Below are 72,089 nucleotides of genomic sequence, written 5' to 3'. Positions count from 1 at the left end.
TATAGGGAGAATTTCAGAGTATCGTCAAAAACTCTTCTCCCCCATTTCCACTTACTTTCCAAGAAATATATAAAATTTTGTGTCTGCATCCAAATAAAATCTACAGCTATGAAAATAGTTAAAATAAAGTCATTAAAAATTCAGCAAAAGAGCAACGAATATTTTAAACCATAAATCACATATCGGGAAGTGTGAGATGTATCTTGAATTAATGTGCACTTTTTATCATAACGGTATCCTTGAAATCTGCATCATGGAGTGATAATCAAGTCAGAGTATATCAAATTGAGTTTCTCATACTTTAGTATTTAAACTGTAAAAATAGGAGTCTAAGAAATAATTTATATTCAATTTTCTTTTTTGCAGTGCTATGATTTCAAAGGTTACATGACTAATGTTAGTTTCCAACATTGTTCTGCAAAGAATAAAAGCTTTGTGCTAACTAAAGAATATTTAAAATTCACTAAACTCAAGATATACATACCAGTTTCTGGTCCCCACCCACCCACCCAATTTAAATAACTGCATCTATTGAGAAAGAATGAGACAAGAATGAAAATAAAGAGAGCACCATTTTCATATGCCAGAAACTGTGCCAGAGTTGCCCTGTTCTATATAAGAGCCAATAAGAGGTTATTTAAATTTAAGTTAATTAAAATTAAATACATTCCAAGTGGAAACTATGTGGCTAGTGGCTACTGTTTTGAATAGCATAGGTGGAGGACAATCCCAGAATCACTGAAAGTTCTTTTGGACAGCACTGAGGGCAGTTATTTTTCTTCCCAAGAATAATGAAAAATAATTTCTTTTTATTCATCATTTCAGATGGGACAACTGAAGTTCAGAAGAAAAAATAAACAGCATATTCAAGTTTAGAATATTAGTAACTGGTGAACCAACGACTTTATGTCAGTTCAGTTTGGTTTCTGAGCCTCTGCTTTTTCCACTTAATATGTAGAACTGACTGACAGAAAGAAATCCTTAACATTAGGAATAGCTCATGGAAGGCCCCTCCCTGAGCTGAACACAGCCTCAAAAATCTCACCAGAGGTAGCACTGGCACAACTTGTCCCTGGAATATTTATCCTTGTCCTTTCTATATTTCTTGTCTTACACTAGATTCTCTGAATTGTGCTGAGTTCTTACTAGTGTGTACATTTTTGAATTAAATTAACATTGCAACTCAGGTTTCTCCATTACCTCTTACCTCTAGCAAAAATTTAGCAACTGTGCCAAATAGTATATTTATATTTTATACTACCTACTGAGACAACTTCTGCAGGTGACACAGTCTAAACGTCATGTCCAAACTTAACCCTTTAAGTTCTACCAACATTGTCCTTTTCCACATTTGTGGACTGAATAACATCTCCCAAAAAGATATGCCTAAACCCTACCCTCCAGTACTTACGAATGTGAATTTATTGTTAAAAAATAATTTTTGCAGATAATTAAGGATTCTGGGATGAGATCATCTTGGATTCAAGGTGAGCAGTAAATCCAATGACCTATGTCCTGACAAGTATAAGGAGAGGGAGGTTTGAAGCACACAGGCAACGATCAGAAAATACAGAAGTGAAGGTCAAATGGAGATGGAGGCAGAGGTTGGAGTGATGTGAGTACAGCCCAGGAACAGGAAGGATTCAGGACCACTACGAGAAGCTAGGAGGGAGGGACGCAACAGAATGTCTCTCAGAGCTTCCGGGAAGAACCAAACTGCCGGCACCTTGATTTTGGACTTCTGGCTTCCAGAACCGTGAGACGATACATTTCCGGTTTTGTAAGCCACCCAGTTAGTGTAATTTGTTTCGGCAGCTGGAGGGAACTCACAAAGCCACCATCCCTGTCAGTACAACTTCTTTTCAGTGCTTTGATCTCTTCAAAGCAGTTACTGTTTCTTCCACATCTCCCAAAGATATAATCAAGAATTTCTTGTGATTAAATTCCCAATTAACGCAAACAACTAAATGCAATCTGGGTGAACACCTGAAGAAAAATGTCAAAAATACGTAAATGTTAGGTTATGGGAAAATGATTTTGCCTGTTAAAATTCGGCTGACTGGCTGGGTGTAGACCCACGCTACTTCCTTTTTTAAAGTTCTGAACAGGCGCTGAGGCACTAGAAGCCTAAGGAGACTGAATGACGTAAGATGTGTGAAAGTGTACTGTTGATCAATGCTACAGGAGGAAAATAGCTTCATCTAACTGACAAACAAAGGAGGGTTCCATTTAATGCGACATATAGGTAATGGTATGTGAATTAATTATTACCGTGCATGGTGATAAGAAAAAAAGAATATAAAAATTTACATTTAATTATTTTATATGGCCAAACCAAATTATTTTAGATGGTCTTACCTTGTATTTCTCTGGCATCTGCAAAACCAAAGTTTACCAATTTTCCATATCCTAAATCTTTTAGTGGTTCTTGCATACAGAAACTATTTAGAAAGACTCTCACAAAGTCAAACATTGTGATTTAAATTGCCCCAAATCCCCTAATTCTATAAAAGGTAGCTGTTTTCCTCCTAAGGTCTAGTGCTGGTAAATAGAGTTATTTACACAGGTCATATTCACCTAGGTGCTCACTAAAAATAAAAATGTGGATTGATCACCTTAAGGTCAGAATGCTGTAGGTGAAAGGCCAGGATGGAAGTGAAATCTCAACCAGGGGAAGTAAGAGGAGCAAACTCAGTAATTAATGGTAAGGGTGATCAAAGGAAGAGAAAGGGAGGACTTGACCTTTCTTCTGGTAGAGTACAGACGGCATGGGCCAGCCAGGTGTTGGCTTCAGAGCCAAGGGAGCTCCTGACCCAGACACAAGACATCTCCCTAGTAAAAGACTTCAAGACTTAAATAAAGAAAAGAACATATTGCCCAAAACTCATCTGCAAATAATTGTAATAAATAGTAGCACATCATTTCCTCATGGGGATTGGGATAAGGGATCAAAACATATTCAGTCCCAGAAAATGAAGCAGGGGGGTTAAAAAACATAATTGTAATTTGAAAGAGCAAGCTTCTTCAGGTTTGCTAGGAAGAAAACAGTATCTTCACCCATAGAGAGGAAAATGATCAGAAGGCCTGACAGGCCTTGACCATTTAATTTACAAACTAACCTGTTATCATTTTTTTGTTTATTTTTCTTGAGATGTGGTCATCAATAACAGGTAGTAGATGCAAAGGGAACCACTTAAAATCACTTTAGCCTAATTAAAATTTATGCTAGCCCCCAGTCTCTAGGTTTCTCCAGTTAAGAAAGGTCATGTTTTCAGGGGGAAAATAAAATACTGGAAAAAAAGAAAAAGAGAGAAAGAACAGAAAAAAGGACTAAAGTTTAACATCAAATGACATATGTGCCTAAGACTCTCCATAGTATACCGATCCATTCTTACTGAGACTTCTATTATATACATTAGAGACTTTTCACTGTTTGCTGACAAGAGAATACAGACGATCAGAATTATCACACCTTGACTGATAGGAAATTTGCTGCCGAAGGTTTGCAGCTAATTGTCTAGTCTACATTGAAAGTTTTTATTCTACCAATTTAAGCCCACAATTAAAAAAATTTATTTTAAAAGCAAAAACTTCTAGAAAGAGCATTTTTTACAGACCTGGAGAGAGAGTGGCACTGAAAGAGGAAAGGTTATCTTTGATAATCTAGCCCGGGATAACCAGATTCAGGTAGGGGCCAAAATAACTGGATTTAAAACAACAAACAAGGAAAAATCTAATTCATAAGGTAATTCAATAGGGATGTGTTACGTACCTGTAAACTTTATTTAGAGAAACAACCAAACTGGCCAGGTACGTTGGCTCACGCCTATTAATCCCAGCACTTTGGGAGGCCGAGGTGGGTGGATCACCTGAGGTCAGGAGTTTGAGACCAGCCTGGCCAACATGGTGAAACCCCGCCTCTACTAAAATTACAAAAATTAGCTGGGTATGGTGGCAAACACCTGTAATCCCAGCTACTCGGGAGGCTGAGGCAGAAGAATAGCTTGAACCCAGGAGGCGGAGGTTGCGGTGAGCTGAAACCGCACCACTGCACTCCAGCCTGCGTGACAGAGTGAGACTTGTCTCAAAAACAAAACAAAACAAAAAAAAGCAACCAAACAAAAAGAAAATTTTCTTTTGTTTGTTTGTTTCCTGGAAACTAAAGTGATTGGAAATAAATATTTTTAAAACTAAGTGAGAAAACAGTGACACACATTTGAATATATTTAAACATACCTAAGATATGTATTGAAGTATTGGCCTATAGTATACATTAATAAAATTTGTGTAAGTTTGTGCAAGAATTAATATACATGAATGTACATACACATGCATATATCTATTATTTCTGCAGTGGAAATAAAATAATAGAGAAATAACTGCAGATATGTGTGACACTATCTATTTGCCTATATTTTAAAATATTATGCAGAGAGCAATGAAGTTCTTTAACTGAAGAAAGCTAAAACTTGGTTAGAATTTGAACATCAGTCCAAATAACTGGTGTTTTATTACGTCTATCTGCAAGAAAATTGATCTAAGAAAATCTTGCAACTTTACAATTAATTGGCAGCAGGTGAGTTAATGCTGATAAATCATGAAAATCTACAAACATGTTTTTATTCCTATACACTACTTTATTTTCTTCTAAAATCAGAAGTAGATTATAATGATAAAACATCAGTGTTGGTAATATTCTCTAAGTATTATTACAAATTCCTTGGTTTGTAAGTGAGGAAATTGGAGGTAAGAGATATGCAATAACCCACCCAAGATCACACAGCTTTTAATGAAAGCCAAATCTCAGATTAGGCAGCATTCAGTGTTATATCTATAATACTAGAATATCAGAAATAATTTTTTCAAGCAATGATTCCCCAAGAGTGAACCACAACAGTATGGAGGGTCCAATTATTCAAGAAAATGCTTACAAAAGCTGTTATCTCAATCATATTAAAAATAAAAAATATCCAAGCATACACTAATGTAATTTAACTTTTTAAAATTTTTCCTAAATAAATATTTTGGGATGTCAACAAAGATACAAACAATAGTAAAATTGTTCATTTAGCTTTCTTTCTAATGTGCACAATTTAAACAACTGAAATATCCAACCATAACAAATTGTTAAATAACTTTTGCTAGATCCATAGAATGAAATAATATGTGACTATGAAAATGATGTTGTAGTGAAAGGTTTAATGGCTTCAGAATTTTAATTTTAAACAATGTTATGCAAAATGTTATGATAAATATAGCATAATCGACATACATAAAAAATATATCTAATATACCACAATAGCACTCACATTTATCTTATAGAATTGTTTTGTATTGTATTTTGCATTTGTAGTTTGTATTTTAATGCATTATTACACTTAAGAACTATTTCAGAAGTCAGAAAAGAAATGCTGAAATTGTGATTTCATCATAATCATATAATGGAATACTGAACAATGGTTATAATGAATGAACTAGTTCTAAATGTACGAACAAAGAAAAAATTTTAAAATCATGAAGAGCAGAAAAGCAAACTGTAAAACGATACACAGAGTGAATGTATAATGAATGTTAAAATGTGACTTCTCTTCTAAATTGATCTTTACAATTTCATTTAATAAATATTATAAAGACTATCGTTTTAATATTGAATATTGGTTCTGTGGGGGCAAATAATTAAAAGCCCTAATAAATACTACAATACAAATATTTTTGAGCATCTTTCTTCTGACCATGTTACTTATCCCAAATTTGTATTCCTTTTTTGTTCCCTCAACTAATTTTCTTTTTAATTTTCATGTTATTTTAATAAAAAGTATTAAACCAAAAGAGTAAGTATTCCTGTACTCCATGTTTTGTCTTTGTAGTCTTCAAAATAAACGTTCTCAGTAGTGACATGAAGGCTTCTCTCACAGGTCGCTGATGAACAGGTTTCAGGTTTGGCACTATTTTGGTGACCTTGGTCTTACAGGTTTGGTTTACAGTATGTGTCAGTGTTGCAGATCTAATTAGATTTGAGGATGATGACTCGCACTAACATTCACAAGGAAATGAAATGTATAACCTACTATGCCGATTTACTAATTTGTAATCAAAATCAAATAGGAGCCTGGAGCTCTTGCCTGCTGCCTGCAGAAGCACCCTGAACACCTTACTTCACTAAAGAAAATGGGCAAGAGTAAACAGATTATCTGAAGGTGGCTTGGTGGCATGAATTAGAATACATTATTCTATTTATATGATATACTCCTAATGCCATCAGACCATGCAGGTCTGCAACATCAAGTATTCAGAAAGCTAGCAACTACTTTCTTTCCCGGAGGGCACCCATGTGAGTATTACCAAACATTGCCCTTCAGATTCTGGTTCAGTTTGCATGTTTTCCATACACAATTAGAAACATTTATCTCATAGACATTGTTAAGACTGTCAGTATGATTGGAGCTGCTGCCTTGGGAATATATTCTATCCTTTTTGATAGAGATTCTTTTTCTCACAAATCTATAGATTTGGTCTCACAGTACGCATGGGGGGTCTTCTTATCCATTATTTCTTGACCAGTTTTTGAAATTTGAAGAGATTTCTGAGGTGACTTGCTTATTCTTTTGCCTAGAGGCGTATTTTTTTCTTAATTGTATATAAAAACATTATTTACTAAAATGTTTTGCATATTATTCACATTTTAAACTCTTCTGCATTACAAAATGGAAAACATTCTACAAAAAAATCTGTCAATATATACTTATTTAGAACATCAGAAATAATTTTTGAATTGATATGTCAGTTGTAATTTTATAAATGATATTACATAATGAGCGAAACCACTGTCCCTTATTGTTATGGCTGTTGGTCTTCTCAAACAATTTAAAAATTAATTTTCTATAATTTCTTTGGGGTTATGAAAAGCTGATCCACGCAAATAGGAACTGTTGCAAATCCTTTTCAATTTAATTCTAATCACACACTGATTCCAAATAGTAACTCACTAAAATAAAATGACCAAGCTCCAGAAACAGGAAAATGCAAAGAATCTTACCATACAATAATATTTTTAATCGAGATTTTTCCCAAATCACATTATCTGATATTTAAAAATTAAAGAGAACATTAAGCAGATAATTTTATTCATGTGCAATTCATGCTAAAGCAGATTCGAGTGTGAATTCTGTTTCAAAGGTACTTGTAACTTCAAATTTCTCTGTTTTTGTTATCTCAAAAGCAGCATCATTATGATAATTGTTTCATTTGTACTGTTGGTACGTGCACTCTTTTATTTAAATATATCAACACAAAATTTTTAAGTGCTATAAGGTTTACATTTTAAAATAGACTAAACTGGAACTACCAATATTGTATAAAACAATAGTGGCTGAAATAAGACTTTCTTAAAAAATAAATTTATAAATCATTCTATGTAAATATTACTAGCATAACAATTTGGACATAAACTTTACCAAAATCCGTAATAAGGACCTGAACATTTAAGACTACTGTTAACATTTCTTATACTTTACTATTTCAAGGTTAGTTTTCCCTCAAAATTTCTGGAAACAAATACTGAGATTTCTATGTTTTATAATTTGTTATTATCACAAAGTTTTCATTTCTTGAAATTTAATTTAATATATGTATGATAACCATTAAATTTTTGCTTTCTTTGTTCAAATTAATCACTGTGAATGTTTCAAAAGCAAAATTTTAAAAAGCATAAGGTTCGCAAGTAATAAGAAACACCATTTTGTTGAAAATGTTATTAGATTTCTTGAAGTAAACAAATTGTAAGCATTAAAAAAATCACTGACCTTTAATTATATGAAAATTAACCTTTTTTATTTTGATCCCGCAGTTACAAGTAAAATTTTGAAGAAATCACTAACAAATTTGACTCACACAAATAATTTTAGAAAAATATTTATTATGAGTGTTAATACTTTATGTGAGTTTAACACATTTTAAGTCAAAATAAAATAAAGTTGGCAATAACTGCAATATTGTCAACTCTGCTCTGAATATAAAAAGCAAAATAATTAAGTTGTATGGAAAAGTATTAATGTGAAAAGTAGGAATAAAAAACTTCACAATGATAACACAAGAGGACCTGTATTTGGGAAAAAATCTACAATAAAAATAATGACACATGCAAAATATAAATTTAATACTTTTGAAATTCAAATCTATAGGCAACACACAAGAACTGAAGATACTTTAGTGTATTTAATTTTATCAAAAAAACATTTATTTTGCATAAGGAATTGTTATATGCTATATGAAATTAAAATAAATCTGTAAGAAAATGAGAAAAAGAAATTATGAACATCCCAACACAAAACAAATATTTTCTGGTTGTTAACCTCTTAGACTATCTTGCACCTATTTGTTATTAAAAGAAAGATATCAGTGTACTGATTTTTATTTGATAATAAGAAGAGATCAAAGATAGATAGATCCTAATATTTATTGAGCACTTAATTTGACATTTATGTTTTAAAAATTTTTATCAATATTATAGATGCTGTTTAAATTTAGGTAAATATACTTTAAGAAAAAGGCTTAGAGATGGAAAGTAAATTGGCATGCTTATTTTTCAATACTAACTGCTTAACCTTTAAATCTATGTTCAACAAGATACTATTATCTTCTCAGAATATTCTATTCTACTGATAGTACATATTAATTGATACAGAAAATTAAAACACACACACACACACATATACACAAGAAAGCCAATTTATCATTTCTAGTTGACATTTTGGCTGAAATTTGGGATTATTTATTCTTGCTGCTGTTAATTTTATATACAATCAAAAGTTAAACCTATAAATATTTATCTTCTAAATAACAAAATTAAATCCTAAAAACTGCATCAGGAACTTATTCTTACTTTTTATTTTTTTATTTTATTTTCATTTTATTTTTATATTATTTATATTTTATTTTTATTATTTTTATTTTATTTTTAATAGACAACTATTAAAAATCAGCCTATGTAACTTGTGAAGTATTTTTAAAAAGGTAATGTGAATAAATCTTTCTGCTTAATGAATGATAGATTGAGCTATAAGATGAAAAAATATAAAGTACTGATGCAATCCATTAATACACTGATATTTGTGACTGTGATTGGTTCTCATTAAAAGTGTCCGGGTTTAAAAAATGTTAAAATAAAGTTTATTTAGAAAACTGGTGGTATAAACTGGAGGGAAGACATTCATGGAAAGGTGTCTCCTCACTTTTCTCCCTCTGTCATATAGTTGAAGCTGACATATGGACACTTTTTGTTCTCACATGCCCATGGGCACTAATTTAGTAAATTCTATAGACCCAGAGTAGAGATTGTTTTATTGTCTGTTTTGCATAATAACGTTCTAAATCTAATGTTACCAGTAAAGTTCTCTGTCACACAATAATTATCAATATTTATTACTAAAGCAAGTTCTTGAACATACTGTAATTTAAGCATGGAAAGTTGAATAAGAATCTAATATAATTTATATTCATAATAAAAGTACTAGCAAAGTGGTAATAATACTGATTTGGGGGAATATAGGAGTAACATCAATTTAAACTTTTTGCAACACCAGTATTCAGCCTCTCAGTTTGCCAACAGTATTCTATCTGCTAGCTGCCTTTAGTTTAGGCACAAAGTTCTGATAATCATAATCAATCATACATTTCAAAACCTTTAAGATATTCATATTGGAAAACACAGTATAATTCTATTTGTTAAGGGTGCTGTGAAATAATCAAAATCATGAAACATATTCCTATCAGAATGAAAATGCTAGTTAGACAACTGTTTTATTCTAATAATATCAGGTACATTTAACTATGCCTCTCCAATCTCCTACCTTTGGAAAATAATAATTAGAAAGGTATGCTTATTATAATACTTAGTAAGTGTGATTCTGGTAAATAATTTTTCACACACTTGATATCCACTTTTGATCCATCCACCTTTTTCCATAATAAGTTCTAAATATAAGTCCTTTAAAGCATGAAAGATAGTTTTTGACCACTATAAAGAACGACTATGTTTGTCTTGTCCCATGGTTTTAATCCCTTGGTAACAATATAAACAGTTTATATAACATATTGTATTTAGAGGTTATCACAAGTTTCATGGTAATTATGTGAACAGTAGGGCGGCTTACCCAATTATATTTCTATGACTAAATATCTCTAAAGCTATATGGCAGAACTGTCCTATACAGTAACATATAGAAAATTATCTGAGGACTCTGGGGCTTCAAAAAAAATTTGGGATAATCAGTGATAAAATCTATCCCTGAATATTGTATGAGCAAAACTGTACTCATGTTAAAAATATGTTTTATGAGATATATATCATATAACATATGCCAGAAAACAATCATATTATACATATATAATTAAGCTATATTCTTGGTAGACTTTTATACAAAGAAGTGGTAATTAAAGAGAGTTAAAGGTAAAGGTGTTTGTACCCAATACAGCATTAATATATAAAAATTAAATTACAGTAATACTCAAAGTTGGAAATATGATTTGGGATAAATCTTGCATCCTCATCATTTCTGCTAAAATTTATATCCCAAGATACATTTTTCACTGCTGTACTCATCTAGAATAATTTTTTTATATTATGATTTTTTCCTTATATATAGTGCTAAAAACTTTTTCTTCTTATTAAAAACTAATGGTGCCTCCCAATAAAACACCCAAGTTTCAAACATATATGCCTTTTCTATAAATTATAAGTGAAAGTCATGCTCAGTCATACTTGACACTAAGAGAAACCAAACAGGCAGGTGACAAGACAGAAACTAAAGAATAAAAGGTTTCATCTTTTGCTTGATCGTCACTGACTGATAAACCCATGTTAACTCCCAGAAGATAACTTAATGGAGAAAAAAACGAAATCTCTGTTTCTTCATAATCTCTCAATCCCTCTATATGAGTTTCAAAAACTTAATTCAGTCGAAATATTAGGTTGGTACAAATGTAATTGCGGTTTTATATTTAAGTCTAAACTCAGTGGCTACATTTTATGGTGCTGGAAGAAAACTACCTAATAGAGCTATATTATAGCTCTATTAGAACAATGTCCTAAGGAGATGGAATGAAAATACAAATAATGCAGAAAGTGCATTAAAATTACTGTAATAACAAGTGCAAACACTTGGTGAATGCCAAGCTTCAACTATTACCATGAGGCTTAGGTTAAATACAGATCCTCTACTTAACAGATATCTATTTTTGATCACGTTTTTAAAATGAGAATTTAAAGTTGATGATTAGACTATTTTCCAAAATTCTTCAATAGGCACATTGCCACTCCCATTACCAAGATTCCCAGTGAAAACTGATGACCCATGTGTGTATGTATATATGTATGTATGTATGTATGTATGTATGTATGTATGTATCCAATATTTCCCTCCACAAACTTGAACTCAACTTCAGTAGCATATTACGGGATTGTATCAGTCCAGTAAACTTAACTGAAAACGCTCAGTACTGTACAAAGAGTATTTAGTGATTATATTTTTAAAGTCTCAAAATATGTAGAAATATATATGTCAAAGTTATATCAAAATTATGTCAATCTTATCAGCATTTCATTTATATTGAGTTTACAGAAAAACTTACAAGGCACCCGGTTTTCTCTGAAGATATATATCACATGAGCAATGACCATAATATACCTACGTTTAACCTATTTTACTACATTAACATTGCTTTGACCAGCTGATTTGTAAACTATCAATAAGAGTTATATTGGAGGAATTTAACACATTTAATAGAGATGATACATTAGTAAATGTCTGGTATTCATATTTTTAAACATTTAAATATGGCATAAAACTTTCAGCATCTTACACTGAAACCCTTTTGTTCTTGCCTGTGTAAAGGGACATAAATTTAGGATGGAATAAATTTAGAAAAATCTATAATCATTTAATCTGTGTGGCAACAGGCGGGATAAAATTAGTTCTTTCAGAAAGGTAGTTATACTATTTTATAACACTGGCAGTTCCAAGCCTTCTTGGATATTATGCGAATGTGAAAGAAATATATTTTCAGAATGCATAAGTAAATACTTTGCTACAGACGTTATCTGAAGATTTAGAAAACAGTCACATATATTTTATAAACATGTGCCCTCAGTGTAAAGCATGTTTAATTCAAATGATTGCTAGTGCTACATTTTTTCAATGGCATCGTGTGCGTCTCTAAATTCATTAAAATGTTTGCTGTATGGCTGTAACTTTTAAATTGCTAAATAATGACATTAAAGTAAGACCTAATAGGATTTTTTTCAGAGTAGTTAAGCTCAGTTCTCTGCCACGGTAAAATCTATGACAAAACACAATGAAAGGAGCAAGAGATGGGAGATGAGCAGATTAGACTGAAGAACCAGTTCTTTCCTGAAACGGTGCAACAAAGCAGGTGCCTAAGTCTTTGCCGTTCTGCCTGTGAAATGGGAAGCCCATTTGTCTCTGTTCACTTTAAAGCTATTTTTTCAGATGCATGACTGATTGCAAAGTTTTAAAATTTTTGTAGGAAGGCAGATTCTCTCCTGATGTTATTGTTAGCATAATATATCAATGTAAGGATTTTTTAAAGTGGCTTTTGAAGAATTTCGTCTTTGTCTCTGAAGGTAAAATGAATGTGACCAGATCACACCAGATCTAAATTTCATGAAATTTTGGGGAAGAAGGAACATCAATTCACAAGAATGACTAAAACGTTTTATTAACTTTTTCCTTCAATTTAAGCTGCAGTAAATTATTTGAAGAAATAAGTGTATTTAGCTATCTTAACTTTGCAAAACACAAATTCAGTTGCATTTAGAATGCTAAAAAGTATTCAAAATGATGTTTGCTTACTTTCAAATGCAAGTTTTTATACTTTTAAGCTATAACGCAATAATTAGACTTTTATTATGGCAGAAGGCATTGTTTTTCATGGTGTTGTGAGTCACCACAATATATAACCAAAGGACCAGTTGACATTTCTGACATGAATGAATCATCCTGTACTCTAATATGCACAAAAACTATTTTCAAATGCTTTATGAATGAAAAAGAAGCCTAAAGAATTGAAGTTTCTACAGATATATTCCAATCATATTTCAGTAGACACAAAATTTTTTCCAAATATGACAGTAAAACCAGTGTCTCCCCTAAAGTGAGCTCCATACACATTTATTTGGCCTCTTTGTGATTACATTGGGATAAATGAGTGTTATGCAGGTTCCAGTATAGTTTTCCACTGCTCCATCTGCTGGATGTGTCTACATCTCCTGCACCAAAGTGGTAACCTCTGAAAAGTAACATGAACTAATTCAGCAGGTGGCTTCAAAAGGCTCAAGCACGTTGCTTGGAAACTTACTATGACTTCTAAATTTTCGTTTCACTAAAAACTTCCTACTTCACCGTAAGAAAAAAAAAATAGTAATGAACCTATAACTATTACTAAAATAGTATGGCACGGAAGATACGTTTCCCAGTAGGTGATACGTTACAAACAAGAAGGCACTGGGCAATTCATTGCAGGTTTGCACACCGCTCCGATCTTACTGATTTTGGCATTTATCTAAGAGGTTTCAGAGTCGTTCACCTAATCTAGACATGGAAATCGTATGCATAAAAGTTTTAAAGAGATTTTTAAGCGTGTCTGTTATTAAGAACATAAATATCACAAAAGGAAATCATGCCTCTCCAAACACGATTTACCAAGGATCTGGGAGCCCTTAGCATTTTCCCCCGCAGCGTCTTTGCAGGCAGCTCCCGAGTTGCGCTCTCCGACGAGGCAGCCCCACTTTTCCTCCTTCTCCCAGTCACAGAGGGGACAACGTGCAGCTGCCGCCACCGGCCAGGCTGCTGTCACCGCTGCCGCCGCCGCCGCTGCTTCAAAACCATAGCTGCTACTGCAAAGAAAGGGTTACTCCTCTCTTGGAGTCAAGTGGCTGCAAACTTCACCTGCTTTTCATGTACCTTCTCCTGCAAACTTGTACGTCCTTCCGTGCAGAAGGAGCAAGGAAAACCATTACCAGCATCACAGGGAACATCATAATGAAGGACACCCCCGGAAGGCAAGACCTGCGAGTTATTCCGAAATACGATCTTAATCCAGATGGGAACCACCGCTGCCAGCAGATCCTCCCCCACCCCCCCCCCCCCCTCGGTTCCCATCAGCGACCGGAGCCCACGCTGCCAGGGAGGGCGGCTGCAGCAGCCGCGGGCATGTGCGAGGTGGAGGTAAAGTTTGACAAATGATGACCACTCTGGGAAGGTGAAGAATCTAGGCAGCCAAAAATCCGCGCGGGGTGTGCTAGGGAAGAAGGCGCGCCGGGAAGCGCCACGTACCTTGCTGGGGTGCCAGGCGTGGAGGCTGAGGAGAGAGTCGGTGGAGGTGGCGGGGCGAGAGTCCAGCCCTGGCCGCGGGCTCCCTCCCGGGGCGAGCGGAGCCGCCGCCGCCGTGCCCGGGCGCAGGGCCGAGCGGCCGCCGCCTCGCCAAAGGCGCTGGCAACGCCACTCACTTGGCCCGGGGAAGTTGGGCAGCCACCGCCGCGGCCTCGGCACCCGGCGAGAGCAACACTTTTAGTTTGGACTTTCCAGCTCCAGTCCAGGCAAATCCACACTCACGCACACACGCGCGCGCGCGCGCGGACAGCTTCTCAGAGGCGCGCGAGCCGGCCCCGGTGGCTCTCTGGTCGCGTCTTGCTCTCTCCCTCGCTCTTACTGGCGCGGAGGTTATTGTTTTATTTATTTATTTCCTCCTCCCGGCTCCATCCCCCCTCCCCACACCTCCTTCTCCGGCTTCCCCCCCCCCCCCCTCCTCCTCCCCGGTCTGCGGGACCGGCCGCGGCGGTAGCTCCAGCTGCAGCGTGGCGGGGCTGAGCGGCGGGACCCGGTGGGGGCGCACCGGGCGGGGGCGCTCCGGGCGGGGGCGCTCCGGGCGGGGGCGCTCCGGGCGGGGGCGCTCCGGGCGGGGGCGCGGGGCCGGGCGGGCGGGGGCGCGGGGCCGGGCGGGCGGGGGCGCGGGGCCGGGCGGGCGGGGGCGCGGGGCCGGGCGGGCGGGGGCGCGGGGCCGGGCGGGCGGGGGCGCCGGGGCTGCCTCCTTGGCTGAGGTGAGGGAATGTGGGGGAGGCGAGGGGAGGACGCTGCCGCCTGCCGCACTGTGCTGTGCCGGGGGCACCCAGCCGGGTGCTGCCGGGGAGAAGCGGGGCGAACCCCGCGCCGCAGCCGAGGAACTGCGCGAGGGGCGGCTGGCTCGGCGCGCCCGGACCCGGCTCCCTCTTCCGCCGGCCAGGCGAGAAGGCTCAGTCGCCTCCTAGCCACCGCCACCCCGCTTCTTTTCCTGCTCTCCCCGGGGGCTCCCACAGCCCCTCGGGGACGCTCGGACGCGCGCCGCCACCGATTATCCACGGAAGACAGGGGTTTGCATTTGTGAATGGTGGTTTCAGCGCTACGCGGTTAGCCTGCCTCCACTTTCCAGCCGCCGCTGCCCCGACTCTCGGGAAAGGTGCAGCCACCGCCGGGTGGGGCGGGCTCAGGCCTCCGGGGCAATGAAGTGGGAGTCTGCGGACCACGGCCCCCAGCGCGAGTTGGGGTGCCTACGTGACACTCCAGACCCACCTACAAGAGCCAGGGCGGCAGTGGCTCTGCTGCTACCATTCTCCCCCAAAATGAGCTCTAAAAGGGCAGTTGACCGCTGTTGCCACGGTCTTTCAGTCACGGCCTACCGGGCTCCTAAACCTGCGGGAGACGCGACCTGAAAGCCGGCCGCCCTCCCCCACCCCAGTTACCCAAAGGCCGGGCTGGAAAGAGCCACGGGCAGAGACCCGGAGACCGGTGGGCGGCTTTCTTCTGCCTGCCCCGCTTCCCAGCGGCTTCTCCAACGCCAACCCTTCCAGGCTTCCCGTTAGGTAAACCTGTTCTGGCTTTTTTTTTTTTTTTTTTTTTGGTCCTTTGGTTTGCTATTTATTTATTTTTAGGAATTCATGATTTCAGTCACGAAAGAGGGAAAACTTAAAAGGAAGTAAGTCTACAATATCTGCATAAATACAGCCAGTTAACTAAGCAGCATCACAAAGGCTGCAATGTAAATCTCACGCCTTGGATTTGGAGGCAGGTTGGTTTCCTCAGCGTTTTGCCCGCCGAAGTCCTCACAGCCTTGGACTGCATTGTACAAGGTGTATAGATACAGGAAGATGGTGACACTGGAGTGCTTGCCCTGATCCGTCACAGTATGCTTATGTATGTAAACGGTGCTTTCCTTTCTATCCAAACCTTCCAATTTCCCTGAAATTTATTCATTAGATATGCATTTCTTAGTCTTCTGGATCTTTTCTCAGAAATCCACCGTTAGGGGTACAAATACTACTTAAGGAGCCGGTTTTACATACTTTACATTTTCCTTGACATCCCGAGTAAGCCCCCAGAGGTCAGACGGGGAACAGGTGAGGTCAGAAAATGGGAGAAGGTGGAAAAAAAAATGTTTATCTTTTAGGTGGAAAAACAATGTTTATCTTTTCAGCATGTTCTAGTTCTCTTGCCCCAGCACAATAATGTGTACTTGCCATTTTCAAAGAAGGGAAACAGGAAATGCCCATTTCTGGACCTGTAACTACTCCCGTACTCATGAAACACCGGCTTATTACTGAGAAAAACGGCCACCCATAATTCAATTTAAGACCTTTATTGAATGGAGGAATCTAGAGATAATACCCAAAAGGCAGTAAAGTGCCTTACTGGTCAGCTGAGTGGCGGACATGAAGATGTGCCCGTCTCTGATGACATCTGTGCCAGTGAGATAGTAAGAGTTTCACTCAAAATCTGAAAGAACCATGTGCACTTTTAAAGCCAAAGCTTTGGAAACACATGTATTTCTCCAGAATTATTGTCCCCTGCTCCAGAGGTAGGCAGCCTCTAACATAGGGAAGTACCTATCTGATAATGATAGCTTCAATTGTGTTTTACATAGAACGTTTTCTGTATACACACACATATACACGCACACACACACATATATGTGAATCTAACACACATACACACATATGCATGCACACATATATACATACGTATCTAACACACATACATACATACACACATATACAGGCACACACACATATATACATATGTATCTAACATATATACGTACATGTCTATATATACACACACACATACACACACGTATTCCCCACCCCACCACCATAGTTTGAACAACTCTTAAAACAGCATACTTTTTCTAATTTTCTCTTAGGGAATGCAACTGTTCTCCTTGTCCCTCCTCCCCATTTCCCCACAGACTTGCACCCAATATGCTTCTCTTCTCCAGTGTCCAGAGGTAGCAGTGTTCACCGAGTTTTGCAATCCACATTATGATGGCTGTATTCACTCTTACTAGAGAAACACACATTTGATGCTGGGAATGATACTTGACTCTAGATGCAGCAAACATCATTGTCACAGTTATTAGATGGAGAAAAGATGAAACCAGGAATTGATTTCATCATCATAGTAGAGAACTGACTATTGTATAATGTCTATTTTCTGGAAACATCATCTGTTTCAATGATTGTGTTTATGTTTGTACCCACAGCCTAAGGCCTGATTCATAGAAATTTAAAAATATTTGTAGGATGAATTAAAATTATGAATACATAAACAGGGTGGATAGCCTATTTCTTTGTTAAGGTCACTGAATCAGAAGGAAAATGATATTAAACATAGGTAGTAAGGGATAACTTAATGTTTTCAGAGGTTATTGTCAGAAATACCAAAAATATACTATCTTTATGTAGAATATAAAAATGTGTAACTGCATTGAATTGATTAAATTTATTTAAAAATATGATTTAATTTCTTACTAAAGGGATGGAAAATAAAAGGACATAGAAAGGTTCTGAAGGGGACAGAGGGATGAAAGTTGTGACTGTAAGGGAAGGAAGCTGCAATGCTGGTAGAGGAGGTGCCGGCATGATAAGAAGATAAGAAACATGGAGAGAAAGAAAAGTATGAGAATCCCTTGATTTCTGGCCGAGAACATCAGCAGTCATCAGAAAATCCCTCTTAAACCCTGCTTAATATCCTGAATTTGTGAAAATTTGCCTAAACAGTTAAGTTGCTTGTGTTACCACTGATAGAGCTACGTCATACAGGAGAGTGAAACCAAACCAATAATTCTCACTTCCACAGTCAAGAACTTCACTTTTCCCACTTTTTCATAAAAGGCACACTGAGTCATGAATGTCTATGGTACAATAATTTTAGTTCAATTTTTTAAAATTTATGAATGCACGTTGGCAAGTCACATAACTCCATCTTGTCCAGAGTCCCTACTTGTGATTTGCATCCGGTGATCTATTTATTTGTGTTTTCGTGTACATATGTATGTGTATGCAGACATATTATCAACATCTAACCGAAGGCACTGCAGTGTGTACATCTAGGTTACACATATGGAAACTGAAGCTCAAAAATAAAAATAAAAAATCTGTATTATTTGTCCCTGCTGGTAAAAAATATGTAAGCATTGCAATTTTGAATACCTAGGGTTAATACTAAACCATTTGCATGTTAGAAAATGACTACCAAAAAAAAAAATCATTTAAAAAGGTGTTCTTGGCTGGGCACGGTGGCTCAAGCCTGTAATCCCAGCACTTTGGGAGGCTGAGGAGGGCGAATCACGAGATCAGGAGATTGAGATCATTCTGGCTAACACGGTGAAACCCCATCTCTACTAAAAATACAAAAAAAATTAGCTGGTCCTGGTGGCCGGCGCCTGTAGTCCTAGTTACTCGGGTTGCAGTGAGCCGAGATCACGCCACTGCAGTCCAGCCTGGGGGACAGAGTGAGACTCCGTCTCAAAAACAAACAAACAAAAAACAAAACAAAAAAGAGATGTTCTTGATCTGTAATGTGTTTCGTCTCTTGCTTCTCCAAATTCTTCAGCATTTATCATTATGGTGAATCTAAAAAAAAAATCACTAACATAATATACTCATTTTTGATACATATTTGCACTTTATAAAACATAGATTTTCTAACTCTCCTATGTTCACTTTGCTTGTTAGAGTATACCCTCCACCACCATCCCCATCTCAGCTTTTTTTTTTTTCCTACATCTGACATATCCAGTATGTACGTTCAGGACATTGGAACAAAGACAGGAAGACTTTAGACAAGCTCTTCAATTATATCTGAAGTCAGGGAGAAAGAAGGGCAGTAGATTAGCTGTTAGGGAATTTAAGGTTGTAGAAATTCTGGGCAGTGAAAAAGTTAATTTGCCAGAGGGACAGCACCATTTTCCTTTATCTGTGTGAAGACAAATAGAATCTGTGTGCCAAGTGTGACTGTCACCAATCTCTTCCTTCCTATCCCACGAAAGGGCCTCATTTGATTCTTTCTTATTTTCTTCCTTCCAATGCAGGATCCTTGCAAATCCTGTTCCCTGTGCTAAGACCGCACCAATTTCCTCCACTATTCAGCTAAGGTAACTCTTATTCATCTCCAAGCTCCAGGTAAAGGCATATCCTAAGATAACAAACACTTCCGTGATTGGTTCTGGGACCCTATATTCGTTTTCATGACACTTACAGTTTTCCAATAGATTATACCAGACTACTTGTAATTCCATAGGTCTGAGATATTGTATTTAATGGATATATTTTCTCCAGCACTGGAATATTTCCATGAGGGGATTTTTGATTGTATCTTCAGCATTCAGGGCAGTGCCTGACACAGAGTAGTTGTCAAAAGTACATACTTGTTAAATGAATATAGGAAGGAAAAATCAATACATTTCAGGCAGGCTGTATTCTGGATAGTGGAATGCTAGACAATTGGGATATGGTAGCGTTAAAAAAAAAAAAGACAAACTACTTAATTTTATCCAAGTTGATTTTTTCTTCACCATTATTATGAAAACCCTTGGTGTTTTTTGAAGATCTATGGTCTATGAAGCTACTGTCAAGGTAAGAAGAGAGACTTTGTGCTGTATAAATTGCAACTTGTTTTTTGATAGCTGCATTTAAAAATTGGATTAGTGTGAACGTTATAGTTAGGAATATTTTGGCATTAAACATGAGTGAAAACCTTAAGTTTAAATCATTTGAGATAGCCTTGATTTTACCATACAGGGAGTTAGTGGTATCATTTTCACTGAGGATACTACAAAAGTCCTGTACTCTCAAATGCAGTTTACACACTGATAAATTCATGAATATTCAAACATAAAATGAAGGATCTATATACTTTGAAACGTTAGTTAATTTTTATTTTCTCTTTTTGATATGGAGTTCCTCACATGCATTTTAAATAATATATTTATCAAAATATTGTTTAAACATTATTTCTCCCTTATATGTGGTGATATTTTATTTAGCAAAAAATAAAGCCAATTTCAAAATGTTCTCCTTCGTTGATAGAGGGATCAAACATGCTAACATTAATCATGCCAAGAGCTAACCAATGTCTTTGTAAAAGGTGAAGTTTCTCAGAGCTTTTGAGATAACCTTTCAAAAAATTACTTTTAATATTTGTTTCTACTACAATAATTTTAAGACTAAGATTTTGAAAGCCGTGAAGGAGAGATGAATAGAGAAATCAAACTCGATAAAGAATTGAAATCTCACAAGTGCATCCCTGTTACCCAGAGCCCAACATAGGGTTCTCAGCTTGTAATTTAAGTACATTTTAATCTATCTTATAAAAGAACAAACACCAGGAGTTTGAGGGTGGGAAGAAGGGGAAAGAAAGAAAATAACATGTTATTTTATGCTGTATTCTATTGTCTTAGTCCACTCAGACTGCTATAATAACAAGATGCTGTAGATTGGGTAAGAAAATTATTTGTTACCATTCTAGAGGCTAAGAAGTCCAAGATCAAGACACCAGCAGATTCAGTGCCCAGGGAGGACCTGTTCCTCCTAGACAGCGCCTTTTTACTGCATCCTGACAGGGTAGAGGGAGGAAACAAGCTCCCTCAGGCCCCTTTGATAATGGCACCAATCCCTTTTAGGAGGACTCTGCCCTCATGACCTAATCATCTCAAGACTGCATTGGGGATTAGGTTTCAACTTATGAATTTGGGGCTGGGGGGACACAAACATTCAGATCATAGCATCTATGAGCCAAACAAACACGGAAATTTTCCAGGGCCAGGGCAAGGGTGAAGTTAGTAAAACACTCTCAGGCAGAAACTTTAAGTGAGTTGAAGGAGAGGTAGCGCCAATAATTGAGTTGGGTAATATTTACATGCAATATTTTCTAAATTGTGGCAAAATATTCATAACATACATGTTACTGTTTTATCCATTTTAAAGTCTACAGTTCAGTGGCATTAAGTAATTCACGTTATTGTGCAACTATTACCACCATCCGTCTGTAGACATTTTCATCTTCCCAAACTGAAACTCTGCATAGTTTAAACAATTTGCCCCCATTCATTCCTTCTTCTAGCCCCCAACCCCCACTATTCCACTGTATCTATGAATTTAACTACCCTAGGAAACTCATTTAAGTATAATCATATGGTATTTGTCATTTTGTGACTATCTTGTTTTCACATAGTAAAATGTCCTCAAGGTTCATCCATACTGTAGCATATATTAGAATTTCCTTTTTTTCCCCTAAGGCTGAATAATGTTTCCTTGGATGTATATACCACATTTTGTTTATCCATTTACCCACTGATGGACACTTGGATGGATTCCACATTTTGGCTATTGTGAATAATGCTGCTATGAACTTGAGTGTACAAATATTTGTTCAAGTCCCTGCTTTCAGTTTTTTTGGGTATAAACTCAAAGTGGAGTTGCTGGATCATACGGTAATTCTGTTTAATTTTTGAGGAAGCACCATACTGTTTTCTATAGAGGCTGTACTGCTTAGTGGCCCTGCTTTGCCACTAGCAGGGCACAAGAGTTCCAGTTTCTCTACATTCTCAGTGTCATTTGTTATTTTCTGTTTGATTTTAACCATTCTAAGGGGTATGAAGTGGTATCTCATTGTGGTTTTAATTTGCGTTTCTCTAATAATAGTACTGTTGAGCATCCTTTCATGTCCTTGTTGGCCATTTGGATAATATCCTCTTTGGAGAAATGTCTGTTCAATTTCTTGGCCCATATTTTAATTGGGTTGTTTGTTTTTTTTGTGTGTTTGCTTTTGAGATGGAGGAGTTTTTAAATATATTCTGGATATTAACCCTTTATCAGATATGTGAGTTTCAAATATTTTCTCACATTTCGTGGTTGCTGTTTCACTTTATTCTTAGAGTTCTTTGATGCACAAAAGTTTTTATTTTGATGTCATTCAATTTATCTATTTTTAATGCAATACATTTTTAAAAACAAGAATTAATTCAAAAACCGTGATGAACAAAACATCCAAATTTTAAATACAGATAGATCAGTATTACTGATTTTGTCTTTGCCTCAGGCTCCAATATGACTAAGCACAGCAATGCTGTATGCATTTTCTACACTATGCATCATGAAACATAAGAAGTCCTGTGGATTCTAACACTTCTAGTATCACAAGTAGATAAATCATATAAAAAGATTCTAGAGATGTTCTGTGTTGTGCAATGAATCGCACCTGATTAATGTAAGGTCACAATTCTCTTTGTTTGCATTTTCTGTATTTTCAGGAGAGGATAAAAGGCAAAATTCAGGTCTACACTTGCAGCTTGCTTTTCTGAATAAATATGATTATTTTTGTTAGAAAGAAAATGGTCTCATCTCTTGATGAGAATTATAACTGGAAATGGTGCCCCAGGAGAGTTGCCTAAAGGTGGGGGTAAGTAGGCTGCAAAGTCAGTGAAAACCTATCTTCTGCATATTGTTGTGCCTAAAGCTTTTACTAACCCAAAGAAATCATGTTTTTATGTTATATAGGGAAATCACAAATCAAGAAGTCTGTAAATGTTCTAAAAGCTCACAGAAAGTTTCCTATATTAATAGATTTAACACGTCATTTAAATTTTCCAAACGTCAGCATATGGCACTCTAAAGATTCCTTCTTTCTTAATCACTAGTGACTTTATGTAGATTTACCTTGCTGAACAGAGCCCAGGCATTTCACATTGTTCTACAACTGTGTACCTCTACTTTTGTCAAATGTAAACAGGAAGCTAGATGAATGTTCTTTATAGTGTTTCCTATTGTCAACACTGAGACCTTCTTTCTTAAATTGTTGGTTCAATGTTTGACTTTGTTTTGAAGCATGTATTTAAGAAAGTATTTAAAAATCATGAAGTTCATGCTCTTAACATCCTTAGAAATCAGTCCTCAAGGACCATTGCACCACTTGTCAATCTAGGGGACATTGCCATATGACAACAAAGACGCACCATGAAAGTTGCTTGTAAACTGCTTTTGAATTGAAGCAGTTTACTTTTTCAGTAAATGAGAACAGAGGATTTTTTTTTAATAAAATGAGATTCGATTTTTTACAGCTATCTGAGTCTTTTTAACTGCTTTCTTTAAACGTGTAGTAAAACTTTCATGTGAATTTCATTAAGCTTCAAGGTCATTCAGGAGAAGATGATAAGCATATCAATGACAGAAGTGTTTTGCATGTAATGCAGGTGTTTGCCTATCAAATGGATTCATTAAGACAGAAGATCATTTATTCATTTTCTGTTGTTACTATTATAATATTTAGAAAGAAATCTTAATATGCCATATATTCTCTCACTGTTTTTCGTAAGAGCATATCTACCATACAATAAATAAATGCCTTCATATCACTATTGTTATTTTTAATTTCAGTGAATTAGAAACAAAATAGTCTATAATTCCTTCAACTGATTTTAATTACATCTGAATGTCCAGGATTTTTCCATTAATATGGAGATATATGTGTATATACATATATATATATATATATATATATAAAATTGAAGGTTGGACTTTATATTGGAAAGATATTTTTACAAGTATATTAAAATTGTAGAAATTCACAATCTTCCCTTATTGTGTTTTTATAATATATATTCGAAATTTTAATTGAAACTAATATTCACAGTGAAGAAAAACATTTGAAAAGTAAAATATTCTTAAAAGTTTTTTTATTAAATTCATCCACTTGTTAGTCCAAGAATTTAAGTTTTTACTTGATTATTTTTATATGCTCATCTCGTGAAAAAGTATCTTTTAACAACACTTAATTATATGTATTAATATACTGTAATATTGATTAAAATTCTGTTCTACAGACATCAATATATTGACTTTTAAATACTTGAGAATTTCAGATATTATTTACTGGTATAATTTACTAGAGTTTCATGGTGATCATGAAAAGAGAAGACTTTCTTCGATTAAATAAATAATTATAGTTCCAATAAATTTGTAGTATGCTGTCCACACTGTATTGTTTACAATCTATTTGTTAGTTGGTATGCCTTGCTGATGGTGGGTGTGACTATCTGTGCAATTCTGAAGATGCATGGCTAGCAGAAAAAATGTCTACATTGAAGAAAACAAAATCACTTTGTCAGAATAATGAATAATTACAAAAATTACATTTTGCATTGAAGTAATTTGATGTGATATTTTTCCAAAACAAAAGGGTAGCTACAGTAGTGTCTGGATTAGCTAGAATTCTCCAGAATAGCTGTGTATAATTAATTAAATTTTTGATTAAGAGTTAATTGGCACAGCTATTGTTTCAATTGTTCATTAATTTTCTGTAAGTGTACAGTAGTTTCTCCCTTAGTAAATAAAGGATAGTAAACATTCTTAGCAAGATGATTTCTAGTCGAATTTGTTCATTATTTAAGCGTAAATTGTTCTTGTACTGTGTCATGAAATGCTTTGAACATTGTAAATACAAAGATGAAAACATCTTAACTTCCTAACTGTTGGTATCACACATTTGGAAACCCATCAGAGATGTTGAGGATGACTGTGCTACATACAGTAGCCAAAACAGGCATTACCAACTTTTAAAAAATCATTGACAATCTCATAGGTAAAAAGGATATTTATTATAATTTAATATTAATGTATTTTATTAGCGTTAGCTTGTTCATTTTTCATCATTTAAAGTTCATTTGTGGTGCTCATATTGTGAGCTGTCATTTCATATCCATTGCTCATTTTTTGGTTATACTGTTAGTTTCTTCCTAGTAATATGTGAAAGCTTTTTATATATTAGACTTGGATTATGGTGACTTCTTTGCCTTGCGTGTTTGTTATTAAAAACCTAGTCAAACTTATCGTTGTTTTCTTTTCTGGCCTTTGAATATTGTATTACACATAGAGAACCTTTCTTTGTCCTAACATTTTATATTATTTTCCCAAAATTCCTGTCACCTTTTGTAAGATTCATTTCTTTTATATTCAAATATTTAGTTTTTATGGTACAAGGTGGCATTAAGGATCAAACTTATTTTTTTCCCCTGGAATTTTCCCACTGGTTTGAAGTGTCCCTTAAATTATCTTATGAATTTTGCCTGCTTCTGGATTTCTGGTTGGTTAAATTGATCTGACTTTCTATACACATCCTATTATTTCCTGATTTAGTTATTATTTTATCATTTTATCAACATTAAAATTTGCTTTACTACAAAAACAAATATTGCTTCTCTTCTAATCCCAATTCCAAGTAATTTGCTTCGTCTGAGCTGCTACAAGTAATGCATAACCGTCTGAAATGAGGTGTGGAATATTATAGGGATCCCAAAAGAAGACTGGCTTGAGGCAGCTTCTCCTGACAGTTGGGCAAACATGTAAAGAACTGAATCAAAGATCAAGGTCAACACCTAGTAATTTGCAGATTCTTGGCGGGGTTTATACAGCAGAGACTTTCAAAAACCCACAGGGAAGATCAGTATTGGCCCCAGGTTAGCATGTTGAGCTTCTCCTATTATCAAGAAAATAAAAAATAGTGGAACCATGGGCAGATTACTGTATCACTTGAGACTGAAGATGTACAGAGGGCACATGCAGAGCCCCTTTCATCAGTTGTCCCAAACATGGATTGATGTCTTACCTACTTCACATCATTCTTTATTACCTTTGTGACTGCTGACCCTCAATGTAAACACAAATCCACACCTAAGCCCCCATGCCTTGAGAAAAAAAGAAAATTGCTGCATGTTTAAAAGGCCATGTGTCAGTTTCCTATGGCTTCTGGAACAAATTACCATGAACTATATGATAAAACAACCCAATGTTATCCTTTTATGGTTCTAAAACTTAGAAGTCTGAAATGGCTCTTAGAGGGCTAAAACTAAGAGGAGAGCAGAGCTACACTTCCAGAGCCTCTAGGGTAGAATCTGTTTCCTTGCTCTTTCCAACTTCTTGCTGCCACCTGCGTTTTTTGACTCATGACATCCTCCTCCATTTTCAAAACCAGCCATGGAGCACCCACTAGTCTCTCTTTCTCTTTCTGTCTCTCCCTCTCTCCCTTCCACCCCAACCTCTTTGCTTCTGTTCTCACACCACCTTCTCTCCCTATGCTTCTATTTTCACATCACCATCCCTGACTAACTCTTCCTGCATCCTTCCTAAAAGGAACTTTACTAATCGTCAGGCATACTCAGATGACCCAGGATCTTGAACTTAATCATATATGCAAAGTCTCTTTTGCATGTAAGGCAACATTCACAGGTTCCTGGGATTAGGATGTGGATATCTTTGGGGGACATTATTCAACCTACCATAGATAGGCCAACAAAAGAAGTTCAGTCACAAGATGCAAAACTGAAATACAGCTCATAGAGGAATGAGGTGAAAACTTCAATAAAAATAGGAGTAATTGAGGAAACAGGAGCAGTAGAAATGTACACACATACACACACACTAACACATAGACTTTTTTTTAATTAAACAACTAAGTAGAATATTTGGAAGGAAAGAAAATCACATATATTGAAAAGAGAATTATAAACAGAAAATGGAAACTATAAGCAATTGTCAAATGGAAAAAGCAAGAAATAAAAATAGTAATATCAGAAATTAAGAATTCCTTCAATAAAATATCAGTGATGTCAAAAATAGTTAATAGTAATCATTCAAACTGACAAAGAAAGATGGTAAAAGAAGGTAAAAAAATGACCTGAACAGCCAAGAGCTGGGGGACAATATCAATGGTCTAATATACCATGAGTATAGTTCCAGAAGGAGTAGAAAGAGAGAATGGGACAGAAGAAATGTTTGAAGAGAAAATAGCTGAAAATTTTTGGAAAGCAATGAAAGATGTCAAATCACAGATTCATAATACTCAAAGAAGATAAATACCCCCACTGTCCCACACACATATGTATTCACACCCAGATACACCAAAAGTAAACAGTAAATTTCGAATGCACTCAAAGAAAAGAGACAAAGAGGACTACAGGAGAACAAAGAGAACTAAGCATTCTCAATAGTCCCATTAGTGGTTATGAGTGACTATGCACCCATCAGAAACCCAATGCTGAAAGAAAGAATACAGAGACAAAAAGAGGACAAACTGATGATTCAGCTTATGTTAAGTTCAAAAGCAGGTAGAACTAATCTATGTTGACAGAAGTAGAAGTGTGATGTCTTTCAGGGTATTGATTTATAGCAAACAGAGGGATCTCTCAGGGGTACTGGAAGTATTTTTCTGTCCTTATTTTGTACTTGAATTTGCCCACTTCTTTTTTTGTAAATTTGGATGACTTTTTCTTCTTTTAGTTTTATATATTTTGTATGTTAGTCTTTTACAAAATTATGTATTGAAATATAGTCTTCAACTTATTCTTGTAACTCTTTTAAACTTTTTTCAATGTATAGTGATTCCTAATATTAAGAAAGCCCTGTTTATCATATTACATTTTTTCACCTTAAACTTAAGATGTATAAAATAAGTAAATTGTGTAAATAAGATATGACTGAATTAAAATTGAATAAATGTAAAAGGGAAAAAAGCCTAAGAAATATCAAGATCTCAATATAAATAAAAACAAGAAAAATTAATACACACTGTAAATTCTAATTATAATCTAAATAGTCTGTTTCAAATTGACACAGTAAGCTGTTGAGTTTGTGTTGAAGAGTAAATATCTAGTATTAACAATGTAATTTATGCAAACAGAAGACTGTTGAGCAGAGATATGCCTTACCATATGTGAAAAAAATGCAAACCCCAGTAATCATGTCACTATGCTGTTGGCATAGACGTAGCCAAAGGTGAGTGGATAGAACAGAGTTCAGAAATAGATTTCAGAATCAATAAATTTCAATACCTGAAAAAGAAGGTATTGCAATTCGGCAGGAAAATATTGGCTAATTTAATACTTGTGGCTGGCACAAGTGACTATTTGTTTGAAAGAAATTTATATAAAAGCCTACTCTACATCATATGAAAACATATTGCAGATAAATTAAGCATTTCAATATAAAATAAAATCGCAGAAATGTTGGGAAATTTTAGGAGACCAAACAAACTAGAGATTAGGGAATCTCTTAAAACATGTTAGGAAGGCCTGGCGCCGTGGCTTACACCTGTAATCCCAGCACTTTGAGAGGCCCAGGCGGGCGGATCATGAGGTCAGGAGATCAAGACTATCCTGGCTAACATGGTGAAACCCCGTCTCTACTAAAAATACAAAAAATTAGCTGGGCATGGTGGCAGGTGCCTGTAGTCCCAGCTACTCAGGAGGCTGAGGCAGAAGAATGGTGTGAACCCGGGAGGCGGAGCTTGCAGTGAGCTGAGATCATGTCACTGCACTGCAGCCTGGTTCCAGAGCAAGGCTCCATCTCAAAAAAAAAAAAAAAAAAAAGGAAAATTGTTGGCTATAATGAAACTATCAAAATTTTGTTCTATTAAACATAAAATTATAGGCAAGACACATTATAAGTATAGTCAAAGGAAAACTATAGATTGGGAAAGTATTTACAATGCACATACTTGACATATGTACAATATTTATATTATCTCTCATATTCATTAGTGCTACCTTATTTCATGACATGATTTCAGTGGATATAAATTACATTGTGTTTTATGTAACGCCTAGAGACTGTAATGTGAATAGAAGCAGGGTTAGGCTCACAGGAGTTGTTCACTACCACAACCCTACTGCAAAGAGTTCCTACATGTTCATATGAGAAAGAAAGCCTTATAGAAAAGTTTGCAGAGGGTCTTTGACAGATCACATATGGAAGAGACAACCAAATACACACTAAACACAAAAATATTGTGGGACTCATTAGTAGACATTTTTTAATTGTATTAAAAGAATAACAGGGTAACTCTGTACAGGTTACCAAAAATAAAATAATAATCAGAACTGGCACCAATAGGTACAAAGGGTGAACGCACACATATGTACATAACTGGTGAAAGATGATTTCGTAGAGCTTTTTTTGGAATATAATATGGCAATTTTATTTGATATTTATATCATATATATATGTTTATATCACAAACAAAGACTTCTGTAGCACAATAAGAAGATTCCAGGAAATCTACAGGTTTATTTGCATTTATTTATTGGTATGGTAAAAATCTAGGACAGGGGTCACTAACACTAATGCTACAATACAATTTTATGAGGATAAATCTAGAAATGAGCTAAAGTATTAGTAAGTAGGGAAGCTGTTGACAAAATTACGGAACATTCATCCCACGGAAATGTGAAGTCTTTGCAAGGATGAGTTAAACGTTTATGAGTTGTCTTGAGAAGATTTTATCATACAATTCTAAGTGAGAAAATCAAATTGCAGTAATGTATATATAATATAAGCTCAATTTAATACACAGAGAAGGGAAATACTTTTGTAGAAATTTTCACTTGAGTGTATGAACAAAGAGAGAATTTGGGTTAATGGAAAGAGCAAGAAGACACCACAAAAAAAGGAGATGATAAAAAAAATGCTATATTAAAAATGCCAAGACAAAAAGCAAACTTATTAAAGATAAAATAAAAAACAATATGTGTATATATGCATATATTTATTTCTCTCTTACGAAAAGGTTATTGCTGGTTATGTCTACTAATTGAAAATTTCAAGTGATTTTGACTTTCCTCTTACATTTTGCTATATTGTTTGAAGTATTTATAAAAAGCATGAATTATTTATATAATCAGAAAGAAACAAGGAAACATTTTTATTTAAAAAAGAAAATGTGTAATCCATGTGTAATATGTAAATTTGTATGACTCAGAATAAGTTAATCATTGTAATAGACTACTTCTATTATTTGTCACATCAGAGAGCTTCATGCATTGGTAACTCCCTATCTACAACTATCTAGCTGTCTTTCTATCTCTGAGACATTCCAGGCTTTGCTTATTATGAGGGTAAACAGGTCCTATCACAGCAATTTCCCAGGACATACCTTGAAGCCACTGCGCACTTGATTACCAGATACTGGGCCACATAGAATAAATGGTGCTGCTCTGCAATCTTCTGCTTCTAGTTTGTGATGCTTTCTTTCTTTGGTTTCATTGAATGCAGTTGCTCTGCCAGTACTGACCTCCCCTACTAACCCCAGTCCTGTTCTCTTTCATGTAGTGAACAAGTCATTATTCTTTAAGTAATATTGTGTAATAGGATATTCTGCAATAATGGGAATGTTTACCTGTGCTGGCAATGTGGTGGGGACTGGCCACATGGAGCTCTCGAGCAGTTGAAATGTGGCTAGTGACACTGAGAAACTAACTTTTAAAATTGTATTCAAGTTTTATTTATTTAAATTTAAGTAGCAAAAATGTGGCCTGTGGCTATTATTGAGCAGTGCCACTTTAAAATAAAATTTTCAGTGCTATTGGGATAGTAATAGCATTTTTCACCTATGTCTCATCTTTGGCTCTCCCAGACACACAAGCCTTGCAGGTGTGACTGTGCTGAGAGGTCACAGCCAGCTCGCATCAGGGGCCCCCAAGCCCCAGGCCATGGACTGGACTGGTCCGTGGCCTCTTAGGAACTGGACCACATAGCAGGAAGTGAGCGGTGGTCAAGGGAGCTCTACTGCCTGAGCTCCACCTTCTGTCAGATCAGCAGCGGCATTAGATAAGCACAAACCCTATTGTGAACTGCACATGTGAGGGGTCTAGGCTGTGTGCTCCTTATGAGAATGTAATGCCTGGTGATATGAGGTGGAACAGTTTCGTCCTGAAACTGTGCCCACCCCACACCCCACCCCCGTCCTTCCATGGAAAAATTGTCTTCTATGAAACTGGTCCCTGGTGCCAAAAAAGCTCGGGACCATTGCTCTGGATTACTCTCAATTCTTCTTCGCTAGTGGTTATTTGTTTTTGGGGGTCCACATTATCTCCTCCAATCCAGAATCCACTGTGGAATCTCTACCATATAAAGAAGTTTGTTAATTTCCAAATTATCATATGGATTGAATATGAATTATTTTTCATAGATATTCTGAACCCCAACAACTTATGGGATATACTTGAGAACCATTTTAATGTTGATATTTTGTCAATTATAATAACAAAATCCTAAACACGTTCTGAAAGAAGTTCATCTGCCAAAAGCGCACTAGAAAGTGTGGTTGTCCAATTCTTCCTCCAAGCCCATTAGAGCTTAATCTCTGAGCCAGGCAAAATTATACACATGCAACCATCCCACAATTAAGGAGCCCTACATTTACATTTAGATCAGGGAAATTTAAATGTTTTCTTCTTCTGCACTCACCACAAAGAAGAGCATAGGTGCTGCAGCCCTTGTCTAAAGTTCATTTTCTCTGTCCCTATTCTGTCACCTCCCAGGAGGAGAACAAGTCTCATATGCAGAGTCAGAATTTACTCATGAATTTACAGCATCACAAATTCAGAGTGTCATTCAATTTCCCTTGCTCTACTCCAGGACACTTGACGGCTACTTCTTTTAGATTCTGGAAACACAAGTTGTCCACCCCTTTCTGAGCAACACGTAGGCGCTGCATATAGCACAGAGGTTCAGTGTAAGAACGCTGGAGACAGACTGCCTGCTATCGAGACCGGGTTTCTCCATATCCTAGTTGTGTCTACTTGAGCAAATGTTGAACATCTGTCTCCCTGCCCTCATCTTTAAATGGGGAATAATAATCGTATGTGGATTCCATAGGATGGTTGAAAGGATGAAATAAACTAATACCTAGTCATCCTTTGATATTTATGGGGGATTGGTTCCAGGACCCCCCTGCAGATATCAAAATCCATGGATGCTCAAGTCCCCTATGCGAAATGGCACAGTTTTTACTTATAACCTACATACATTCTCCCGTGTACTTTAAATAATCTCTTGATTACTTATAATACCTAATTCAACATAAATGCTATGTAAATTGTTGTCGTATGTATATTTTATTTCTATTAATTATTATAGTATAGTTACTTTTTTTTTCTAATATTTAAAATCTGAGGTTGGTTGAATCTACAGGTGTGGAACAAATGTGTATGAAAGGCCAACTGCATAAAGCATTTATAACAATGCCTGGCAATACTACTGGCACTACTACGTGCAGTGTCTCATCATTTGCTCTCCACTTGCCAAAGTTGGCTGCCCTTTTAACCTTCAAGAAGGAAGCCATATTAACAAGGAATTTTCCTTCTATGGGCAAGTTACACATACAGGCAACCCAGGGATATATTGCAGATTTGGTTCCAGGCCACTGAAATAAAGCCAATAAGGCAATAAAGTGAGTTACACAGATATATCTGTTTTCTTTCTCAGTGCACATAAAAGTTATTTTTACACTATGCTGGAGTCTATTAATTCAATAGCACTATGTCTAAAAAATTTACATACCTTAATTAAAATATATTTTATTGCTGAAAAATGCTAAGTATCTTCTGAGCCTTCAGCAAGTTATAATCCTTATGCTAGTGGAGGGTCTTGCCTCAATGTGGATGGCTGCTGACTGGTTAGGGTGGCGATGGTTCCTCAAGGTTGGGGTGTCTGGCAATTTCTTAAAACAAGACAACAATGAGATTTGCCACATTGATTGACTCTTCCTTTCATGAAAGATTTCTCTGTAGCATCTGATGCCATTAGCATTTTACCCAAACTTTCAAAACCTGTCTCAAACCTTGACACTGCTTTATCAACTAAGTGTATGTAATATTCTAAATCATTTGTTGTCATTTCAAAGTGTTCATAGCATCTTCACCACTGGTGGATTCTATCTCAAAGAAGCCACTTTCTTTGCTCTTCCATAAGGAAAATCACCTCATTCTCTTCAAGTTTTATCATGAAATTGCAGCAATTCATTCACACCTTCAGGCTTCACTTCTAATTCTAGTTATCTTGCTATTTTGGCCAAATCTGAAATTAATGCCTGCACTGATGTCATGAACCCCTGAAAGTCATCTATGAGCATTAGAATAAACTTTTTCCAATCTCCAGTTAATGGTAATATTTTGACCTCGTCTCACGAATCACTTATGTTCTTAAGGGCATCTAGACTGGTGAATCCTTTCCTGGTTTTCAACTGACTTCTCCCAGATCCATCAGAGGAATCACTATCTGTGGCAGCTATAGCCTTCTGAAATGTATTTCTTAAATAATAAGAATCGAAAGTTGAAATTGCTCTTTTATCCATGGGCTACAGAATGGTTGTTGCGTTAGCAGGCATGAAAACAATGCTTATCTCTTTTTACCTCTCCATCAGAGCTCTTGGGTGACTAGGTACATTGTCAATGAGCAGTAATATTTTGAAAAGAACTTATTATTTTAAGCAGTAGGTCTTGAAAGTGGTCTTAAAATATCCAGTAAACCATGCTATTAACAGATGTGCTGTCATCCAGGCTTTGTTCTTCCGTTTATTGAGCACAGACGGGGTAGATTTACCATAATTCTTTAGAGCCCTAGGATTTTTAGAATTGTAAGTGAGCATTGGCTTCAACTCAAAGTCACCAGCTATCTTAGCCTCTAACAAGAGAGTCAGCCTGTCTTTTGAAAGTTTTCAGCCAGGCCTTGCTCTCTGTAGCTATGAAAGTTCTAGATGGTATCTTCTTCCAATAGAAGGCTGTTTGATCTACACTGAAAATCTGTTGTTTAGTGTAGTCACATTCACAATGATCTTACCTATGATTTTCTGGATAATTTGCTGCAGTTTCTACCTCAGCACTTGCTGTTTAACCTTGCACTTTTATGTTATAGAGATAGCTTCTTTCTTTAAACCCCATGAACCAAACTCTGCTGGCTTCCAATTTTGTCCTCTGCAGCCTCTTCACCTCTCTCAGCCTTCATAAAATTGAAGAGTGTTAAGACCTTGCTCTGGATCAGGCTTTGGCTTAAGGGAATGTTGTGCCTGGTTAGAACTTCTATTCAGATCTTTAAAACTTTCTCCATATCAGCAATAAGGCTGTTTCACTTTCCTATTACTCATGTGTTCATTGAAATAGCACTTTTAATTTCCTTCAAGAACTTTTTCTTTGCATTCACATCTTGGATAACTGGCACAAGAAGCCTAGCTTTTGCCCTATCTCAGCTTTCAACATGCGTTACTCACTAAGCTTAATAATTTCTAGCTTTTCATTTAAAGTGAGAGATGTGTGGCTCTTCCTTTCACTTCAATACTTACAGTCCATTTTAGGGTTATTTATTGGCCTAATTTCAATATTGTTGTATTTCAAGGAATAAACAGGCCTGAGGAGAGGGAGAGCCAGGGAACAGCCAGTTGATGGAGCAGTCGGAACACACAAAACATTTAGCAATTGCGTTCACTGTCTTATATGGTCACAGTTCTTGGTACCCCAAAATAATTACAATAGTAACATCAAATATCATTGATCACAGGTAATCACAACAGATATAATAATAATGAAAACTTTTGAAATATTGTGAGAATTACCAAAATGTAACAAAGAGACCAAAGCAAAAGTGAGCACATGTTATAAGGAAAATGGCGCTGATACATTTGTTCAAGGAAAAGTTGCCACAAACCTTCAATTTTTGAAAAATGCAGTATCTGTAAAGTGCAATGAAAGTATGCTATATTCCAGGGATACTTACATCTTTCATCTTTGGCTGGAAAACACCTCTAAATACTCACACAACATCTTCCCAAGGTAAATCACTGGGGTGTAACTTTAATAAATAAGATGTGATATTACTATTATGTCTGCCATTTGAGATGGAGAATAGTAATGCTGAAAATATACTTTAATTCAGAGTAAGTTTTCAGTTTTTAATGATGAGCTTAGCACCGCAGTTTTCACAAATGCTATATTGATAAATGAATGATCATAAATTATTAGAATAGCACAGAAATTGTTTTGTAGAATCAAACAAATTCAGGGACAGGGGTGCGGAAACCATAATTTGTGACCCTTTTTATGTTCACGTTAAATTATTTTAAAATTCTTTTGCCATGAAAATTTCTGTCTTGACGCTTGTGATTGTCCTTATAAATTGGAATGTAAAATATGGCTAACAGGTACATGTAATAGTGTTGCTAATGAATAATTGATGCCTTAATAGTCTTTGAAAATCTCATTACCTGATTGTTGCTAAGAATTTTCTGGTAAGGGCTGCCTACAAAACAGAGGAAAGGGAAATTCCTCTGACTTTTTACCAATGATAGAACCCTAGAGGTGACGTGCTCGAAGAGGGAGGCAAGACCTGATTTTGGATTTAAAATCTGAAAGGCAGATGTTTACTCAACTGATCTAACAAGCTATAGGGTCAATAGAGAAGTAAAATAAGAAAATGAATGAGGATTGTCAGAAGACATGGGAAAGCAAAGAAGAAGCCTATTATGAGTAATTCCAAAGCAATTTTATGACCCATGAATTGTTCTTTTTCTGTACCAGCACACTTATTTCCAGACTTTAAATGTGTTATCAAGTTTGACTTATCTGTACTCCTTCATCCCTCAACTTACTTCTGGACCAGATCTTGGTTTATTTGGTGTGCAGGTGTCCCATAGCAGGAAATATGACTGAGATGAGTTTATACTTATGAGATAAAACACTCAGCTGTAGATCTGCTGCTAAAGAGGTTAGCATAAGGAGAGGGGCTGGAACTTAGACTTTCTGAAACAAAGACTTGGATGATTCATTATAAAGCTGTCTGTCTCCCGAATTTCTCTTGGGTGGATGGTGATAATAGACAAGTCCAGTATGGTATTTTTGGTTTGGAATGAAGACTTTGGGTAAAGATGCTATAGGAACATTCTTCTTTTAGTGAGTGGTATATAGCAATTCAGCAGGTTGGGAGGTTAGCACCTTACTTATCATTACTTACTTACTTATCATTACCATACTTACCTACCCTTCCAACAAATTGTTCACACACTTCTCTGGCAACCCATCTTAAGTGTCTTGTAATATACAGGCTCATTAGGATAGAAGTACCTTAAGTAAGAAACTAAAGGAATTGACATGAATTGGGATACCTGGGATACCTAAAATGAAATGATGATACTGAATTATCCACACAGTGAAATAGCTGAAAAAAAAAATAGAACCAAGGTGTTCAGGGATGAAGAGCATCCAGCATAAACCGGGGTTGTCTCCAGGATATGGGACTTTCCTGTTTTAAGACTGGGAAAACCCTGGACAAACTAGGACAAGTTGTTCACCTTAGTCAAGCATCTAATGGTAGACTATTATCAAAATGACTGCCATGACTAAGATGGTTTCATGGACCTACAATAGTAAATGATCTGAAGTAGAGTCAAATGAGGGAATCCTCCAGAGACATCCAAGAAATGGAGTCTTGCTCTTTCAGTTTTCCAGACAGCTTCATCTAAGAATATGTAGTACACATTATATCTGGATTTCTAATATTTAGACATTCCTATAAGCCTGACTGAGTATTTGAAAATCTACTTCCAGAGCACTGAATAGAAGAAATGAAAAAGTTTGATGTAAACCATAATCTGGGCTTCTAAGGTAGGAATTCCTTTATGATAGCCTAATATAGGATGTGCCTGTTGGTAATAGAATTGTTTTCTAATATCTTGGAAAGATGTTTGCTGAAATGATGTCCTGTCAGTAAAACATCCTAGAACCTTAAAAGTCTGAGTACTTAAAAAAATCCTGGAAACACAAAGATTATCAAGGATACATGAATAGACATAAAGCAAATACATGCCAGGAAGGTTATACCTCTATCAGGCAATTGGGATTTTCATGGTATCTCATATTTGTGAGTGTTATCTTCTTCACAGAAGCTTGTCTATGAAGCTTATTGGGACATAGTACTCACACTATAAATTTCTGCTCTCATAGCTAAGAATGAACAGAGGATTTCTTTTTATTACAAACACTCCTCTTCAGCTGTGTGTGCTGTCTGCACCTGCAATATGGGAGGGCAGTTGAGGAAACATGATTCATTGTATTTTGCCTCTCTGTTAGCTAAAGTGCTAGATTATCCCACAATTCCTTGAGAATTTTAGCAAACAGGATCACACTTGTTCAAGCTTAAATCATTTACCTAATTAAATACTTGGAAAGAATAAATAACAGCAACTAACAGTTCCCCGATCCTGCCAGAGGGCAGTGAATTACTTAATTTGTGCTCTCTGCTTGAGATGGACATCAAAAATCCTGGAGAGCTCTTTTAGGAATATCTTATAACATATGCAAGGAGAGATGTGTAGAAGCTTTTCTTCCCTTCCTCCCTCCCTTCCTTCCAACCTTTCCTCCCTCCCTCCCTTCCAACCTTTCCTCCCTCCCTTCCAACCTTTCCTCCCTCCCTTCCAACCTTTCCTCCCTCCCTTCCAACCTTTCCTCCCTCCCTCCCTCTCTCCCTCCTTCCCTTCCTCCCTTCCTTCCTTCCTGAAATATTATTTGAGCAAGGTACATACAGGCAGAAATACCATATTTTATAAGAATACAGAAAGAACTTCATGGAATCAAATTCCAGTTGACTTGCCGATATAAGTCAACATATTTTGGTTGTTCCTTTTAAAGGGTTTCTTCATGCCTTGTGAAAAACAAGTTGGAGATCACCTGCTAACAGTGATAAGGGTAGCAAGGATGTTTGATGTTGGTTAAGTGGGGATGTATGGAATATTTGTTGTGCAATTTTATCAAATAAATATTGAACAATGTGCAAGCCATATGGGAGGTCTAGTTATGGTATGGGATCTTCAATTCATAGTAGTGCTAATTTGTTAATTTAGATGATTTTCTCTAGCTATGTTCAGCTGCCCAGAAGGCAAAAAAAGTCAGAAGAACAAGAGAAAATTATTAAATAATGGACCATATAATTGAACTCAGGGAAAAAAGTGAAGACAAATTAGAAAAATAATAAGGAAAAAGTATCAAGATGGTTAAAACATTAAGTGGGATTAGTTTGGTCAAGTGAGCTAGAAGGACAGAGAACACAATACATAAATTAGTGACTTGGGAAATAAAACAATGTTAGGCCCTCGAGTTAAGGGCATAGAGGAATTTGCTCATAATATTTTATACAGCAGAAGAAAATGATGTAGAGGGAGGTAGGAATAGATATGAAGGTCAGAACCCAAGAAGCTAAGGAGCATTGTACAATGATAGCATATTAAAGAACAGGCTGCCAGCCTAGGCTGTGAGCATGGGTGGGTGGTGACAATGCGGAGTGTGTTAATAATGGTTCTCAGATGCAAATAATAGAACTTACTTGGGTTAGCTTGAACAGAAAAGGATTTAGTGAAGAACCAGTGAACTACAGTTAGATCCTATACAACTAAGAAACATACAGGCAGGAACAACTCAGGAGAAACATACAGCTAATGACATCACTAGTGTCACTGTCCATGCTCAGAACTTCTGATGCTAGTGACTGGAAGATAAAAAGAAAAAAATAATCAGTTACCTTGAATAACTGGATGCCTCTGTGATGCTGGTTGCTCTGTGGAAGAAGGCTCTCGTGCTAGTTGTTCTGTGGAAGAAGCTCCTGCATCATGTTGATCACTTCCACATCTGAGAACAATGCAGATGTGTCTGTGCTGAGAAACATATGTCACATGCAGAATCCTAGCTTCCCAGAGCTCTTTCAGCTTTCCAGCCCCCATAGTACATTAGATAAGGTGAGAATCAGTGCTAAGAGTGAATCTGCCATATCTGTCCCAGAATAGTTTATAATTGAATATTAATTGATAGAAAAATAAATGAGACTCATGATGAAGTTAGAGTCAAATGGAAAGAACTCTTTGCTTCCCAGCTTTTTGTATGGTTGGCCAGACAGCAGTGGTCACATGACAAAAGATTCAGTGTAGTGTATGTGCTCAGTTTTGACTTTTCAACTATGGACACTGCCAGTTCAAGAGATGGAAGACTCTGTTTATATATATGAAGTATGGCCTCTTTTCTTTCTCTTTTTTATGTGGGGCATAAAGAATTATATGCATCACCTTGTATAAGAATTGATCATAGTTTCAAATATAACAAATAAAACTAAACAATTTTAAAGGAAATCATAGGAATATGTTACCATGGCCTTAGGTTAGGCAATTGTTTCACATATTTGACACATGTATAAGTTATGAAAGAAAAAAATACACAAATTGTACATCATCAAATTAAAAGATTTTGTAATGAAAAGGACATCATCAAAAAAGTGAAAAGATTTAGTTGTTAATTTAGGTGTCAATTTGACTGCATTAAAGAATATCTAGAGACTTGCAAAGAGTTATTTCTGGGTGGGTCTGTGAGGGTTTTTTAGAGGAGATTGGCATATCAGTCACTGGACTGAGTAGGGAAGATCTACCCTCAATGTCAGCAGGAACCATCCAATCAGCTCAAGACCCAGATAAAACAAAAAAGGCAGAAGAAAGGAGAATTCAATCTCTCTCTCTCACACACACACACCTGCTCTGCCCCATCATTGCCCTTCCTCCATGGAATGACACAGCAAGAAGGCCCTCACCAGATGCCATCTTCTCGATCTTGAACTTTCCAGGCCCTAGAACCATAAACCAATTCATTTCTGTTCATTGTAAATTACCCAGTCTCAATATTCTGTGATAGCAGCACAAAACAGAATAAGACAAATGATAACCCACAAATGTGTGTGAAATACTTTAAAATCATATTTTTGATAAGGAACTTGTATTTATATATGAGCAATTCTCAAATTAAACAATAAAATATGCATAATATAAAACCAATTTCTAAATGGGTAAAAGATTTGAATAGACATTTCTCTAAAGAGGATATACAAGTGGCCAATAAGCACATGAAAAGTTGCTCAACATCATTAGTCCATAGGAAAATATAAATCAAAACCACAGTGAAATGTAACTTCTTATCCACAACGGTAGCTAAAACTTAGACAGACCATAAAACGTATTATGAAGTGTATAGAGGAATTAGAACCCTTATACAATCCTGATGGGATAGTAAAATAGTGCAGTCACTTTGGGAAACAGTTTAGCAGTCCCTCAAAATGATAAATTATAAAGTCACTATATAATATGATGATTCTACTCATAGGTAGACTAGAGAGAAGTAAAGTCATAAGTCCACACACAAAAATGTACACAGATGTCCATGTCAGCTTTATCCATAAGAATCAAAATGTAGAAACAACCCAAAGGTCCGTCAATGGAAAATAAAATGTGGACTATCTGTGCAATTGGATATTACCTGGCAATAAAAAGGAATTAAATATTTACACATGCTATGTGACATGGATTAACTTTGAAAGTATTATTCTTAGAGAAAGAAGCCAGTTAAGGAAGACCCCATATTATATGACTACATTTATATAAAATGTCCACAGTAGTCAAATTCATGGTGATGAAAATTCAATTAGTAGTTACTGACGGCTATGGAAAGGTGGGAATGTGAAATGATTACTAATGGGTAGAGAATTTCCTTTTGTTGTGATAAAAATATTTTACAATTAGATCATGCTGATGATTGCACAATCCTGGGAATATAATAAAAGCCACTGAAATGCACACTTTATAATACATTTAAAGTATAAATATGAAGCTATTATTAATATTAATATGTGTGTACATGTATATATTACACATATGGAATTTGTATACATATAAGATACACATATATAAATATATACACATATATACATGCACACACATATTAATAACATGTATCTTACCTAAGTTTGTCAAATATATAATATATATTACACATATGTGATATTGTATATATATATTTCAGATGCTCAGTTAACATACACTTACACTCCCCTAATGTGAACTAACAAAATACTAGATTCCCTGATAATTTTGGACATCCTTTGTTTCCATACTCTTTCTGCTTTGGTACCATCTTTGTGTAATTACAAATTCTCAATTCTGTCTTAAATCTTTCTCCTGGACCCTTGCCCTTTACTTTCTTCTTAGTCTGCATTTGATTCTTCTATTTTCTACTTGTTGACTTCTGCTGTAGAACTTTCAATAATTGACCCACAGTCAGGTGTGATGGCCCACATCTGTAATCCCAACAGTTTGGGAGGCTGAGGCAGGTGGATCTGTTAAGTCTAGGAGTTTGAGACTAGCCTGGGAAACATAGAGGAGACCTCATCTCTACAAAGAAAAAAAAAAATCTTAGCCAGTTGTGGTGGGCACGTACCTGTGGTCCCAGCTACTAGGGAGGCTGAGGTGGGTGGATCGTTTGAGCCTGGGAGGTAGAGGTGCAGTAAGAAATGATCGCACCACTGCACTCCAGTATGGGTGGCAGGGCAAGAATCTGTCTCAAAAAAAGAAAACAAAAAACACAAGTAATTGACCCATTAGCTTAGGACCACCTGTGTGATGTAACTTACTCTAATGTTCTCTGTAGTATCTGCATCTTTGCCAGCTATTTTGTCTGACATTCTGGTATCAGGATCCTCCCACTTATAATGGCAACTATCACTCTCTAATAATTGTTTCCAATGACCACTATGTTTAATGAGGAAACTGCATCCCAGTCTGTTCAGAGAGGGAAGAAATACATGTCAAAAATTACATGTCTGTGCTTATCGATGCCATACCCTTCAGTTTACAGGAGGGTTCTCACATCACCGTCATGCCACAGATTTTAAGGAGTTGGAAACTGTTTCCTCAAGATCCATTTCCCTTATACAGATACAGATGCAATACACTGCTGTCATGCAGGGTGTCAATCTGTATGAAGATCTGTATATGTGATCATTACAATATCTTAGTATGGGAAAGTTGATAACTGAGCAGTCCCTTCTGCATCTTCCTTTGAGGATATTTCAAGAACATTTTTGGCTCTCCTTGCCTTTACATTTGACATACTTGCACAGATGATTTGTGGAATACAGCTCTTAGTGATTCTGCCTTGAGGATGAAGGATCTACTGCCAGGGCAACATGGGAATGATGCAGTTCAAGACACATTTTTGAGTAGGCATCTCAAGATGAATGCCCCAAACTACTGAATATAATTAGTCTGTGGGAGACACAGCTTATGACATTCTCTGCTATTCATTACTATAGAAAGAGTCACTTCCAAAGAGGAAGAAATAAAAAGCAACATTGATGCATTGCCAGTTGACATCACCAGAGTGAGCATGTTGTGAGGTAGAATGGAAATATGTGTACTTTGGTGTTCAAGAGACATGCAGGTACTCCTTCTGCATGTACTGGGCAAGAGTACAACCACTGCCTAGATATGACATTTCAGGAGTAACAGGGGAATCTGTGAGATTCAGCCTTGTGCTATCACTGAGACTGATTCTTCAGTCAGGCTAGCAAGGGTTTAATAGCTGGCCACATTGCCTATATTTTGAGCTCATGCAGATTTTCATCACAGTGATTTTAGCTGTGTTGCATAGGTTTACAACTTTGAATTTTTTCAACAATTTTAGCTCTTGAAAAACTTGTTATAATCATTAATATTTCTTTTGTTTCAGAGACACAAGACCATCACACAATTAAATGTATTCAAAAGTTCCTGTAGCTTGCCAGGTACCTTAACCTCCACTTTTTTTTTTTTTTTTGCTTATAATTTTTATTAATGAGATTGCTTAAAAAGGAGTTTGTCTTTAAAAAGCAATACGTTTTGCTGCTGCCACGTGACAGAATTTAGAATCAGGCTGCCTCTGTATTGTGCAAATGCCAGATCTGCCACATATTAACTGTATGTCCTTGGGCAAGATAATCTTTTTGCCTAACTTGATGCCTTCCTTATCTGAAAAAATAGAGAGAAGGAGAATAATGGTTCTTAATAAGATTGTTAGGGTGTTAACTCGATTACTAATGTAAAGAGCATTTATTAAAGTATGTAATAAGTGTTCATTATAATTATCTTGCCTATTATTAGTGTATTGGCCTTTATATTTGATTTCTCTAGTGATTTTGGATCTTCCTTTTGGACTGTGGTACAAATCTTTCCCACTCACTCTTCCCACATTGGATTTCCTACGATGGTCCTTATTCAGTCCTAGAGAACCAACCCTCAGCTCCAATCTATGGATTATCTTGCAAATTCCTAGCAAGAACTAAGGGGGAAGGCACAACATTATTAGGTAGAGAAAGCGGGAGAGGTTTTCGGACTCAGATACTATTATATGTAAGTACTGTTCTAAGCACAGGAAACACACAGCATCCACCAGGGGGTGCTTGTCTTGTAAAGATTGGTTAATTTTTGTCCAGCTCAGTCAGGGAAGATCCTTAAGAGACTAAAGTTGAACAGACACTAAAATGAATGTGTTCTTGAATATGACGTGGAATTTTGAGCTTGGTGCTCACTTGCCTGGACATAAAACTATTTTTGCAGCCTGAAGTCACATAATGAAGTTTTAATAGAGGCATTAGAATAGCATGAATACTCCATATAAGAGAAATATTTAACCATCCTCTCCTTTCAGCTCTACTTCCCCAACACACTAGCTCCTAAACACACACACACACACACACACACACACTAACCTGGCCCATGAAACCCTACTTATTTACGTATATGATTTATTTTGTATGCTGAAAACTGTGATGTTTAGGACCCACTGTAACTTCTTATTTGGTCTCATTGAGTCAGAAGCTGGATGGTGCCTTTATTCCAAACAGAACCACATAATGCCATCCTGAATTTCATAAATACATCCTTCATATTTTATTATTTCATTAGTCACTTGAATTCTCTACATAACCTGTAGCAAGTTCTTTTGATTATTTATAAGGTACACTGTACTAATAAGATATATAGACCTGTGGGCTTTTGCCCTGATGGCACAGATGGAAAAGTAGTTTCAGTGACTAGATTAGGAAGAACCTATCACTTTGTTCCTGATAAATATTTATTAAAGACAAGCATTTTACAAAATTTAGAAAATTAAACTAACCCTGTTTTAGTGGGTTGCTTAAACAATTTTTTATAAGAATGTATGGATTTGAAATGCTTTTAAAATCTTATTTCATTAATATAATTACCATTCAAAATTAAGTTACACAGAGTATCTCAATTTGTTGCTCATGGGATATGATCTCTCTTAGTTTAAAATTACATTATACTCAGGAAAGCTTCAAACTATCAGGTTAGCTTGTTTGGCAGATTGTTAGATTAATTCTCTAATTCACTGAAACATCTATTACAATTTTCAAAAGAATTGACTATAATGAATTAGAGAGCTAATCTTAATAATTTATCACTCAAATGAGGTCATCACAGCTAGTGGAATATTCAAGACTCCCAGCCCATTTCTAACATTTTCTTTATATGGAAAAATATATTTTACATTATGTTCTATCATATTTTTAATGGATTATAAAATATACTAAAGAGCTGCTGTATTATAAAATAAAAATTACTCATCATCAGCCTGTTGTAAATTACTTGTATGAAATTATTAATTATAATCTTGGCAAATAGTTAATATGAGAGTGTGATGCATTGATAAACAGGGAACAATGGTATACTCGAGTTCTAAAATTTTAAGCATTTATTAGAAAATCCAGAGACAATTACAAACTACATTTGTTCACGGTGGGTATATTTCATTTAAAATAATAATAGTGACTGTTAATATATTTTTAAATGGTAGTATAAATATTTAACTGAAGTTTGTTAACTTTTTAAATTCTCAAATATAACTGAAGTTTATAAAGAAATATTGGTCCAGATTTGCTTTTTTTGAATTTGAGAGATTTATAGGGAAACCTAGGAGACTAAGTTACAAAATGGCATGTTACTGAAACATTCACAATGAAGAGAAAATGGCCAAACAAACAACAATAAAAAATAAAACTAATCTTGATTTAAGCTAGACTGATATACTTCAAGCTCCGTGTCTTGGGAATCAGCACTGATTCATCAGAAAGGGTAGATTGCTCTGTCAGTTTGGACCAAAGCTTACACATTATTTTCTGCTGTTGTTCTTTAGAACTCCTGTCTTTTTACAAATGCTGACATGTGCTTGTGTCCTGACACTCTTTCCTGATAAAATGTGCATCCTATGTCCTGTACAGTACAGTCTTTTTGTGTTTAGACTAGTCCCACTCTTTCTTTTTTTTTTTTAATTTCCCTCATTCTCTACAGAAATTCATTCTACCTCCCCACTGGGAACACAGCCTGCCCCAAGTATCAGCCAGGAGCCAGGCACTGTTATGCACCCAAGAATAGCCTTTAAACTGCTTGTGTCTATACATTTTAATCTGCATTGCTTCTATATACAATGTTTTCCTAAACTGCTTGCCAATCAGAATGTTACATATTATGTATCCCCAAATCCAATCTATATAGTTTTGTACAGTCTGAATTTACTGTGCTTTTTTTCTTTTTTCAGATAACCCTCATTCAGTGTGTTTTATTTCCTTATATTTCATGATGTTTTGGTCATAAGCTTATGTTTGTTAAGCATCCAGATGAGAGCTGAGCTCTGCGTGGCTCCTTGATTATAGTCAGAGGACCTGGCTAAGCTGTACCTAGACTCCTAACCCACAAAAACTGTGGGATGATATATGTGTTTGTTTAAGCAACAATAGAAAAATGATATAATTAGCTTATCTTAACTCATATAAAATGTAAATATAAACAATTTAATGGAACAGAATTGTAGGTGAAGGAGCTGAGTCACACAGATATAAGAAAATTTGGATCTTCAAATTATGTCAAAGAATAAACAATTCAGTAAGCAGTTTCAGAAAATAATATCCATTTGAAGAAAATTTATACTATATTCATACTTAATATTGTATAGAATATAAATAAGGTGGATTAAATATCTAAATGTAAAAATTACAAAACATTTTTACGTGTATGCATTTAATACATTCATATATAATGTGGGAGAAATCACAAAATGAGATTTTTATAATATTGTGATGATTGATGCATTATTAAGATATGAAAAGGATGTTACATCTGACAATAATTAAAACTAATATGCATAAGCATATATTTCATTAATGCTTCGGTGGAAAAAGCATTCTTTTTATTTTTAACCTTTTATTTTGAGGTAATTACTGCATCACATACAGTTATAAGAAATAATAGAGAGAAGTCCAGTATACCCTTCACCTGGTTTCCCATTGGTAACATATTTCTTTTTTTTTTTTCTGTTTTTTTTTTATTTTTTTATTTTATTTATGTATTTATTATTATTATACTTTAAGTTTTAGTGTACATGTGTGCAATGTGCAGGTTAGTTACATATGTATACATGTGCCATGCTGGTTCGCTACACCCACTAACTTGTCATCTAGCATTAGGTATATCTCCCAGTGCTATCCCTCCCCCCTCCCCCCACCCCACAACAGTCCCCAGAGTGTGATGTTCCCCTTCCTGTGTCCATGTGTTCTCATTGTTCAATTCCCACCTATGAGTGAGAATATTTGGTATTTGGTTTTTTGTTCTTGCAATAGTTTATGAGAATGATGATTTCCAATTTCATCCGTGTCCCTACAAAGGACATGAACTCCTCATTTTTTATGGCTGCATAGTATTCCATGGTGTATATGTGCCACATTTTCTTAACCCAGTCTAGGATTGTTGGACATTTGGGTTGGTTCCAGGTCTTTCCTATTGTGAATAATGCCGCAATAAACATACGTGAGCATGTGTCTTTATAGCAGCATGATTTATAGTCTTTTGGGTATATACCCAGTAATGGGATGGCTGGGTCAAATGGTATTTCTAGTTCTAGATCCCTGAGGAATCGCCACACTGACTTCCACAAGGGTTGAACTAGTTTACGGTCCTACCAACAGTGTAAAAGTGTTCCTATTTCTCCACATCCTCTCCAGGACCTGTTGTTTCCTGACTTTTTAATGATTGCCATTCTAACTGGTGTGAGATGGTATCTCATTGTGGTTTTGATTTGCATTTCTCTGACAGCCAGTGATGGTGAGCATTTTTTCATGTGTTTTTTGGCTGCATAAATGTCTTCTTTTGAGAAGTGTCTGTTCATGTCCTTCGCCCACTTTTTGATGGGGTTGTTTGTTTTTTTCTTGTAAATTTGTTGGAGTTCATTGTAGATTCTGGATATTAGCCCTTTGTCAGATGAGTAGGTTGCAAAAATTTTCTCCCATTTTGTAGGTTGCTGTTCACTCTGATGGTAGTTTCTTTTGCTGTGCAGAAACTCTTGAGTTTAATTAGATCCCATTTGTCAATTTTGGCTTTTTTTGCCATTGCTGTTTGTGTTTTAGACATGAAGACCTTGCCCATGCCTATGTCCTGAATGGTGATGCTTAGGTTTTCTTCTAGGGTTTTTATGGTTTTAGGTCTAACGTTTAAGTCTTTAATCCATCTTGAATTGATTTTTGTATAAGGTGTAAGGAAGGGATCCAGTTTCAGCTTTCTACATATGGCTAGCCAGTTTTCCCAGCACCATTTATTAAATAGGGAATCCTTTCTCCATTGCTTGTTTTCTCAGGTTTGTCAAAGATCAGATAGTTGTAGATGTGTGGCATTATTTCTGAGAGCTCTGTTCTGTTCCATTGATCTATATCTCTGTTTTGGTACCAGTACCATGCTGTTTTGGTTACTGTTGCCTGGTAGTATAGATTGAAGCCAGGTAGTGTGATGCCTCCAGCTTTGTTCTTTTGGCTTAGGATTGACTTGGCAATGCAGGCTCTTTTTTGGTTCCATATGAACTTTAAAGTAGTTTTTTCCAAATCTGTGGAGAAAGTCATTGGTACCTTGATGGGGATGACATTGAATCTGTAAATTACCTTGGGCAGTATGGCCATTTTCATGATATTGATTCTTCCTACCCATGAGCATGGAATGTTCTTCCATTTCTTTTTATCCTCTTTTATTTCCTTGAGCAGTGGTTTGTAGTTCTCCTTGAAAAGGTCCTTCACGTCCCTTGTAAGTTGGATTCCTAGGTATTTTATTCCCTTTGAAGCAATTGTGAATGGGAGTTCACTCATGAGTTGGCTCTCTGTCTGTTATTGGTGTATAAGAATGCTTGTGATTTTTGTACATTGATTTTGTATCCTGAGACTTTGCTGAAGTTGCTTATCAGCTTAAGGTGATTTTGGGCTGAGACAATGGGGTTTTCTAGATATACAATCATGTCGTCTGCAAACAGGGACAATTTGACTTCCTCTTTTCCTAATTGAATACCCTTGATTTCCTTCTCCTGCCTAATTGCCCTGGCCAGAACTTCCAACACTATGTTGAATAGGAGTGGTGAGAGAGGGCATCCCTGTCTTGTGCCAGTTTTCAAAGGGAATGCTTCCAGTTTTTGCCCATTCAGTATGATATTGGCTGTGGGTTTGTAATAGATAGCTCTTATTATTTTGAGATACGTCCCATCAATACCTAATTTACTGAGAGTTTTTAGCATGAAACATTGTTGAATTTTGTCAAAGGCCTTTTCTGCATCTATTGAGATAATCATGTGGTTTTTGTCTTTGGTTCTGTTTATATGCTGGATTACATTTATTGATTTGCGTATATTGAACCAGCCTTGCATCCCAGGGATGAAGCCCACTTGATCATGGTGGATAAGCTTTTTGATGTGCTGCTGGATTTGGTTTGCCAGTATTTTATTGAAGATTTTTGCATCAATTTTCATCAAGGATATTGGTCTAAAATTCTTTTTTTTGGTTGTATCTCTGCCCGGCTTTGGTATCAAGATGATGCTGGCCTCATAAAATGAGTTAGGGAGGATTCCCTCTTTTTCTATTGATTGGAATAGTTTCAGAAGGAATGGTACCAGTTCCTCCTTGTACCTCTGGTAGAATTCGGCTGTGAATCCATCTGGTCCTGGACTCTTTTTGGTTGGTAAGCTATTGATTATTGCCACAATTTCAGCTCCTGTTATTGGTCTATTCAGAGATTCAACTTCTTCCTGGTTTAGTCTTGGGAGAGTGTATGTGTCAAGGAATTTATCCATTTCTTCGAGATTTTCTAGTTTATTTGTGTAGAGGTGTTTGTAGTATTCTCTGATGGTAATTTGTATTTCTGTGGGATCAGTGGTGATATCCCCTTTATCATTTTTTATTGCATCTATTTGATTCTTCTCTCTTTTTTTCTTTATTAATCTTGCTAGTGGTCTATCAATTTTGTTGATCCTTTCAAAAAACCAGGTCCTGGACTCATTAATTTTTTGAAGGGTTTTTTGTGTCTCTATTTCCTTCAGTTCTGCTCTGATTTTAGTTATTTCTTGCCTTCTGCTAGCTTTTGAATGTGTTTGCTCTTGCTTTTCTAGTTCTTTCAATTGTGATGTTAGGGTGTCAATTTTGGATCTTTCCTGCTTTCTCTTGTGGGCATTTAGTGCTATAAGTTTCCCTCTACACACTGCTTTGAATGCATCCCAGAGATTCTGGTATGTTGTGTCTTTGTTCTCGTTGGTTTCAAAGAACATCTTTATTTCTGCCTTCATTTCGTTATGTACCCCGTAGTCATTCAAGAGCAGATTGTTCAGTTTCCATGTAGTTGAGCAGTTTTGAGTGAGATTCTTCATCCTGAGTTTTAGCTTGATTGCACTATGATCTGAGAGATAGTTTGCTATAATTTCTGTTCTTTTACATTTACTGAGGAGAGCATTACTTCTAAGTATGTGGTCAATTTTGGAATAGGTGTGGTGTGGTGCTGAAAAAAATGTATATTCTGTTGATTTGGGGTGGAGAGCTCTGTAGATGTCTGTTAGATCCACTTGGTGCAGAGCTGAGTTCAATTCCTGGGTATCCTTGTTAACTTTCTGTCTTGTTGATCTGTCTAATATTGACAGTGGGGTGTTAAAGTCTCCCATTATTAATGTGTGGGAGTCTAAGTCTCTTTGTAGGTCACTCAGGACTTGCTTTATGAATGCAGGTGCTCCTTTATTGGGTGCACATATATTTAGGTTAGTTAGCTCTTCTTGTTGAATTGATCCCTTTACCATTATGTAATGGCCTTCTTTGTCTCTTTTGATCTTTGTTGGTTGAAAGTCTGTTTTATCAGAGACTAGGATTGCAACCCCTGCCTTTTTTTGTTCTCCATTTGCTTGGTAGATCTTCCTCCATCCTTTTATTTTGAGCATATGTGTGTCTCTGCACGTGAGATATGTTTCCTGAATACAGCACACTGATGGGTCTTGACTCTTTATCCAATTTGCCAGTCTGTGTCTTTTAATTGGAGCATTTAGTCCATTTACATTTAAAGTTAATATTGTTATGTGTGAATTTGATCCTGTCATTATGATGTTAGCTGGTTATTTTGCTCGGTAGTTGATGCAGTCTCTTCCTAGTCTCGATGGTCTTTACATTTTGGCATGATTTTGCAGCGGGTGGTACAGGTTGTGCCTTTCCATGTTTAGTGCTTCCTTCAGGAGCTCTTTTAGGGCAGGTCTGGTGGTGACAAAATCTCTCAGCATTTGTTTGTCTGTAAAGTATTTTATTTCTCCTTCACGTATGAAGCTTAGTTTGGCTGGATATGAAATTCTGGGTTGAAAATTCTTTTCTTTAAGAATGTTGAATATTGGCCCCCACTCTCTTCTGCCTTTAGAGTTTCTGCCGAGAGATCCTCTGTTAGTCTGATGGGCCTCCCTTTGAGGGTAACCCGACCTTTCTCTCTGGCTGCCCTGAACATGTTTTCCTTTATTTCAACTTTGCTGAATCTGACAATTATGTGTCTTGGAGTTGTTCTTCTCGAGGAGTATCTTTGTGGTGTTCTCTGTATTTCTTGAATCTGAATGTTGGCCTGCCTTGCTAGATTGGGGAAGTTCTCCTGGATAATATCCTATAGAGTGTTTTCCAACTTGGTTCCATTCTCCCCGTCACTTTCAGGTACACCAATCAGATATAGATTTGGTCTTTTCACGTAGTCCCACATTTCTTGGAGGCTTTGCTCATTTCTTTTTATTCTTTTTTCTCTAAACTTCCCTTCTCGCTTCATTTCATTCATTTCATCTTCCATCACTGACACCCTTTCTTCCATTTGATCGCATCAGCTCCTGAGGCTTCTGCATTCTTCAAGTAGTTCTCAAGCCTTGTTTTTCAGCTCCATCCACTCCTTTAAGCACTTCTCTGTATTGGTTATTCTAGTTATACATTCTTCTAAATTTTTTTCAAAGTTTTCAACTTCTTTGCCTTTGGTTTGAATATCCTGCCATAGCTCGAAATAATTTGATCATCTGAAGCCTTCTTCTCTCAGCTCGTCAAAGTCATTCTCTGTCCAGCTTTGTTCCATTGCTGGTTAGGAACTGCGTTCCTTTGGAGGAGGAGAGGCGCTCTGCTTTTTAGAGTTTCCAGTCTTTCTGCTCTGTTTTTTCCCCATCTTTGTGGTTTTATCTACTTTTGGTCTTTGATGATGGTGATGTACAGATGGGTTTTTGGTGTGGATGTCCTTTCTGTTTGTTAGTTTTCCTTCTAACAGGCAGGATCCTCAGCTGCAGGTCTGTTGGAGTACCTGGCCAGCTGTGTGAGGTGTCAGTCTTCCCCTGCTGGGGGATGCCTCCCAGTTAGGCTGCTTGGGGGTCAGGGGTCAGGGACCCACTTGAAGAGGCAGTCTGCCTGTTCTCAGATCTCCAGCTGTGTGCTGGGAGAACCACTGCTCTCTTCAAAGCTGTCAGACAGGGACATTAAAGTCTGCAGAGGTTACTGCTGTCTTTTTGTTTGTCTGTGCCCTGCCCCCAGAGGTGGAGCCTACAGAGGCAGGCAGGCCTCCTTGAGATGTGGTGGGCTCCACCCAGTTCAAGCTTCCCAGCTGCTTTGTTTACCTAAGCAAGCCTGGGCAATGGCGTGCACCCCTCCCGCAGCCTAGCTGCTGCCTTGCTGTTTGATCTCAGACTGCTGTGCTAGCCATCAGTGAGACTCCGTGGGTGTAGGACCCTCTGAGCCAGGTCCGGGATATAATCTCCTGGTGCACCATTTTTTAAGCCCGTCGGAAAAGCGCAGTATTCGGGTGGGAGTGACCTGATTTTCCAGGTGCCATCTGTCACCCCTTTCTTTGACTAGGAAAGGGAACTCCCTGACCCCTTGCACTTCCTGAGTGAGGCAATGCCTCGCCCTTTTTTGGCTCATGCACAGTGCATGCACCCAGTGACCTGCACCCACTGTCTGGCACTCCCTAGTGAGATGAACCGGGTACCTCAGATGGAATTGCAGAAATCACCCGTCTTCTGCATCGCTCACGCTGGGAGGTGTAGACTGGAGCTGTTCCTATTCGGCCATCTTGGCTCCTTCCAAGCAATTTCTTAGGTAGTAAGAAATAGCAAATTCTAAAGAAACAAGCACACGCCTAATATGAACAATTTCTTGTTAAAATTAAGCAGTAACACAAGCAAATTCTGTTTTATATAGATAGACAGGAAATCAACCTCAACTAGCCAGTGGTTCTGAACCTTAATCTTAATTAACAATTAAATATGGTTTTTGTTCTTGTATTTGTTTTGCAAGAACAAAGTAGTGAAGATGTGTGTCACTGAGGCAGGTAGATAGAGCTATCTTCAGGGTGGAGAGCGAGGAGGGACTTTGCTTTATCTTAGAGACATGCAGATTCCTTCATCATGATCAATTTAAAAGCTATTGGCCTAAAGTTTATTGTTATTGTAAAATTTTCACTCTAATATCTTGATTATGCACTAAAAAAGCTGGTATATTTATCTTGGAATATTATGGGAAAATAAAGAAGAGAGAAGATAAATAATGCAAATAAATATCTATACTGGTAAAAATGTTTATTCAGTTCCCTCATCTTCCATGGGAACACCAACTCTTCCCCCATTTCTGGCTTTCAATTCCAAAGACTCTGCTAGATTAGCCCAGAAGTTAGTAACTCAATTACAAGGACCTTCACTTTTTCTCCATTAATTTTATTTTTGTAACCAAGAGAAGTGTCTATACTTTAGATGTGTTTGCATTTCCCTGTGCCAGACATCTTACAGAATGAATGCTTTCAGTTTTCAAGGAATTCTTGTCACCATGTCTCGCAGCCTTGACTACTTCATGCTCAGGGCAGCGGTCTGCATTCTGGAAAGCATCATTTTGCCAGGCGTTCTGCTCTTCCCTCACAATAATGTGTATTCTGTGTTTAAACTTAATTAAACCTGTTTTGTTTACCTTTCACACAAATTTGTAAAAAGGTGATTTTCCATTGTATGGTTTTCCTACTCTTCATAATGAACTATTTCTCAAATGTTCTGCCCCACAGGCACTTTTCTTCATTTCTCTTCCTTTCTTGCTCAAGACACCTGTCAGTACATTTAATATTTTCTATTATCTCTTAAACAGAAGGGGCCTCAGGCTGTAGCTTGACAAAGACACCCAAGGTTATTGACATCTCAAGTAGATCCAGCTGTTAGTGCCTCCCCAGTCCTCTTGTTCAAAACAGAGAATGATTGAAGTGTTTGGTCCAATGATGTTTTAACATTTATTTTGGACTTATTTTGTGTCAGGTCTTTAACATGTAAAAGATACAGGTCTACCCTCCAAGGAGCTTCCATTCCAAGATATTCGAAGAATATCTTGGATATTCTTCCAAGGAGCTTCCATTCCAAGATATTCGAAGAAGACAGACATGCAGAGGATCTCTTTGTGAAATGTGTTTTCCCCAAGTGCAAGAAAACATACATAGGAAAGAGATCTGAAAACATTAAAGGGCAATTTATGACAGAGGCAAAGGAAACCATGGTCTCTCTCCCTCTTGCCATTTTAATTCTAGAGCCAGACAGTCTTAAACAATGAAAATAATTTATGTTAAACATCACACTGGTTAAAATAAAACTGTATTATCATTTTATATTCTTCATATTTTATTTATTTATTTTTTGAGATGGAGTCTCGCTCTTTCTCCCAGGCTGGAGTGCAATGGTGCGATCTCCACTCACTGCAACCTCCGCCTCCTGGGTTCAAGTAATTCTCCTGCCTCAGCATCCCAAGTAGTTGGGATTACAGGTGCACACCACCACACCCAGCTAATTTTTGTATTTTTAGTAGAGATGGGGTTTCACCATGTTGGTCAGGCCAGTCTTGAACTCCTGATCTCAGGTGATCTGCCCACCTCGGCCTCCCAAAGTTCTGGAATTACAGGCATGAGCCACTGTGCCTGGCCATATTCTTCATATTTTTATAAGGCTTCATGTATATATTGATTTGGAGATGGCAACCTAGGATGACTCATTTCAGGACAACTCTACTTGGAAAAAAATTGTTCTCTGTGGAAGTGGAAATATTTCTGTATTGTTTCATGTGGGAATGAATCTTAAAAAATTAGATAATTATTGGAAACTCTGGTGGCTTTGAAGTCTGGGAAACAGAAGAAGGGCAGATTTTAACTCTTTCTTAAATTGTAATCTTACTATAGGAGAAAAGGCAACCTGAAAGGCACTGCGAGGCACACAGCAATGAAGGGCGGTGCTGGCACTTTCAGTTCTGGATTTATGATAATGAGCAGTAGGGAACATACAGGAATTTCTCCCTATATCAGGGAAGAAGAATACATTGTGAGGACATTTGACCTTTGGTAAGAGAGGTCAAAAAGAAGATTGGAATTGTAGGGGGCAGAAAAAAAACCTGGATTAAACCGTAAAAAGAGATACCATGAAAAACAACATGTTATCACAGAAAAATCAATTATCAGTGAAAAATATAGGGGGAAAATGAAAATCATTTCTATAACCCATAATATCAGTATGTCCATAAGCAATCTAAAAGCAGAATTTTTAGGGGGGGAAACACATATAATGAGGTATTCTGGAACAAGGATGTGTAATTTCTTCCTCTCTGGCTCCAGATAGTAAATTTTTAGGCTTTGCAAACCATACAGGTCTTTAGCAAATATTCAGTTCTGCTTACATAGCGTGAGGTAGTCATAAACAAGACATAAAGGCATGAGAGGAGCTATGTACCAATACAACTTTATTTCCAAAAACAGGTGGCTTGCCAGATTTGGTTCATGGTTTGCCAACCTCTCTTCTAGAACCATTGAAGTTATTTGTAAAATGACTCCAGGTTGATGTTTTTGATACTTTATTTCTATGATTTCACTCTACGGTATTTTAATTTTGATTTTAAGGGGCAGCTTTACAAAGAATAAATAATATCAAAAAATATGTTTTGTGAAGGACAATATCTTTTCAGCTAAAACTAGAGACCGTGTAAATTAAAAATAATTAGACCTTATGGTTTTTTATTTGAACAATTGATAAGTTTCAGGCCACCTCATCTACATCAATAAAATAGAATGCATTTAAATATCAACAGTGATTTAGGTCACATATAAGCACATACAATGACTGTAAGATCTTCTTAGTGTCATCTCACGTTTTTTTCTCACACAGTGCTCTCTGTGAACATCATTTCCATTGTATCTCCTGTCTTTTAGGCTAGACCGGTGGCACCTATTATTCTCACAGGCAATTCCTTACTATGCCATTGAATATCAGCCATGCTCTGACTGGGCTCTGCACCCTGCTGAGTGATAATCACACAAGTGTGACCACAGGAGGATGGTCAGTGGACCCTGAATTAAGCTGAGCTTCTCAGGTCACACTAGGCCTATAGCAAAGAATCATCTGATAATCCTATAGCATAGCTGGTATTCTTTCAATAATAGCTGTCAGATGTGTATCTATTCATGCTACAGCCACACTCACCCTCCCACAAAACCTCTTAACTGAGATAAATTTGACATTTAGAAATGATTAAGAAATGGCAACTTTTGAAGAGTCAGCCCTGCATCAACCTCAACTAATTTCTTGACCTGTTTTATCCCCTGCTGTGAAAAGTAACTGTCAGGACATGCAGGCTGATATGTGTGATTGCCTTGGTCTGGTCTCCCAAAGCCATGAGATCAAGCGCTTAAACAAAAAAGCATGCATACTTACCAATAACAATGTATTTTGAGCATATTGCACCTTAAATTCAGATTTAAGAGATGGGAATAAATCTCCAACATTTCAGAAACATAGTTCTGTTAGTAAACCTAAGTTGAGTTAATGAATTATGGTTAATGATGACATCACACTTTCTCCCAAGAACAATGAGGCTACTGGTTTTATATTCGTGTAAATAAGGGACTCCAATTAGTGATTTTCCCCAAATACAAGGAAATCTGTCAAAGATACATTGAACTTCTACCTCTAGACATGTAAAACTGTAGCAACATTGAAATACAGACAGTCTAGCTTTATAAAGACCAAGACTCAGTATTTACCAGGCACCCCGTTCCAATACAATTAGATATGCCAGTTATTGACAGCAAATACCCTGCTGTAATCTCTGAGGAGAAACTGAAAGCTTTCAAGGGAAGTGAGTGTCAAAGTATCTGGAAACAATCATTGTCGTAATCCCTTTGAAAGATGAAAATGCATTACAGGAGAACAAATGGAACTAACAGTTTAAATATCTATTCAAACAAAATAACATAGTTTACCCTTACTGTTTCTTCTGCTTGGAATTTTCTTCCCCTATGAAATCTTTGTGGTTCACTCTCGCTTCCTCTAGGTCTTCGCTCCAATGACCTCTCAGTGAGACCTTCTCTAGGCACCTCTATCAGAGACTGAATCCTGCTTCCCTCCACACTCCATCCCTCTACCTTATCCTATTTTTCTCATTAGCACTCATCATCATCCTGTTTTATTCAACCCATTCATTAAATGATTTCCTCCAAAACCCTGGGATTGAAAGAGTGCTGTAAGAAGGCAAAGACTTTCACTTTGTACACTGTAGGTGTTCAGTAATTATTCGGTAAATAAATAAATGATTGAATAAATGAATATGTGAATAAATAATTCTTTTTCACCAAGAACCTCTGCCGTTCCAATTTCTCTTCACCAACATTTAATATCAAGTTAGGATTTGAGGAGACTTATATGCAATTAAAAATATGCACTTCTACTTCAAGTCTGTCAATTGTCAACTATTTTATTCTCTTTGCTAACTTAGATTTTTATCATACTGGCTTCAGCATTTGATGCTTGATAATGATACTGCAGACAAACACTCAAATACTGTGACATTACATCAGAGTCCACATAATTCATGTAAAAATTTACTTTGTCTACTGATACAGAGAGAAAGAAGAAGAAAAATGATTAGTTAGTAAAAGTTGTTCTACCCACATTTGCCTTAGCTGGTATAAGTGCCTGAGAGGCCTGTAGTGTAACCATCTCATCTTAAAGCACAGAGTGTTTTTCAAGGACATATCTACCTTCTTATTTATAATACATAATATAGAGTTTAATCCCCAAACACAAGCTTAAACGCGTGCTACTTGTGCAAAAATTATTTCAATAAAAAAGTTAAAAATATAAAATTTTCAAAATAAATTTATAGAGAAAGACAAGGAACCATTTGAAGAATGGTATAAAAACATATTGAAAGTCACAAAATATCTGAGCAATGGAAGCTATATTATGTGTTCCTGATGGAAAAACTTAAAATTAAAAACAGTCAGTTTTCACATAATATAGAAATAGAATCCGAATTTAATTAGAATACCAATAGATTTTTTAATTGGATAGAATAATCTGTAAATTTGTATGGAAAAACAAATACCTAAAAGTGACCATTGAATAAATGGCAATGAGGGGGGACTCCATTTGCCTAATTTTAGGGCACATTATATAATCGAATACATTAAACCAAATATTACAAAATCATATTGATATGATATTATTATAAGAAAACCAGAAAAATCATGAGAACAATATGTGTATATATATACACACATATATATTTATTTATGTGGATAGATAGAATAATTAAATACATGATCAGTGTGTCATTTATTAATATGTATTCTTAAAAAAGTAAAATGATAGCAAAACTGGCATTTGGAAGAAAATGTTAATTCATTTAGAAGAAAATAAAACTACGCTCCTATCTTTCACCATATTCAAATAAGAAATACAATACAGATTAAGAACTTAAATTTTTTAAAACCTTAAAATCTTTAAAAATGTCTAGGACACTCTATATGTAATTTAGCAATAAAAACATGCGTAATTGGCTATATAAAACTGAAAATATTTGTTTCAGAAAGAATACTGTGAACCAATAAATAGATCTACAGAAGTGTAGGAAAATCTTCTTAAACAGATGTCACCAACAGTTAAATGTATATAATATAAAGTAGCTAAGCCATACTGATGGGAAACATTGGCAAAAACACCAATGGAAAACGAGTCAGAAGGCTCGAATAGGTTTATCACTGAGAAGCAAATGCTCATGGATAATATGCCATATAATAAGTGACTCAAATGCATTCTTTGCTTGAGAATTGCTAATTAAAGTTGCCAGAAATCTCAAAATATACCCATAAACCTGACAGAAACTAAAAAGAACCATCACATCTATGACTGTTGGGATGGGAAGAAAAGATGCCTTCATATGTTACTAGTGAAAATATGCAATGCTATAGCCTTTCTGAAAAGAGAACAAGCCATATCGAGTACAATTAAAAACACATAGACTCTGATTCAGCTATACTATCCCGGAATCAAACTCATACACACAAAAGCCTCTGTACACAGAGCCTGTGTACAAGGATGATTATTATAGCACTATTCAAAGGAAAAGTTAACTAAAATTTTGCTAGTATCCATGGATAAGGAAATGGCTGGGGAAATTATGGTAAATTCAAACTATGAAGTATCTTGAAGAGACTACATGTAATGAGTTCATCCTATGTCTGTTGACTTGGAGAGATTCATATTAGGAATAATTCAGTGAAGAAAGTGATATGCAGAAAAATGTGTTTATATGACAAAGTATATATGTATGTAAACAAACAAGTATATATGCATATACTATATGGGTATACATGCATATATGAGTATATGAACAGGTGACATGTATACTGTATAAGTATACAAACAGGTGACAAATATGGAAAGATACATGCTAATGGGTAAAATTGGAATACCTGATCTAGGCAGGTTGGGCAGGCATGAGTGTTGGGGAAAAGACAGAGAAATGGCAGAGTCATGTGAAAAGCAAAAAGACAAAGATGGTACTAAAAATAAGATGTATATAATATGGTGACAGCTATGCATCTATTTAAAATTATGCACAGACGCATTAGCCATCAGGAAAATGCATATCGAAACCACAGGGATCCTATTTCACACTCACTGGGATGGTCATGCTGAAGAAAACTGAGAACAGGTGTTGGAAAAGATAAGGAGAAACTAGAACCCTCATACACAGCTGATGTGAATGTAAAGTAATGCCACTTTCTTTTATTTGTTTCTTTATTATTATTATTCTTATTTTGAGATGGAGTTTTGCTCTTGTCGCCCAGGCTGGAGTGCAGTGGCATGATCTTGGCTCACTGCAACCTCCACCTCCTGGGTTCAAGCGATTCTCCTGCCTCAGCCTCCCTAGTAGCTAGGATTACACCACCACACCCGGCTGATTTTTGTATTTTTAGTAGAAACAGGGTTTCATCATGTTGGCCAGGCTGGTCTCGAACTCCTGACCTCCGGTGATCAACTCGCCTCAGTCTCCCAAAGTGCTGGGATTACAGACATGAGCCACTTCACCCAGCCAGCAACAGCTTTAGAAAATGCTCTGGCAGTTCCTCAAGCAGTTTAACATAAACTTACCATATGACCCAGAAATTCCATTCCCAAGAATATACCCAAAAGAAATAAAAAAATGTCCACACAAAAATGTACACAAAAGTTAATGGAGAATTATTTATAATGGCTAAACGTGGAAACAAAACAAGTGTCCATCAAATGATGCATAGACAGGTAACATGTGGTATAGCTACACCAAGGAATATTATTCAGCCATGAAAATGAATGAAGTATCAAATTCTGCAACATGAATGAACCTGGAAAACATTATGCTGAGTGAAATAAGCTAGACAGAAAAGGTCACATACGATATAATTTCATGTGTATGAAATGTCCAGAACAGGCAAGTGTCTAGAGATAGAAAGTGGACTAGTGATTGCCTAAGGCTGGGGTGGATGGATGGATTAGGGGGTGATAGTTAAATAGAACAGTGTTTCTTTTGGGGATAGTGAAAATATTCTAAATCTGATTGTGGTAAAGGATGCACAACTCTGTCCATATGCTAAATGTCATTGTATGATATGTAAATTATGTTTTGTTTTGTTTTGTTTTGAGAGGGATTCTCACTCTGTCACCCAGGCTGGGGTGTAGTGGGGTGATCTCGACTCACTGCAAGCTCCGCCTCCCGGGTTCAAGCAATTCTCCTGCCTCAGCCTCCCAAGTAGCTGGGATTACAGGCACCTGCCACCATGACCAGCTAATTTTTGTGTTTTAGTAGAGACAGGGTTCAACATGTTGGCTAGGCTGGTCTTGAACTCCTGACGTCAGGTGATCTGCCTGCCTTGGCCTCCCAAAGTGCTGGGATTACAGGCATGAGCCACTGCCCCTGGCAGTGAATTATATCTTAATAAAGCTCTTCAATTATATACACACATACATGTATGAACCCATCTTTGTTAGACAAACAGTACCCACAGATTATGTTAAACTACCAACTAAATGTAGAACTTTTTTTTTGCTTGACCTGTAATATTGGCAAAATCGAATACATGTTTAACATCCTGGTTTGCTCATTGGAGCAATTGCTTGTTGGAAATGAAATATAACTGTGTTTGAATTCATTTACAGTTCAATTCATTACTGAATTGCTGCCCTATTACTGCAGACAGTGTTGTGCTAATGTTGCCACCTTCTAGTTCCTGATATCCAATTGTGTGCCATTCTTCCCAACTGTATATTCAGCAACATTGCATTGACAGCTTCAAATAGACCATGGTGGTGTATTTATACCACAAAACCCCACAAATACTATAAGTTAGTCCCCATGCTCACCTCACCCCACCACACACTGATTTATCAGCACACACTGGTTACAGGTAAAGAGGCCCAAGGCTGAGGGAAAAAAGGCATGAAGGACCACAACATCTAAAGAAACCTTCCAGCTTGCCACTAGTAGTTAGATTTGGAACCTCCAAGAAAAGCTGGCTGACTGACTCTTTCTCACCAACTCTCACTATACCCCTGCCTTCCCAGTGGCAGCAGGCCATTTCACCCTTTTCCCTTGGGATAAGAGAGAAGGCTCACTTCTCCCTGAAGCCAGTTGAAAGGGAGTCCTAAGAGAATCCCCTTAAAGTCTGATGTGCACATCCTGGAACAGTAGACTTCAATCATCCTCCAGCGGGGTGCTTGCCGAGCTGCTGGATGTCCATGCCCAACCTGGTGCCACCACTGGAGCAAAGTGTGCTCAGAGAGATCTTGGAAAGATGCCCCAGGTGACACAGGGTATGGCGCAGCTCATTTTTTCAGACCATCTCTGAATATAAGAACAATATGGGAAGTTTTCCTATGAGCCCACTGAGTTTTGGGTGAATACTTGAATATAAAGGTGGACATCCATTTTCGCAGAGCTTTCTGAATTCTGGAAGTCCTGTATTATAATAAGTGCCAGCATTTCTCTCATCCCTTTGGACTTAATGTGCCTGGAAAGAAATAGGGGCAATCCCTATACCACGTCCATTCTCTGTAGCCCTCTAAGTGTGTAGAAGAAGACCTCAGAGTTGCTTGTAGCTTGATGGGCTAGAACAATGGGGTTTTCCAGGTGGCCGCTGTCTATTGAAGAGTGGCCAACACAAGAAAGGGTGGAGGGCATATCTTTGACAAGGGAAGGGAGTCATGGCTTGTCCTCTACAGAAATCTTCAATAGTAATGAAGATGGGTAAAGCCAATTACACTTCCAAGATGATATGGATACAACCAAAATGGAGGCCACCACATAAGCGTAGTTCACCAGCATCAAATAGAAGGGTTCATGAACCAGCCTGAGGTAAGGGATGGCTTCCTACCAGCAATATGGCTGTCATGTAAGGGAACATTCTCCTCTGCTAGCACCCCCACTTTTTTACTCCTAACAACAGCAGAGCTACAAGAAGGGGAGGAAGAAGACACCTCACTGTGACATCCTGCCCACACACCACCTCTATGCAGTAGCCAGCCCCACAAACAAAGCTTGCACGGAGATTAAGAAGAGGTCAACATACTGCCACGTTTGTAATTAAAGTTTTACAAATAAATAGGAACGAGACTTAAGAGTCATTGAAAATGTCAGGAGATTTATGGAATCTGAGGAAGCTATCTCTAAGGGACATACAACTCAGTGAGAAATCTAGATTCTACATAGTCTAGTCAAAATCTGTGTCTGGGCAAAATAAAGTTAGTTAATGTTTATGTCCCAATGAGCTCTTCAATAAACTGGCTACAGTTTAATTATTGCTCTGCTTCCCAGCTAGATCACTTTCATCAGCTTTTAAAGATGCCCCCACCTTTTTTTCACAACAAACCAGAATTTTCTTTTTCTCTTCAGAGCTGACAATTTTATTGAAAGTTTATATTTGCTATTTTTAATTTACCTTATTTTCATTTTTCATCAGACTTTCATCACTCCACCAAAAATATCTGTACCACTCAGTCGTTAAAACCAGAGGACATATTTCAACCATCACCTAATTTAGACTCAAGGCAGTACATAATACAGTTAGCATGCTCTTAATTTAATTTATGTTATATTATAATATTCAAAAATATTTTAAAGTAAATCACCTACACCAATATATTCCATACCTAAATAGTTCAGAATATTTTTTCACACATCCACATAAATTCATACATAACTAATGCAATATTATAATGCTCTGAATAATTGGTAATCATTCCTTAAGATTATCTAATACTTAGTCTATAATCAAGATTCTATAATTGGCCCTAAAATATTCTTCATAATTAAGCCTTTCTTCTCAAAATACTCTCTTCTCTAAGCTTTTATGGCTCAACTATCTCTTGATATTTCTACTATCCATCAGCCTAGTTCTCCCCTGAGTCCTTTCAAGCCATTGAATATTTAGTTCCCTCAAATTCACTGCCCTGGAGATTTCTTCTCACTCTGGTCTGTGATCTCACCCATGTCTATGACTTTCATTACCATGTTATATGATATGGTTTGGCTGTGTCCCCACCCAAATCTCACCTTGAATTGTAGCCCCCATAATTCCCACGTGTTGTGAGGAACCCCATGGGAGAGAATTGAATCATGGGGATGGTTTCCTCCATACTATTCTCATGGTAGTGAATTAGTCTCATGAGATCTGATGGTTTTATAAGGGGTTTTGCCTTTCACTTGGTTCTCATTACCTCTTGCCTGCCACCATGTAAGACGTGCCTTGTGTCTTCCACCATAATTGTGAGGCCTTCCCAACCACATGGAACTGTGAGTCCATTAAGCCTCTTTTTCTTTGTAAATTACCCAGTCTCAGGTATGTCTTTAGCATCAGCATGAGAATGGACTAATACATTATATTAATATTGTAACACTCCAATTTTTATTCTCAATATCCAATTCATTGAAGATACTGTCTTTACAGCTTTTCCTTACTCACTTTTCTTACCTCTCTGCCCACTACCTTAGGATAAGTTATTTATCTCCTTGACCTCTGCTATTGAGGCCTTCTCATTGACACACTACCTATGGTTTTCCTTATTTTATTTACTTAGTCTTATATTTGACATTTCTAAATAATATTATTAGATATTTTATTATTTCTGAATAATATTATTTGATATTCTTATATTTGATATTTCTAAATGTTATTATTTGTATATGCAGAATGTTTGCATTTTTCATCCAAACACAGGAGTAGCTGGTAGTTGAGAAAACATTTTGTAGTAAAATAAATTAAAATATTTGACCATTTTCTTACTTAAGAACTTTAAGCAGCTTTCTATTTCTTTTAGGATAAAGTCCAAAATCCTTAACATGGACAACAACAACAAAGATCTTGTGTGATCTAACTTGTAAGTACCTCTGCAGTCTTATTTAAAAATATTTTCCTTCAAGTTTTCTTCTTTCTGTTTAGAGAGATCTCTCTTTTCAGTTCCTACAACCCACGGTATTTTTTTATTGTTACCTGTCTCCTGAACGTTCACCAGTCCCCACCACTTTCATCTCCCACAGATATCACATGTCAGCTCAAATATCTTGTTCTCAAGGAAGTCTCGGCAGATTTCTCTGTTACGTTCTCTTAGGAAAGAATTATAGCAGTTAATAAATATGACTCCTTTGTGTGATTACAGACTGAGGGCCATCTCATCCATTAGTTTGTGAAGAACAAGAATTCCAGGAAGGTGTCAGATTAAACCTATGATTTTTACCCTTGACTCTAGCACACAGCTCTGGTGTCATAGGCGATACTCCATGAATGCCTGTGGAATGGATAACCAAATGAAGGGAGGTACATGAATTATTGTTCACTTATCTGAGGCCTAATGTATTTTGATCATGTAGAACTTGCATGTAGGTTAATAATATTGAGTGAATGCGTGATATTAAAAGTAGAATTTATTTAGTAAATATACCCTAACTTCCATGAATACACATTTGTCAAATGGGTCATGAAGTTTTGGAGGAAAAATGTTTTCAAAACTAGACCACAAAGAATACCTCAATAAATAGAATTTTTTTTATAAAGTCATCTTAGTTGTATGTATTAATAAATCTATATTGTGTAAGAAAATGAGGAGCAACCAGAAATGAAATCACTAGCAGTATTTTTAACTAATAATCAATTCTCAATTCAAAGATAAAATCTAAAAAGAAGGATAGACTATTTTTCAATTACACTTGATTCTAAACCCTAAAAAAAAAATTCCCCAAACAATACACTGAGGAGAATTAGTGACTTTTGACCCCGTAATGGGTGCCAAATGGAATTTAAATTTTACATTTTTACCTTGTACAAAAAATAGTTCCCAAGAGGTAACTACTAACTGAAGTACTTTTTAAAAATGAGTGAGTGAATCATCATACAGAAAGTTAAAATAGAAAAGAACAGAGATTATAGAAACATAGTTATAGTGACTAAGAAAACAAAGGGTCAGTATCTTTAGTAAGTAAATAGTTCAAATTAATAAATAAGAGAAATCTAAGGACAAGACAGTGAAGGAACAATATACAGCAAAAGGCAACTTGCTACAAGGCAAATATGCCTAGCAAGGTAATAACAATAAGGGAGCTTCAGACCTGGAGGATGAAGGTAACCACTGGAATTTAAATTTCTTCACTTACCCTTCAAAAGGATCATAAGTTCGACAAGGAATAAACATAAAATCATGCAAGATGTATACCTCAGGAATCAGTAGAAGACAGAGAACACCACAAAATTCAGACGAGCTATAAGCAGTAAACTCTAAATCCCAACATAGCTCTCCCTGCCACTGCAAACCTGTGGGTAAGACAGCCAGGAGAGGGAGGCGAAAGAGGAACCATGAAAAAGAGGAGAGGAAAAGTGGTAACTTAGACAAAAAGCACAACAAAGAATCTCCTTAGAAGTTGGGCACTAGGCATGAACATTGTCAAAACATTTCTGGGACACGTAGTTCCCAATACCAATTACAGAAAAGGGGCTTGAAATGAGGGGGATGGAGGTGACAGCCTTGATGAGGTACAGCTTCAAAGGCAGAAGCAGGTAGGGAACGGGGCTCCTTGAGGACATGGCAGTGAAATCAAAGAAGAAAGAAAAGGGGAAATTGAGGAATCTGTAGAAACCAGAGAGAAACAAGAACCTCCAAAACTTCTCTTCCTGCTCTTACCACCACGGCCAACTTCATCCATTAAGGAAACTGAATGTCACTATAGTGCAGAAAGGGGCATTCTTTCTAGTGTGTGAGTAGAAATAGAATGTTTTTAAAAATAATTTAACATCTTGTAAGAAAAAAATCCCAGGAAGTATAAGTCATATCATTTTAGCTAATAAAAATCAATGCTTTTTATCCCCCAAAGAAACAAAAATCAAATAAGAGCAAAAGAAAGTTGTAACACAACATTCCAAGCTGAATTATATATTCTCCAACAAGCATATGGAGATAAGGAAACACGAAAGAAAATAAATACAATACCAAATGCGAAAACCAAGAACAGAAATAGACTAAAATGACAAAACCACAGAAAAAAAATGCAGTGAGGGTTGATTGAAGTCATGAAAGGAATTAAAGATAAAGACGAAATCATCTCAGAGGAGGAACAAATTAAAATTAGCCGGAATGATCAACTTTGAGATATATCTTAGTAAAATCATCAAACTTTATGGCAAAGCTATCCTCAGGGAAAGCAAACAAAAGTTTAAAATGTTTAAAGGGTAACATGAATAGGTTCCATTCCAGCTGTGTGTTTTCTGCTTCTCTTCTACTAGTTTTGTGGTTCAGTGAGAAACGGGTCCTTGTTTGGGAACCCGCAGCTGAAAAGACTATGCTGTTTACCATGGTGAGTGAAAAAACAAGGAAGGGTTCAGGACAGATAAAATTATCATATTAAATTGCAGGTTTCAGGGCAACATAATTCTATGCTGCACTTTAAGACCAAGAGGTGTGCACCGCTTTGTAAACTAATGAAAGTCTGTTGTGATTGACAGTTTACCAGTGGAACAGATCAGATTCAGATTTGATGAGCAGCAAATCAATGAAACAGACACATCACCACAGTTGAAAATGGAAGATGGAGAAAAATTGATATAATAGAGGACAGTATAGAATACCAAAAAAATTGACCTGAGACTTCATAATTCTGTTCCTGTAAACAAGGTACATCTTCAAGTAATGAACAATTTGATTTCACCACCACCACATCCTTGCTGCTTTAATACTGTCTTCTCTCCGTCCTCATTTCTTTAATTTATACAAGATAACTTTTATATACATATATGAATGTGAATTTTGCAAATGCTGTATTGTTTTATTTTATTGTTTTACTAAAATGACCAATGGTATGTTTTGGTGGACATGATATATAAATAAGATAAGAGAGAAAAAAAAAATTCCTGGTTTTATAAAAATCCCTCTCTTTCTCCTTTAGGGCCTTCAGGTTTTAAATAACATACTAGACATTGTTATTCCTTCTGTGTAGCAGATACAAGAGGCAATATTTTCACTTTTATGTTGGAGGTGATGTCGTGGCATACCTCGGACCACTGGAGCTAACTGAATGTTACATCCTGAATCTTCGTAAGGTTTCTCTCCCATCCTCTGGAGTGCCTGTGTCTTACTGAGCCTACAGCAGTACAAGCTAGAAGCCAACTCTTGCTCATCTTGCCTGCTCAACATGATGTCATCAATGCAGTGGATTAAAGTGAAGTACCACGTGATGTCCAGATGGCCTGGACTCTTCAGATTTTATTATGATGGCGTGCATGAACACTGATACAGCTCCAGGGAAAAACTCTGAGTAATTCTGTTGTCCATTGCACATGAAAGTTAACTTTCTGATTATTTCTTTTGATTCTAATAGAAAAACATGTATTCAATCAGGTAATGATCACATACCACATACCTGAGGCTTTGCTAATCTGCTTCAGCCATGCTACAAAATCCTGCAATCAGGATTACTATTTGATTGAGCTGGCAGTAATCATTTTTGTGGATCATCTGGATTCTTCTTCTGAGAAACAACTTGTGAATCAAATTTCCGACTGGATCACTCACCCATGCATGCATCCTGAAACTTTAATAGTAGCATTACTATCTGCCATACACACACACACACACCAAACACGCACATGCTTAATGAGGTGGGATTTTGTTTTTGATCTACATAAAATGTTGGCAACTGGGAGGTTTCAGAGGATTTCACCTGTCTTCCTCATTGAAATATTAGGGCCCTATTATGGGTGTTATTCCAAATGTCTAATATGTAAGCATAAATTTCATACTTGGGAATCAGAGAATTAAATTGACAAGTACGTGGGTGGTCAGAGAGTGGATCCATTATAGGCCAGAATTTAACCAGCACTCTATCAATTACCTGGTTCCGTATGCATCCACTCTAACCAGAGAACAATGGTTTGCATCACATCAATGTCAACTTAGATATGTGTCCGTTAGTTCACGCATGGTCTGGATGTTCCCTTTTTCTCAATGTGCAGAAACTGACATAGTTTCTTTGAGTAAGGAAAATAATTCCAATATATATTTGTTGGGGTGCGGCAGAGTTCTTCCACCTAGAGACCTAGATATCGCTTTAGTTCATGAGTTCCAGATTTAAAACTGGGCTGTTTCTCAAATGGAGCAAGGGACATAGCTGGCTACCTAATTAATGGGTCTCATAATTAATGGGTCTCAATGGAAATCAAATTGTGAGGTCCCTTATTGAAAAAGCAGAAAACAGAGCTGTTGACAGTAGTGCTATACTAATACCTGGGGCTGTTTCCTTTCTTTTGCTGTGTCTCATTATTTGTCATGACACTTTGTATTTGTTACCTGATGTTTTCCAAGAAAAACAATTAATTTAAAATATTTTTAAAAAATAATTATTTTGAAATATTTTCTAAAAAATAGAAGTAGAAAATATGAAACTTGGAGATCTACCTGAAGTAGCAAAGTTGGAAATCAGTGGTGATGAGTTCCTCAATTTTCTTCTGAAACTACTGTGGCTATTTAATAATAAAAATGAGGCAGAGTATCTTTACTGAGTTATCTAAAATTATCATATTATTAGAATGGCTTTCTCCTCAGAGTTTTACTTTAATTTGTGAAGAAATAGCTAGTACTGTTGAAGATTTCAGAGAAGGCTTCAGAAGTTTCAAAAGAGGCAGGGAGCGGTGGCTCTCACCTCTAATCCCAACTGTTTCGGAGGCCGAGAAGGGTGGATCATTTGAGGTCAGGAGTTCTAGACCAGCCTGGCCAATGTGGTGAAACCCCATCTCTACTAAAAATATAAAATTAGCCAGGCATGGTGGTGCACGCCTGTAATCCCAGCACTCAGGAGGCCGAGGCAGGAGAATCATTTGAACCCGGGAGGTGGAGGTTGCAGTGAACCGAGATTGCAACACTGCACTCGAGCCTGGGAAAACAGTGAGACTCTGTCTCAAAAAAAAAAAAAAAAAGAAGAAGAATAAGTTGCAAAAGAAACAGAAAAACTGGTTGAATTCATAAATTCATACACCGTCAATGGAAGATGTATCTACATGGAATTGTGGAATTTTGAAGAAAACAGCTGTTACAGTGCTCCATATGGATTTGAGATTTTTTGTTTCATCTGCATACTGACTTTACAGAGAAAATAATTCCAATATTTTTTCTGAGCAATGTATGTATGTATTTTGTCATCCTAAACTATTTTTGAAAAGTTATCTTTAACATTTTGGCACAATATAACAATATTTTTTGCAAATACTCCATAGAAAAAAATATGATAGCATAAGCCAGAGGCTTTTCTCGTATAAAGGGGTTTGTCTGAGTTATAAATATAATGCAATTGTATTTATGTTGATTTTTATCAAGGAATAATTATAAATATTTTTAAATAAAAAATAAAAATAATTGACTGGGCATAGTGGCTGACGTCTGTAGTCCCAGCAGTTTTGTAGGCTGAGACAGGTGGATCACCTGAGGTCAGGAGTTTGAGACCAGCTTGGGCAACATGGCAAAACCCCATCTCTACTAAAAATACAAAAATTAGCTAAGCACAGCTGCATGAACTTCTAGTCCCAGTTACTTGGGAGGCTAAGGTGGGAGGATCACATGAGCCCTGGAGGCATAGGCTGTGGTGAGCTGAGATTATGCCACTGCACTCCAGCCTGGGCAACAGAGTGAGACCCTTTCTCAAACAATAATAATAATAATAAATTTTCTGCATGGATGTTATAATGTAATGTGCCTTTGTATTGTACTATGTGATTTTTAATTGCAAAGAATGAGAGCATTTCATTGATATAAGAAATCACTGAAATTACTCAATTTGTATTTTATAACTCTGACATGGCTCTGTATTTCATTCTTAAAAGAACAGTGGAAACACTGCACAAATGTAACTCTCTCTCTTAATACATTCACATTCTACGAATGCTCTGTAAGATGTGCACTTTATACTCACTTTGAGTCTCCCACACAGTGTGGGTGCACTGGAGTTCTATGCTCGGGGGCATCATGAACTTTGTATGTGAGTGAGGTGGCAAGGACTTGTAGGAGATGTGCACACTGCATAAACCTCCTTTTCTCAGGCACAAGCTTGATTGGCCCATTAGACTTCACTTACAAAATACAAGTTCAAAGGAAAAGTTGGCAATAATTTTAAGGTGTAAATAGCAGAGCATTAAATTAAATGTGAGGCCATTTTGAGCATGGGACCCTGTGTGACTACACTGGTAACACACTCAAGAATCCAGTCTTGGTCTTGAAACAGAATTTTTAATTTGTATGAATTAGCTGGCATCAGGCTTCTCCTCCTCCTCTTTTGTCCCTACAGGTGCTATGTTCAGTTAAATACTACAGGGAACAACTCTCTGCAGGCCTAGCCCCACAACTATCGGCTCCTGCCCCTCCATTGTCCCTATGACTTGGGAGTCCCATCACCCCCACAGTGTCACCATTTCTCTTAAACAGCCTGAAATTCCCAAAAGAGCATTTTACCATTCAACATTGCACTTCCTAGAAACTGAACTAAACCTAACTTTATTTTCCTTAAAAAGTAGTTATTTCACCAAGATTCCAAATTTATTTGTATGGAACTCTGCTGGTCTTTGCTAGTGTCATGTGGCTATTGAGGACTTGAAATGTGGCTCGTCTAACTTGAGATTTGCTGTAAGTGTAAAATAAGCACTAAATTTGTAACATAGATGCTCTTCAACTTATGATGGAGTTTGCAGAGCCTTAGCAACCTTTGGGACTATAAAAAGATTTAACATTTATGTCATAGGAGTCTTAAAAAGAGATGAGAAAGAGAGTAAGGCTGAAAAAGGATTCGAAAAATTAATAGCTGGGAACTTCAAATTTTGGCAAAAGATGTAAATATACTGATACAAGAGTAAGGGAATCCAAAAAAGGGTGAATTCAAAGAAATATACAACAAGGCACATCATAATTAAACTTCTGAAAACTAAAGATAAAGATAAATGTTGAAAACATCTAGAGAAAAAGGACACCTTACCTATAGGACAAAAAAAAAAAAACAATTCAAATGACAGCAGGTTTTTCAAATCACAAAGGACATGGCACACCATTTTTCTGGCATGCCAGAAGGACATGGCACACCATTTTTCACATTCTGAAAGATAAAGATTGTTACTCTATAATCTCATATCCAGCAAAATTATTCTTTTTGGTAAGAGAAGGAAATTAAGACATGCTCAGATAAAGGAAAACTAAGAGAATCTGTTGCCAGCAGTCTTACTCTAGAAGAATGGCTTACTGGAGTTCTCTAAATAGAGAAAGCCAAAAGAAAAGGAACTTGAGAACATTGAGGAGAAAGAAAGAACACGCTAAGCAAAACCATGAGTAAATATAACACACTTTTCTTCTCTAGAGTTTTCTAAATTAGTCTGATGCTGAAGCAAAAATTATAATACTTAACACTGTCTGATGTATTTGTAAATATATATAGAAGAAACATTTAAAATAATTATAAGTGGTGAAGGGTAAAGAGATGTAAAAGGAGGTGAGGTTTCTATATTTTACTCAAACTGGTAAAAAAATATCAGTAGACTGGGATAAGTTCTGTATGCATAACTAAATTAAAAAGCTATACAAAAACACATACTCAAAAATACTATGGATAAGTAAAAATGAAATTGTAAAATATGTTTAAGTAACCCATAGAATGGTATACCCACAAAAAAAAAAAAAACAGGATAAAAACTGTGGTAATAAACATAAAACCAAAAAATGAAATAAAATGGCAGACAAGTGCTAACATATCAATAATAAAATTAAATGTAAATGGTCTAAACATCCTAATTAAAAAACACAGATTTTCAAAATGGATTAAAAGACGTCTCAACTATATGTTGTCTATAAAACTCATTTAAAATATAAAAACCTATATAAGTTGAAAATAAAAAATG

The 72,089-nt window shown here is 36.6% G+C and overlaps 2 long non-coding RNA genes across 11 annotated transcripts; one reads left to right on the top strand and one right to left on the bottom strand.

Annotated features, from left to right (window-relative positions):
- The first annotated feature begins 15,423 nt into the window (after nt 1-15,423).
- On the top strand, nt 15,424-69,579 carry LOC129058784 (uncharacterized). 10 transcript variants are annotated; one of them, XR_010139855.1, is made up of 8 exons: nt 15,424-16,244; nt 19,420-19,482; nt 42,736-42,790; nt 63,997-64,056; nt 64,426-64,493; nt 66,450-66,520; nt 66,669-66,837; nt 67,109-69,579. It is a non-coding gene; the product is annotated as an uncharacterized LOC129058784 (long non-coding RNA). The 10 variants fall into 10 exon arrangements; XR_010139857.1 differs by having other exon boundaries at nt 64,336-64,493; XR_010139856.1 differs by lacking the exon at nt 42,736-42,790.
- Nucleotides 38,215-41,557, bottom strand: LOC129058787 (uncharacterized). Its single transcript, XR_008524189.1, has 3 exons — nt 41,446-41,557; nt 39,712-39,805; nt 38,215-38,823 (listed from the first exon to the last, which is right to left on the bottom strand). It is a non-coding gene; the product is annotated as an uncharacterized LOC129058787 (long non-coding RNA).
- Nucleotides 69,580-72,089: the final 2,510 nt, after the last annotated feature.

This window comes from Pongo abelii, chromosome 3 (assembly GCF_028885655.2).
Source record: "Pongo abelii isolate AG06213 chromosome 3, NHGRI_mPonAbe1-v2.0_pri, whole genome shotgun sequence".
NCBI classification, from domain to species: Eukaryota; Metazoa; Chordata; class Mammalia; order Primates; family Hominidae; genus Pongo; species Pongo abelii.
This window is presented reverse-complemented; position numbering and strand designations above follow the sequence as displayed.